Source organism: Pezoporus occidentalis, unplaced genomic scaffold (genome assembly GCF_034315485.1).
Source record: "Pezoporus occidentalis ecotype Australia unplaced genomic scaffold, CSIRO_AGI_Poc_V1 ctg27, whole genome shotgun sequence".
In the NCBI taxonomy this organism is placed as follows: Eukaryota; Metazoa; Chordata; class Aves; order Psittaciformes; family Psittacidae; genus Pezoporus; species Pezoporus occidentalis.
In genome coordinates, this window is record NW_026914611.1 from 11,633,535 (window position 1) to 11,705,623 (window position 72,089).

Consider the following 72,089-nt stretch of genomic DNA (forward strand, 5'->3'; position numbering starts at 1 on the left):
ATAGTTATCTGAAGAAGAGTGACCAGAAAGGTAAACAGTTGAGAACATATCTTAACTGGTGGTGTTGGAACATATTAGTATGGACTAGTTGTGAACAAATTTAGGCTAGACATTTCCAGTTGTTGGAATCATGAGGCTCTGTAATGGGTTTTCAGAGGGAACAGGAGAGTCAAAACCCCTGTATTGATTTAGGATGGACCATGACAGTTATACCAAAAGGAATATATAGTGTAATTATTCATTAAAGCATTTGGATACAATAAGATACAAGAAGGAGTTTTCTTCAAACATAGTTTTCTTCAAACCATAGTTATGTAGCCTGAATTATGACACCAATTTAGAGCATCAGTCTTTTAAAACTGTCTTCTGATGTCATCTTTACTGCCAAACCTCCTCAGTTGCTTCTGCAGCATTATAGTAGGGTCTTTCACCTCAAATGAGAATCAAAATCCCTAAAAAATTGTCAGTACTTGAAATGCTTATGAAGGACTTCACTGAACAAGAAATGACACTGCTTCAGTATTAAAATTCAGAATAAGTGACACTTCACACTTTATTCTGTTAATTTTAACACAGTTACTCTGTTATCTTTAAATGTGTAAAAAAGAGAATTTTACATATTTTACAGAAACAAGTATGAGACATCTTAATCAGGTGTAGTAGTCTATGATTATCTATTCCTACCTTAGTTTTGATATCATGATACATTGAAGTAATTAGTGCTGTCATGGATTATCTATGTACACTTTTAATGACAAAACTTATTGATATATCTATCATTCGTCTAAAATCCACTCATTGTGAATATGCTAAAGCAACATTCCATTAACAGGTTTGCTAAATAAAATAACGTCAGCCAGAGAGTTTGCAGATTTCTCGGCTCTTAAAATATCTAATCAAGAGAACGGCACTCATGCATTTTGGCACTAGACTTATAAATTATGCATAACACAGCATAACATTAAAACATTAACATAATTTAACAATACCAATCTATCAGTTCCTAAGCAAAAGAAATAAAGGTGTTGTATCTGAGTATCTTGACTTGATTCACCTAGTTTGTACATGATTAAGATTCATACTAATGAGAATGAATAATTAAAGATTTTAGAACTTTGCTAACATGCCCTTAATGTTTTCTTTTAGCCATATAGTAGGGGTTTTTGTTGCTGTTTGTTTTCTGGTTTTGTGTTGTGTTGTTTTTGTGGTTTTTTTTACATAAAAGCCTTTCATTGTTAATATTTTGGTTTAGGTCCAACTGATATACTATGTCTTTTCCTAATCTTGAAAACTGTTCAATTAGCTAAGTCTAGCTGCTTCAAACAGAAATCTGAGGATTGCAGCTAATTTCATTCTGACTGTTTCTAAAGTATTAAAATACATATATGGGCCATCATCATCATCAAAGATACTTCAACCAGTTTATCTACTATTTAGCAGAAGAAAATAGATAATACTTTTCTTCATGTGTGATGATTGTCACACTGATAGTATTCCTAGTGGTTTTGAAATCTAGGATGAATGGTTTGCCATTCAAGTGTCTAGCCAAGAATACCGAAGATGGTGTAATCATGTGGGATTTTTTGCAGACTTGGAAATGTAGATCTTGGATCCACATAAGTATTTCTGAATGTTCACCTGACTTTTAATTTGGTTTTTGGTTGTTTGTTTTTGTTTTTGTGGTTGTTTTTTTTTTTTTTGCGGGGGCAGTGTTGGGGATTTTTTGTTGGTTTTTGTGCTATAGTCTTAGTCATAAGTTACAAATACATCACTGGGAAAGACTTTTCCATTACGCAAGTAGACCTTGTAACTATGTGTGGTATGCCTGTAACTGATCTCTCAGGGTGTATGACATCACCTTATGGTGCCATGGTCTTACACAGAGGACCAGAGGAACGGCTACACCAAGAAAGAAAACAACAAACAACAAACAAAATAACCACCACTTTTTTTAAATTTTTTTTTCTCAAGCTAATTAAACAGACTTTACTGAGAAATTCCTAGCTCCTGTACAATCACTCCTAATGCCAGTGTTATACCAGGGTGGTGTTCTATTTTACTGCATGAAACATGACGTATAATGACACCAAAAACCTCAAACTAGTATAAATCAATTTCATCTGACCATATAAAACTTATCTTTATTATCACATCTGTCTGCAATTATTTCCATCTTAGATGAAGGAGAAAGCAAGCAGAAAACTTAAACTTTCATAACAGCATTATGTTTTGACCCTTCTCTGACAGTGTACTAAGACAAAAAAGGTAAAAAGACACCTGTTTCTGCCATGTTTTCTCTAGAAGTGAGAAACAAAGAAAATCATGAACTACGCACATCCAGCCTAGGTACTTACTGTTAGCGATCATGTTTTTTTATAACCACCAAGGGTCATTTAAACACTGAGATCAGCTGTCCACACTAAAAGCATAGATTTAAGCTCAGCATCTTCTACAGCATTATAAAATAACCTTACACTGCTTGGTGTGTTCTCAGACACTCAAATCCTCCCTGTCTAAACCATAATTACTTTTCTGTAAGAATGCAAATAAATAGCCTGATTATACAGCATAGCAGAAAAGGTACTCCTGTTGGAATTACTCTTCAGGAAGAAAAAGTCTTCATTTTATGTCTTTGTTTTAGAATGCTTCAGTATTTTTTATTCAAGAGCAATTTGAATTTTTTTTTTTTTTTTTTTAATTTAAGACTAATGAGAGAAAATCCACAATAATGTGCTCAGCAGCATGCAAAGATCATTCTCCATATTATTGCTTATTTGAGTGCTCAGGACTTTTGTATCCTCAGATGCACTGTGAGATAGATTTTACAGAAAAGGTTGTTACAAATCGCAGCTATAGCTAAACAGATGTGTACAAATTCGTTCAGGCAGAAGAAGGCACTGAGCACAAACCTAATTTGTTAGGCAAGTATAGTAAATCTTGCTGTATTATAAAATCTAGGCAGGAGTAACATGACAATAATTAAAGGCTGCTTTCATTTTAGAAGAAAAGAAAAACCTTCTTATATTTTTTAAAAAGGATACATTCCATCCCTAGAGAAGTGTCGAAGGCAGAGGCAAAATTTTAAAAAAGTTTTTCTTTTGGACTTTTCTTGTCATAGAATCATAGAATTATAGAATAGTTAGGATTGGAAAGGACCTTAAGATCACCTTGTTCCAACCCCTCTGTCATGGGCAGGGACACTTCACACTAAACAATGTCACCCAAGGCTCTGTCCAATCTGGCCTTGTGCACTGCCAGGGATGGAGCATTCGCAACTTTCCTGGGCAACCCATTCCAGTGCCTCACCACCCTAACAGGAAAGAACTTCCTCCTTATATCCAATCTAAACTTCCCCTGTTTAAGTTTTAGCCTGTTAGCCCTTGTCCTGTCACTACAGTGCCTAATGAAGAGTCCTTCCTCAACATCCCTATAGGCCCCTTTCAGATACTGGAAGGCGGCTATGAGGTCTCCACGCAGCCTTCTCTTTTCCAGGCTGAACAGCCCCAACTTTCTCAGCCTGTCTTCATACGAGAGGTGCTCCAGTCCCCCTACCACCCCTGTGGCCCTCCTCTGGACTTGCTTCAACAGCTCCACGGACTTCTTCTGTTGAGGACACCAGAACTGCACACAATAGTCCAAGTGAGGCCTCACTAGAGCAGAGTAGAGAAACAGCAGCATCTCCTTCGACCTCCTGGTCAAGCTTCTTTTGATGCAGCCCAGGATACGGTTGGCTTTCTGGGCTGCGAGCACACACTGCAGCCTCATGTTCATTTTCTCATCGACCAGCACCCCCAAGTCCTTCTCCACAGGGCTGCTCTGAATCTCTTCTCTGCCCAACCTGTAGCTGTGCTGGGATTGCTCCAACCCAGGTGTAGGACATTGCACTTGGCTTAGTTGAACTTCATGAGGTTGGCATCAGCCCATCTCACAAGCGTGTCAAGGTCCCTCTGGATGGCATTCCTTCCCTCCAGGGTATCAACCAAACCACACAGCTTAGTGTCAGCTGCAAACTTGTTGAGGGCACACTCGATCTCACTGTCCATTTCACCAACAGACTTTGAACAAGACTGTTCCCAACACCGATCCCTGAGGGACACCACTCATTACTGGTCTCCGGCTGGACTTTGAGCCATTGACCCCAACTCTTTGCATGCAGCCATCCAGCCAGTTCTTTATCCACCGAGTCATCTGCTCGGTATGTCTTTCAGGTTAAGGATGCTTTCTTCTATGTGTCAAATAAGTAGATGTTGCTATAGTTAGAACTGAGAGATAAACACTTCCACATGGGGATTTAGTCCAGCTTCTAATAGGTGTACAAGGCAGGGAAAATAAATCCTTGAAAGTACATTTATTGAAAAAAAAACAAGATCATTAACTCTTAGATAGCTCCAATTAGGTATGATGAATGCTACTTTCATTGCACAAATAATTTAGGTTCATAATTAATATTTTCAGATTTCAGTTTCCAAAAGAGGCATCTAATATTGTGTTCCACAACTTTAAACCTGAGACTGTTGTAGATTTCAGTATTTGAGAAAAAAATACAGCCACCAAAAATTTAAAATTTATGATGTGCAGCTCCGTATTCAGAGGACAATTATGGGAGTAGAAATGATTTTCAGGTTTACAACTTAAGTGTTGTGAATTCAAAGTTACATTCATTGAAAAATTCAGAAAGTAGTCTCAATTCTCTGCATGTAACAAAGATTACAAGTTCCAGTGAATGGAAGATGAGAGCATGGTCTTATATTTAAGGAGTATGCCATAATCCAGGATAAAATGAACCATGGCTGTACAGTGACACCATTTAATTTTGTAATTTCCAAACTTCTGAATAGTTCACATTCAGCTTTAATACATAAACAAATATATCCAGATAGATTCCCTATACATGTTAGGAGAGCAAAGTATTTTTTAAAGCTTTCCACCCCATCCTCCTGTATATGCTTCTCTTTTTAAAATTATCTTTATGTTGATTATTTTTTTTTTTTGTCAATGAAAAAATGTGCCTTCAGAATAAGCTATGGACTACTAAAATACTGTAAATGGAGCTTTAAAATGGAGAACCAAATGAAGTAATTTTTATCCTGAAGTTATCTATCTACAGTTTTCTATCCATTTGTTCCTGTCCACTTTGAATAAAAACTGCATACACTGGTATTAATATACTATATTCCATTTTACTCTTACAGCACCTTTTCTCTTTTTAAATTAACTTCTAACTTAATGTTCCATTATATATTTGGCACAAGAAGTGCACAAGTACAATCAGGGGCATACATTTCTTTAAATCTCCTGTATTTCTGAACTATATGTGTTGGCCTTAGTGACTCTCTAGTGGAGAAATTTTGGTCTAGCACTGAGTTATAGTCAACACAGGCCATAAGGAATAATGGAAGCTTTAACACTGAAATAAACTGGCATAAAGACTTATCACTACTGTTTCTGATATGGTGGCAGTTTCCAATGAAACTTGAAATATAACATTCGATAGGTATTCCAAATATAGTGAACTGATTTGGAGTAAATTGCTGGGACTTTTGAATTGCAGTTTCTTATCTGTATCTGCTGAAGTCAGATTAAGCATCATTATTTTTGTATCAATTGAAAGGTCTCTTAAGTGTTATGTCAGCTATGTTAAATGTGCAAACATGCTCTAAACCCAGCTCATCTGCCTATTCCACTGGTTTTGTGAGACTTGCCTGACAAAGTACAAAAATACATTAATTACATTTTCAGTGTGGATAGTATCTCTATTAATGCTGGAAAAAACTGTTAATATGTAGTAGGTGAGGATGCTGCATTGGCTGCAGATACTGCATTAAAAAAAATGCTTGAAAATAAAATCAGAGCGCCAAGACTTGTTTTATGTAACCTAAAGCTAAGGTAGCATTCAAAAGGCAAGGGATTTTTTGAAAAGAGGAACTGAGAAACCAAAATTTAATAAAACCTTCTGCTACAATAATTTTTATATAGGCTTCCTTATCTGCTGAAGTGGAGTCTGCGCCATAGATGTGTTTGAGCTAGAGGGACAACTGGGTGCATGTATGTGCGTTTAGAACTCCTTCAAATGCATTTTGCATATATAGGACGGGATCCCCATTGGAGCTGAAATAAGGTACAGCCTTCTCCTACACGTTCCTACTTCAAGTATTACCTATTCATATTTATATATCATTCATATAAGAATACTGAAATTATTGAAGGGAGATAAAATACTAACTACTCTTTCATATTTAGACTCTCACATTAGACAACAGAAGTTTAAAAACCCTCTTTCAAAACACATTGGAAAGAAAGCTGTAAGCACAGCAGACACGGTTAAAATGAAGACAAAGAAACACAGCAGAAGTGAAACTTAAACAGGCAAGGTATTATGCTGGTAACCACAACTTCTTTATTTTAAACCACGGGCAGTAGTTACATTAAATTAGGTCATAACTAGAAACCTCATACAAAAGCATCATCAGCTCTGCATTAGCAAGATTCTACTCTTTACGCCCCCATAACATATGATCTCTGGGGTTGCTTTTGTTACTTCAACTTAATATTTTAATCTTGGTTTGAGTTTATCCATATTTGTCTGATGTTCAAAAGGCTAGAAACTTTCAGTTTTGTAATATCAGAAGAGAGGAGCCCGTGTTTCTAGTGATATCATTCACAGAATTTAAAAATCCAATCAATAATGTCACCTGCTCCTTCTAACAGCTTAACAGAAAACTTTGGTTTTTGTGGCAGATTAATTGTGAAAGTGTTATTATTGACATCCTTTTAATTTATTTTGACTTTTCCTGTATCTTCAAAGTTTTTCTAAAGTCTCACTGTGATATTTATTTTTTCTCAAGATAAAGTGGCATATTGAGTACCTTGGTCTCATTATACAATAATCCCACCCATATTAAATAGGCTTACATCCAATAAAACCAGCCTACAACAGCATGGCAAGCTTTCTAGGATGTTATGAGCCTAGATTTATTAGAAAAGCTCATAAAGCTGGAAAAAAGCGCGGCACTTTTTTGGACACACCAAACATTTTTAATTCTTATATTCTTATACTTGCAAAATTATTAAAATAATCAACACTGCTATTATTTTAGTAGAGCAGCTGGGAAGTGTCTAAGTACTCCAATATTCCCCCCAAAAACAAACAAAAAGAAGCAATTAATAAAAAAAGGGGCTATATTTAGCATATATTTACCAAACCTTTATTGTTGGTTTTCTTAATGATTCACACTTTTCAGCTTTCCTCTGTGATTGTCTTTTATTATAATGGACGAATGTGTAGCCACATGACTTCAAAACTTGAAATGGCTATTTTCAGATCCAAAATAAATTTTAAAACTTGGGAATACGGATCATTCCATTTAAATTAAATACTAAGTATTTAGCACCAAAATAAAAACAAACAAAAAAAAACCAACGACAACAAAAAAAGCAAGCAACCAACCAACAACCAACCAACCAACCAATCAAAAAAAACAAAGGAAAAAAAAAACAACAAAACTATAAGCACTGAGGAAAAAATCCTCAGAAATTATAAAGCATTTCTCTGTGTAAAGTAGAATTAATAAAATGCACAGCTATTTCAATAAACTACAGTGGAGAATCATAGGCAATAACAAACACGAAGAGAGTACTTTCCCATTGGTTCAACAATACTTAGAATCATAGAATCATAGAATCGTTAGGGTTGGAAAGGACCTTAAGATCATCTAGTTCCAACACCCCTGCTGTGGGCAGGGACACGTTATGCTAAATCATATCACCCAAGGCCTCGTCCAACATGGCGTTGAACACTGCCAGGGATGGAGCATTCACAACCTCCTTGGGCAACCTATTCCAGTGCCTCACCACCCTAACAGGAAAGAATTTCCTTCTTATATCCAATCTAAACTTCCCCTGTTTAAGTTTAAACCCGTTACCCCTTGTCCTATCACTACAGTCCCTATTGAAGAGTCCCTCTCCAGCATCCCTATAGGCCCCTTTCAGATACTGGAAGGCTGCTAGGAGGTCTCCACGCAGCCTTCTCTTCTCCAGGATGAACAGCCCCAACTTTCTCAGCCTATCTTCATACAGGAGGTGCTCCAGTCCCCTGATCATCCTCGTGGCCCTTCTCTGGACTTGTTCCAACAGTTCCATGTCCTTTTTATGTTGAGGACACCAGAACTGCACACAATACTCCAGGTGAGGTCTCACAAAAGCAGAGTAGCGGGGCAGGATCACCTCCTTCAACCTGCTGGTCACGCTCCTTTTGATGCAGCCCAGGATACGGTTGGCTTTCTGGGCTGCAAGCACACACTGAAGCTGGTTCATGTTCATTTTCTCATCAACCAACACCCCCAAGTCCTTCTCCACAGGGCTGCTCTGAATCTCTTCTCTGCCCAACCTGTAGCTGTGCCTGGGATTGCTCCGACCCAGGTGTAGGACCTTGCACTTGTCATGGTTAAACCTCATGAGGTTGGCATCAGCCCACCTCACAAGCATGTCAAGGTCCCTCTGGATGGCATTCCTTCCCTCCAGGGTATCAACCGAACAACACAGCTTGGTGTCATCAGCAGACTTGCTGAGGACACACTCAATCCCACTGTCCATGTCAGCGACGAAGATGGAAACAAGGCCGGTCCCAACACCAATCCCTGAGGGACACCACTCGTTACTGGTCTCCAGCTGGACATTGAGCCATTGACCACAACTCTTTGTGTGCAGCCATCCAGCTAGTTCTTTATCCACCAAGTGGTCCATCCATCAAATTGATGTTGCTCCAATTTAGAGACAAGGATGTCGTGTGGGACAGTGTCGAATGCTTTGCACAAGTCCAGGTAGAAGACATCAACTGCTCTACCCCTGTCCATCAGTTCTGTAGCCCCATCATAGAAGGCCTTTTCTTCTCTTTAGTCATAAATTTTGTTTTCTGAAGAAAACCTTTACATTTTGCATTTTAAACAAAATTTCTCTTTGTGGAAATAAAGGGTGAATGCCTTTTGGTCATTCAGTATAAGTTGTCTGCATTTTTTTTTAATCTTGGAAAATTCTTTTTTACCTCACTGCTGTCTAAATTGCTCTATTTCCAACTGTTATTTTCTTACACACTGTTCAAGCTTCTATACCTACATCTTCCACATGTCAAATCTGTCTTGCATCTCTTCTGCAAAACTTTTTTCTGTGCCCGACTCAGGATTTTATTTCATTTTATTCTTTTAATCACGGAATGATAACTGTGATTAAATGTTTTAAAGATGCACTCTGTAGATGTCTGTACTGTTTCATCTGCCATGAATGTATTTCACTTAATTTGCTGCATATTCACTTGCTGCTCTGTAGGGTTTTTGAGTATTACTAGACTACCTCAGTGTATATAACTTCAGATTCTTTAACTAAAGGTATACAATTCCCTTACAGGTAGTGACTTACAGAATATCCTGTAACACCTGAATTACACATTTAATTTTAATTTACCTTGATATAAATATGAGAAACTACAGTTCATATAGACTGATCTTGTGGGATCCCATCTGGAGTACTGTGATCAGCTGTGGGGCCCCCAGTACAAGAGAGACATGGACCTGTTGGAGTGAGTCCAGAGGAGGGTTGTGAAGATGATCAGGGGGCTGGAGCATCTCTGCTATGAAGACAGGCTGAGAGCCGGGGTTGTTCAGACTGGAGAAGAGAAGGTTCCAAGAAGGACTTAGAGCAGCCTTCCCATTACCTAAAGGAGGCCAACAAGAAATCTGGAGAGGGACTATTTTACAAGGGCATATAGGGATAGGACAAGGGGGAAAGGCTTTAAATTGAAAGAAGGTAGATTTAGATCAGATATTAGGAAGAAGTTCTTTACTGTGAGGGTGGTGAGACACTCGCAGATGTTGTACAGAGAAACAGTGGATGCCCCGTCTCTGGAAGTGTTCAAAGCCAGGTTAGATGGGGCTTTGAGCAATCTGGTGTATTGAAGGTGACAGGTGGTTGGAACTAGATGATCTTTAAAGTCCCTTCCAAACCAAAGATATTATGATTATATGATCCTATCATCCTGTGATCTGAAGTCTGATATACCTGAGTAATATACCTTCAGTCCTTAAAATGGGACATTATGCAGCTACAAGAAAAGGAAGAACAAGTCCTCCTGGAATGTTCTGTTCATGTGACTGGAAGTTTTCATCCTCTGGCGGTTGTGAGAATATGACATACATTAATTCCTGATTCTGAAAGCTTCAGGCTAAGTGCCGATAGCATTAGCTAAGTATTTTTCTTTCAGGCAAGTACCAAATTACAACCCTCCTGTCTGATTTGTTTCAATATTAGGAAAGGAGAAGGTCTCCCATGGGAGGCATTTGTTTCAGAAAAAAACAGCAAGTTAAATGCTATTCTCAATTACATTGGTGTAAAGTAGGATTAAATCCTAGTTAAATTCAGATGATTAGATCTAAGTTTATATCTCAATACTAGGGTAAGAATGTAGTCAAATATTCCCTAAAGCATAACCTGTTAATTGCTAAGTTTCAAATTTATCAGACAATTGAAAACTAATTGCTTATGTTGATTGAAAAAGCCAGCAAATACTTCAGAAAGAGAATGTTTCTTTAAAAACTTCTACATGCAGCAAAAAAGAATGGATAATTTACATAAAGTATGGTGAAAATATTTATTATTCCTTGATTTTGGTGGATCAAAACCATTTTGGAATACTTTCTCATCTACATTTAGTCCTCTGTTCCCAAATGAGAGACCATCTAATTCCAACCCCCCTGTCATGGTCAGGGACACCTCACACTAAACCATGTCACTCAAGGCTCTGTCAAACCTGGCCTTGAACACTGCCAGGGATGGAGCATTCACAACTTAACTGGGCATCCCAATCCAGTGCCTCACCACCCTCACAGTAAAGAACTTCTTCCTTATATACAATCTAAGCTTACCCTGCTTAAGTTTAACACATTACCCCTTGTCCTATCACTACAGTGCCTAATGAATAGTACATCCCCAGCATGCTTATAGGCCCTGTTGTGGTTTAAACCCAGTCAGCCACACAATTTCTACTCCCCACCCTCTTTCCTTCCTCCCCCCACCCCCAATCCCGCTCCCAGAGGGATGGGGAGGAGAATCAAAAGAATGTAACTCTCACAGGTTGAGATAAGAACAGCCCGGTAACTAAGGTATAACACAAATCACTGATGCGACCACCAATGATAATAATGATAACGGAAATAACAAGGGAAGAGAATATGATACTGCCTGCTGAAACGAGCCCGACCCAGAAGAGAACGAGTGCCCTTCCGGGTAACTCCCAGTTACCTCCTGTCCATGACATGCTGTTGTATGGAATACCTCTTTGGCTAGCTTGGGTCAGGTGTCCTGTCTCTGCTTCCTCCCAGCCTCCCCTCCTCCCTGACAGAGCACGAGACTCACAAAGTCCTTGGTCAGGGTAAACATTACTTAGCAACAACTAAAACCATTGGTGTTATCTGCTCTGTTCCTGAGCTGAAAGTCAAAACACAGTGCTGCACCAGCTACTAAGAAGGGGAAAAATTGACTGCTACTGCTAAACCCAGGACAGGCCCCTTTCAGATACTGGAAGGCGGCTATGAGGTCTCCACACAGCCTCCTTTTAGCCAGGCTGAATAGCCCCAACTTCCTCAGCCTGTCTTCATACGGGAGGTGCTTCAGTCCCCCTACCACCCCTGTGGCCCTCCTCTGGACTTGCTTCAACAGCTCCACGGACTTCTTCTGTTGAGGACACCAGAACTGCACACAATAGTCCAAGTGAGGCCTCACTAGAGCAGAGTAGAGAAACAGCAGTACCTCCTTCGACCTCCTGGTCAAGCTTCTTTTGATGCAGCCCAGGATACGGTTGGCTTTCTGGGCTGCAAGCGCACACTGCTGCCTCATGTTCATTTTGCCATGAACCAACACCCCCAAGTCCTTCTCCACAGGGCTGCTCTGAATCTCATCTCTGGCCAAGCTGTAGCCGTGACTGGGATTGCTCTGATGCAGGTGTAAGACCTTGCACTTCACTTTGTTGAACTTCATGAGGTTGGCATTGGCCCACTTCAGAAGCTTGTCAAGGTCCCTCTGGATGGCACTCCTTCCCTGTCCTGGGTTTAGCAGTAGCAGTCATTTTTCTCCTTAGTAGCTGGTGCAGCGCTGTGGTTTTGACTTTCGTCCTGGGAACAGAGCAGGTAACACCGATGTTTTTAGTTGTTGCTAAGTAATGTTTACTCTGATCAAGATCTTTGGGAGTCTCATGTTCTTCCAGGGAGGAGGGGAAGCCGGGAGCAAGCAGAGACAGGACACCTGACCCAAACTAGCCAAAGAGGTATTCCATACCACAGCACGTCATGCCCAGGTTTTAACTGAGAGTTACCCGGAAGGGCTAGCTCACTGTGGGGTTGGACTAGGTGTCAGTCAGTGCTCAGTCAGGCAGGGTGGGGCGAGTTATCGGTTGGCTGGTGGTGAGGTGTTGTATTCTCTTCCCTTGTTATTTCCTTTATCATTATATAAAAAAATTGGTAGCTGGTACTGGTTTTGCAATAAAATTCCCAGATATTGACAATATCTCCCAATAACATTCACTATATACACTTTGAGCATCATTTCTATTTGCCAACAATGTGACTGATATGTGAAAATCAATGATATGATTTTCCTTTACGTGTACGTTATACAGACCCCAGTGCATGAGTCACAGATTTTTCAGGTGTTAAACTGAGTCTAGCCACATCAAGTTTATTCAAGAGGCATTGATTATACAACCCTTGAAAAGATCTGTAATATGTATTAATGAGGGCCTTTTTAAGTCACAGTGCAGTGTCAGTATTTTAAATCTTCAGTTAACCTGAAAAATGCAGTTCTCTGAAAAATCTTTGAATTGTGTGTATTGATGCAAACCCACCTATTATTTCTATTAAATCTGATACAAAACCAATTATGAATTTTGAAAAAAAAATATAGTGGTATGTAGTAACATCTCTATACAAATACAGATACGTTCATGCTTTCTGCTTCAGGCATTAGTCTGTGTATAGCAGGACATTTGTTCAGTGCAAGTAAGCCAACAAAATGAGCATCTCTGGAACATATGATCATACAAATTTCTATTAATCAGAGAAAACATAGGTTATTGGTCATGCTGTGCCACACGGATTCCTAATGTAGATGGTACAGTTTTGTTTTTCATTCAATGGGATAGAGAGTAACAATAGTGCAGCACAACTACAAACTCCAGCACACCTGCAATATTTCCTGTTTCATTTCCAGTTTGATTTCCTAAAGAGCTTCTATGCCTTGTTCTTTGCTGATGCTTATCTTCATTCACGATCCTGGGTAACAGGTAGAAGTCTGAGGAAGACAGGATAGATTAAAACATGAACTTTGACTCAGCATCACATGGGTGATGGTAAGGGGAAGTAGATGATTAGTGTATCTTCAATCCCATGCTAGCATTCCAGTGAGTCACTAGGCTACTGATATTCTTTAGATTAAAAATAAAATGTGTAATTAAAATTATTATTCTCAAAAAAAATTATCCGGTTTCAGATTGTAGATCATAAAGATCACATTGAGTTGATTATGCCAGGGTTCCTCATGTCATTTGAGATACTTGAGTTTATCAGAGATCCCCACATGGGACTGGTAGATATTTCAGGACAGAAGATTTATACTGGAAGCTGGGTGCCAGAGAGGATATTTTAGAGCATCTCATATGGCAATAGACACGACAGTGAAGCAACTCAATCAAACCCTAGATTTCACCAGATCAAAATGGACGTTTAGACATCCAGCAGTAGACACATAGAAGCTTCATTAGGAGCACAGTGTTCTGCCTGTTCCCAAAAACCTCTATGGTACATCTCTTCCATATGTACCCTGTTATATCTCTGGGAACCACGGTCTTATATATGCTAAGACACCCCATGTGGCTCCAGATGCATATAGCAATATAGGCAACCAAACTGAGCTTCAGTCTTCACTAATTGTAACAGGAGCCCAGGCATTAACTTACACACAGAAGTCAACATTTAGATGTTCACAGTACATAGCTGAATACTACCAAGAAAAAACAGAATCAGGACTTCTATATTTATGTCAGGATAACCCCTTTAGCAACATAAACACAGATGGTACTTTACTGCTAGAGTTGTCCTTTACGTTGCAGGAAATAGCCATCACATGAAACTCAACTGGTAAGAATTCCAATAAAGAAAAATGCTGGTAAAGAGAAGAAACGCATGATGAGGTTTTTTTTCCTAAGTTGTAATTTAAATGCTTCAAAGACAAAGAGCACGTATAGCCAGCTTCTCACAGAGCATTGCCAAGAAATGCTGACTTGTACAGCTGGACTGATCCAGATTGACATCAGTGGTAGGAAAGCCCAATACAAGCTTTCAAGAAACAAGATATTCTTGGCAATAAAAATAAAAATATGACGAGTTATACCATTTCTGATATAAAATTGGCAGGCATTCTTTACATTTTTTAAAGCCATTATCAGTTGAAAGCAATCCAAAACGGTGATGAGCTAAAAGAGAGCACCTGCTTTTCATTGATAAACACATACTGCTCAAGACATGAGGTTCTGGATAAAGACATGTGTGTGCTTCTTTAATAAGTGCAGGTTTAAGAAATGTCTGGGAAAAGAAAGTAATGAACAATCAGAACATGAATACATTTAAAAAAGATTTTCATGCTGAGTATATATTGAGAGGATAATTTGTCTTGCCATTTTTAATCATTATAAACAATAGCTGTTTCTACAAGCCTTCCTTCCTCAGCCCAGCTGCCCCTCCTACTCTGCTCTTCAACAAAGCTAGGTTTGTATGAAGTTATTTTTTTAAATGAAAATATTTTAATGATAGAAAAGAATAATGTTACCATTATTCTTCAATATTATAGTGACTGTGTTCCTTTTTTGAGCACTGTTGAATCTAGTCCCAGCCTGAAATAATACCAGAGAACCTTTAGCCATAAAAAAAGAATATGCTTTTAAAATAAAGAAAAAAGATTACAGATATGTGGAACATTTATTTCAAAAGTCACCTAGAGCTTTTTTTTTCCTTAAAAAACTTGCCAACAATTGACTATATTAATCCAAGTCAATGTACTATTGAATACTGAGACAAATATTTACCAAAACATAAGAAAAGCAACTTAGGTTAAAAAAAAAAAAAAAAATTACTGTTTACAGCTGAACCCATGCACTGATTATTTTGCCTCAAACTTAAGAGATGACATATAGTGATTAAAATAAATATTAAATAGTTGTAAATTATGCATTATGCCTTAAAAATATTAGCTGAATGTCAATAAATAATAATAATTTTAAAATTCTAACAAGTATAATTTAAAAGATGCAGATAAAAAATGTATTCTACTTTCCTACAGTAGAACAAAAAGATGGTTTTAGTACTTGTCATGTTATCACCTTTAAATTAACTTGCCAGGAAAATGACAGATGATTTCTGAGACTGCAAAATAAAAATTCACACAATAAACTTTCCTGAAGACTTGTATCTAGTCTAAAAATGGTTATATCTTTTCTATATGGTAGCACAGGGAAGTGGCAGTTCATGCATCAATTTAACATTATACAAATACAGATAGAGTGGAATAGATTGTATTGCAAAATATACTAGAGAAATATTTTTTTTAGTAGGATCAAGAACACATTGGGAAAGAGAATAATTCAAGTAACTAATTTTATTTAAAATAATAATAATTAAAATCCGTCAAATTCTGTCTTAGAAGAATGAATGCAACTAAGATAAAGAAGACCTGAAAACAGCACTGCTATTTTATAGATAGTATTTAGGTATTTGGCTGCTGAAATATTTCTTATCTCATTATCATTATATAATGTGCTGGTTTTGGCTGTGATGGAGTTAAGTTTCTTCATAGTAGCTAGTATGGGGTGATGGTTTGGATTTGTGCTTGAAACAATGCTGATTATACAGAGATTTTTTCGTTATTGCTGAGCAATGATTATGCAGATTCAAGGCCCAATATATATTATATTGTACAGGCTCATATATATATATTATTATTTTATACAGGGTCAACCTAATATGGACTGCTGAGAGACACCAGCTGTTAGTGATCTCTAGTTGGACATTGAACTTTTGACTGCAATTGTTTGGATGCAGCTGTTCAGCTAACTCCTTACCCACTGAATAGTACATCCATCAAATCCATATCTCTCCAATTTAGAGACAAGGATGTTGTATTAGACCATGTCAAAGGTCTTGCAGAAGTCAAAATGGATGACATCAGCCCACTTATCCACCAGTGCAGTCACTCCATTGTAGAAGGTCAATTTGCCTTTGTGAAGCCATGTCGATTGTCTCCTTGTCATCCGTATGCCTTGCCAGATCCTCCAGGAGGTTATGTTCCATGACCTTATTGAGTATTGAGGTGAGTCTGACTGGTCAGTATATCCCAAGGTCTTCCTTGTTACACTTTTAGAAAATGTGATGTTTCCATTTTGCAGTCACTGAGGATTTCATCTAACGCCTGTGACTTTTCAAAGGTGGTGGAGAGCAGCTTAGTCACTACACTTTCTAGCTCCCCCAGGACCGTGGACATAATGATCACTGGGCCTATTTGAAGTGTCTTAGGAAAGGATGTATAATGCCACTGAACTACGGAGAAGGACTTTTTACAAGGGCATGTAGTGATGGGACAAGTAGGAATGGTTTCAAACTGAAAGAAGGTAGATTTAGGTTAGGTATTAGGAAGAAGTTCTTCACTGTGAGGGTGGTGAGGCACTGGAACAGGCTGCCCAGAGAAGCTGGGAATACCCCATCCCTGGAAGGGTTCAAGGCCAGGTTAGATGGGCTTTGAGCAATCTGATTTAGTGGAACTTTAAATGACCAGGAGGGCTTGTCTATGCTGTAGACATGTAAGTGTACTTAGTTATATTTCACTTCAAATAGTAAAGTTATTATCAGTCCTTTACTAGTCACTCCTAACTGTTACTAATATATATATTTATATTTTTTAACCTGTGGTAACGATTAATACAAGCTAATTAAAAAGATATAATACTTAGAAGAATGTTTAATTGGTTTACTTTTTAGTTCAATTTATGGCTTTATGATCCTACATTATATTTAAATAGTGACTTAGAAGTCATGATCTACCTAAAAGGGTAACTTACGTCATCCATTAGTTAATATGCCTTCTTGTGTTACCTTTTATTATTGTGCAATCCTGTGTAAATAAGACCACTGTTTTCACAGTGAAGCTTTCTTTTTCCCTAATACTTCTATTCAAAAAAATGCATAAAAAAGAAAATAAAATTTCAATATGTTTGAACAGGGCTGACTTAAATAAAATTCGGTATTTCAGCTGAAGAAGTAGTATCACTTTATACAAATTACTTATAATATTTCTTTCTTTTTTCTATGTCAGTCTTCATTTGTGCTAATTCCTTTTGATGCAGACTCATTCTGTCAGTTCCAGTTCTCAGTTCTCAGATGGATCAAAGTGAAGGACAATCAGCGTGTATGATTGACTCACATTATCAGTATTGTCTTCTGCTGTTGAGTTATTCTCTTACTTTGTCTACATCCTTCCAGTGTCCTACTAACTCTTTGATCTTGAGTGATATATTAAAAAAAAAATCATGTTTTTTATAAATGTATTAATTTTTTCCCTGTATCTACCTTACCAAACATTGCAATATTCACTTAATACATTAAATTATTATATATTGATGAATATAGACACAGCTATGAAACAAGGAAGTAACTGTATCAGCTAGGCCTGTATAATAATCATTATATTACTTCTTTTCTTTGAAATACATTACCTTCTTTATTCAGTGAATAAAAATTAAAAGAAAAAGAAAGAGAGAATATACCAGGAGAGGGTACTTCAAAGACCCAAAAGGGTACCGGTGGGCTTTTGGTATTGCTGCTTTGGAGACTGAGGAAATGAAACAGCTGTCCACCTTGCCTGGTCTCTCAGAGGATCCTTCTGTTGTGGGGTTGCTGAAGGTTGAAGAACAGCAAATGCCGATCGTGACCACAACAGTGCACCAGCGGCAATATCGCACCAACTGGGACTCTCTGATTCCCACCCATAAGCTGATCCATAGACTGGAGAGCCAAGGAGTGATCATCAGGACCCACTCACCATTGAATAGCCCCATATGGCCAGCGTGAAAGTCTAATGGAGAGTGGAGACTAACAGTAGACTATCGTGGCCTGAATGAAGTCACACCACTATTGAGTGCTGACGTACCGGACATGCTAGAACTTCAGTATGACCCAGAGTCAAAGGCAGCCAAGTGGTATGCCACGATTGATATTGACATTGCATTTTTCTCAATTCCTTTGGCAGCAGAGTGCAGGCCACAGTTCGCTTTTTACTTGGAGGAGTGTCCACTACACTTGGAACCGACTGCCCCAGGGGTGGGAGCACAGTCCTGCCATCTGCCATGGACTGATCCAGACTGCACTGGAACAGGGGCAAGCTCCAGAACACCTGCAATACATTGATGACATTATTGTGTGGGGCGATACAGCCGAAGAAGTCTTTGAGAAAGAGAGGAAAATAATCCAAATCCTGGTGAAAGCTGTTTTTGACATTAACTGGAGAAAAGTCAAGGGACCTGCACAGGAGATTCAATTTTGGGCAATAAAATGGCAAGATGAACATCTTCAGATCATAACAGATGGGATCAACAAGATAACAGCAATGTCTCCACCTACTAATAAGAAAGAAACACAGGCTTTCCTAGGTTTCGTGGGGTTCTGGAGAATGCATATCCCAAATTACAGTTTGTTTGTAAGCCCTCTCTATCATATGACGCAGAAGAAGAATGATTTTAAATGGGGCCCTGAGCAGCAACAAGTCTTTGAACAACTTAAATGAGAGATAGTTCATGCAGTAGCCCTTGGACCAGTCCAGACTGGGCCAGATGTGAAAAATGTGCTCTACACTGCAGCTGGGGAGAATGGTCCTACCTGGAGCCTCTGGCAGAAAGCTCCAGGGGAGACTAGAGGTCAATCCCTCAGCTTTTGGAGTCAGGGATACAGAGGATCCAGGGTCAGCTATACCCCAACTGAAGAAGAGATATTGGAAGCCTATGAAGGGGTTTGAGCTGCTTCAGAAGTGATTGTCACTGAAGCACAGCTCTGGGGGTGGCTGGATGTTCAAAGGCAGAGTCTCCTCTACACATCATGCAACTGATGCTACATGCAGTAGGTGGGCTGCACTAATTACACAACTAACTCGAATAGGAAATCCCAGTCATCCAGGAATTCTAGAAGTCATCATGGACTGGCCAGAGGGCAAAGATTTCGGAATGTCACCAAAGGAGGAGGTGGTGCATGCTGAAGAGGCCCCACCATATAATAAACTGTCAGAAAGTGAAAAGCAGTGCGCCTTGTTTACTGATGGCTCTTGCTGTATTGTGGGAAAGCATCGGAGATGGAAGGCAGCTGTATGGAGTCCCCTACGACAAGTTGCAGAAGCTGTTGAAGGAGAGGGTGAATCGAGTCAGTTTGCAGAGGTGAAAGCCATCCAGCTGTCCTTGGACATTGCTGAATGAGAAAAGTAGCCAGTACTTTATAGTGACTCATGGATGGTGGCAAATGCCCTGTTGGGGTGGCTGTAGCAATGGAAGCAGAGCAACTGGCAACACAGAGGTAAACCCATCTGGGCTGCTGCACTATGGCAAGATATCGTTGTCTGGGTGCAGAACATGGTGGTGAAGCTATGCCGTGTACCCAAGAGTCAGGCCACTGAGGAACACCAGAACAACTAACAAGTGGATCAAGCTGCGAAGATTGAAGTGGCTCAGATGGACTTAGATTGGCAACATAGAGGTGAATTATTTTTGGCCTGGTGGGCCCATGACACTTCAGGCCATCAGGGCAGAGATGCAACATATAGATGGGCCCGTGATCGAGGGGTGGACTTAACAATGGACACTATTGTCCAGGTCATTCATGAATGTGAAATGTGCTGCAATTGAGCAAGCCAAGCGGTTAAAGCCTCTTTGTTATAAAGGATGATGGCTGAAGTATAAATATGGGGAGGCCTGGCAGATTGACTATATCACACTGCCACCAACCCGCCAAGGCAAGCGCCATGTGCTTACCATGGTGGAAGCAACCACCAGGTGGCTGGAAACATACACTGTGCCCCACGCCACTGCCTGGAACACTATCCTGGGCCTTGAGAAAGATTTTGTGGCAACATGCCACCCCAGAGAGAATTGAGTCAGACAATGGGACTAATTTCCAGGACAACCTTATAGACACTTGGGCCAAAGAGCATGGCGTTGAGTGGGTATATCACATCCCCTACCATGCATCATCCTCTGGGAAAATCAAATGGTACAATGGGCTGTTAAAAACCACACTGAGAGCAATGGGTGGGGGAACTTTCAGACATTGGGATACACATTTACCAAAAGCCACCTGGTTGGTCAGCACTAGGGGATCTTCCAACAGGGCTGGCTCAGCCCAGTCAGAACTTTTACATATTATAGGGGGGGGATAAAGTTCCTGTGGTGCACATAAAGAATTTGCTGGGGAAGACAGTCTGGGTAATTCCTGCTTCAGGTAAAGGCAAACTCACTCATGGGATTGCTTTCCCTTAGGCACCGGGATATACTTGGTGGGTAATGTGGGAAGATGTGGAAGTCCAGTGTGTACCTCAAAGGGATTTAATTTGGGGGGAAAACAGCCAATGAACTCAATTATATGCTGTTTCCTGCTATATAACACTTTTATAGCCCATCAGCTAGATGCCTATCTCCACCACTCTGGGTTTTGAAAAGAAGATGCTGTCATGATCGTCAGCAGAGAATAAAGTCATGAGAAAAGCAAGCAGCAGCAGCAGAACTGTCCTCAGGTCATCATCAACTGACTCTGACATCTCTCCGATCATCAACCCAACAAAGAATGAGCTTTGATGAAACCAAATGAGCTCAGCAGTGTCCAGACGAGGTTAGCAGTGACCAGAGGAGTTCAGCAGTGTCATCAGCAGGCAACAACCCAACACTACACACTGTCTCCTGCCCTGAAAGACTGTTACAAGAGATAGAGCCTGACATCATGGAATGAATTTAGCAGCTTCATAGGGATTGATCCATGGACTAGGGAATGGTATCTGTCTCTTTCTATGTGTGTGGGGCGTATTTATATATATCTGGGACAAAAAATGATATATTGAAAAAAAGTCTGAGCATGAGGTGAATGATATGGAATAAGGGATGGATACTGCCCTGGGTTCAGCTGTAACAGTTGTTTTTCTCCATCCTAGTCGCTGGTGCAGTGCTGTGTTTTGACTTTCGTCTGAGAACAATGTTGTTAACTCACCAGTACTTTAGCTGTTGTTAAGTAATGCTTACCCTGATGAAGGACTTTTCAGTCTCTTCTGCTCTGCCAGTGAGGAGGAGCATGTGAAGCCAGGAGGAAGCAGAGACAGGACACCTGACCCAAACTAGGTAAAGGGGTATTCACAGCATGTCATGCCCAGTATATAAACTGGGGGGAGTTACCTGGAAGGCCCAGATCACTGCTCATGTCAGGCTGGGTATCGGTTGGAGGGTGGTGAGCAATTGCATTCTGCATCACTGCTGTTTATTGTTTTCTTTCCTTTCCCCTTAGTTTCATATACTCTCCCCTTGTTATTTCGCTTATCATTATTATTATTGGTGGTAGCAGTAGTGGTTTTGTGCTATACCTTAGCTCCTGGGCTGTTCTTATCTCAACCAGTGGGAGTTACATTATTTTGATTCTCCTCCCCATCTCTCTGGGAGAGGAGGCTGGGAGGTAAGAACAGAGGGAGTGAATGAGAGGCTGTGTGGCTCTGAGTTACTGGCTGGGTTTAAACCACGACACACACAGACATGATTCTATAGGCAATCAGGAGAAATCTCTGAATAGGTAGCTCTTGTCCTTCTGGGAGATTTCCACTTCCCACACATCAGCTGGGAATACCATAATGTCACTGCTGGACAAGTGAGGCTGCTAAATTCCTGATGTTTGTGGAAGGTAACTTCACAGTATCACACAGTATCACAGTATACTAGAGATTGGAAGGGACCTCGAAAGATCATCTAGTCCAATTCCCCCTGCCGGAGCAGGAACACATAGATAGTGTTACACAGGAATGTGTCCAGGCGGGTTTTGAATGTCTCCAGGGAAGGAGACTCCACAACCTCCCTGGGCAGCCTGTTCCAGTGTTCCCTCACCCTCACTGAGAAGAAGTTTCTTCTCAAGTTTAAGTGGAACCTCTTGTGTTCCAGTTTGTACCCATTACCCCTTGTCCTATCATTGTTTGCCACTGAGTAGAGCCTGGCTCCATCCTCGTGACACTCCCCCTTTATATATTTATAGACACTTATAAGGTCACCCCTCAGTCTCCTCTTCTCCAAACTATAGAGACCCAGCTCCCTCAGTCTTTCCTCATAAGGGAGATGCTCCACTCCCCTAATCATCTTTGTTGCCCTTCGCTGGACTCTCTCCAGCAGCTCCCTGTCCTTCTTAAACTGAGGGGCCCAGAACTGGACACAATATTCCAGATGGGGTCTCACCAGGGCAGAGTAGAGGGGCAGGAGGACCTCTCTCGACCTACTAACCACCCCCCTTCTAATACACCCCAGGATGCCATTGGCCTTCTTAGCCACAAGGGCACAGTGTTGGCTCATGGTCATCCTGTCGTCCACTAGGACCCCCAGGTCCCTCTCCCCTACACTGCTCTCTAATAGGTCGTTCCCCAACCTATACTGGAACCTGGGGTTGTTCCTTCCACAAGTACTCAGTGAGCCAGATAGAAAAGGTGCCCTCCTGGACTTGCTCTTTGTGAATCAAGAAGGACGCATGCGAGGTGTCATGATAGGAGTCTGTCTTGGCCACGCTAATCCCAAAGACCTTGAGCTCAAACTTTTGCACGTCATGAGGGAAAAGTTAAGCAAAGTTGCTACACTGGGTATCAAGAGAGCAAACCTGAAGGTGCAGAGGGACCTACTTGGCAGGGTCTCCTGGGCAGGAGCTTTTGAGGACTTAGGGGGACATGAGAGCTGCTCACTTTTAAAGAACCAGCTTTTGAAAACACAGGAGCAGCAATCCCATCATGTCAATGGAAGTCAAGCAGGTGCAGCAGAAGAACAGCTTGGAACTCTTCTTGGAATTGGGATGGGAACAGAAATTGTGTGCTCTCTAGAAGCAAGGCCGAACTTCTTAGGAAGACTACTGAGCTGTGGTTCACACTTGGAGGGAGACGTCACAAAAGGCCAAAGCTCAGCTAGAGATGAAACTGGTCAGTGTTCCATCAGACAACAACAAAAGGCTTTTTGACATATGCTAATAACAAGCAGAGGCCTAAGGAAAGTATTGAAACGATACTTTATGAAGATGGCCACTGAAAAGTGGGGATGAAGAAAAGACAGAGGCATTTAATGTTTTAGTATTGCCTCAGACTTCAGTGTGCATGGTAGACCTGGGGCTTCCCAGGTCCTGTGAGTCGGAAGACCATGGCTGCAGGAGCCATGACTTTCCATTGGTGGACACTGCAGTTGTAAGTGAGCAGTCCTTGGGGTTGGGGCTGGGGCTGGACATGGGCATCCTGGGGTGAGTCCCACAGGGCTCTGCCCCATCTGGGCCCCCGGGTTCCAGAACTGAGGTCACAATGGTGTTCCGTTCTAACCCGGTGCTGGCCCAGCAACAGCCCCAGTACCTCCATGGATGGTGCTGCGAGTGGCAGCACCAGTGGCACTGGGGGTTGCAGCAGCCAGGTGAAGGGGAGCAAACACCGACACGATGTACATTTGCAAAAAGCTCCGTTTATTGCTTACAAGGCTGCTATTAATATACTGCTTTGAGCTCCCTTACACGCGATCACGCACTACTTGATTGGCTGCCTCGCTTCGTCCATGAAGTGTTCACGCGCCGCTATTCCTTTTCTGATTGGCCCTAGGTGTTTGTGTTAGCTTGGCATTATAACCTGTTTTGCGGTTACTGGTATCCTGTTATTGCATTCCTATTTTGCTGATTTTGACATTGCTTCTTCTCCTGACTCGGGGTTATAAGTTCATATTCTCACAGCTTGCTGTAGACCTGTCCGACTGTCCATGCTCGACCCCCAACAGGGGGTGCTTCCCTTTTGTGGAGGAGAGCTCCCGTCCCGAGTGTGACAAGCTTTTATTTGCAAGTCTTCTTGCACCCCTGTCAGGATGGGGCAGTGGCTCTGCTGCTGCAGGTCCAGGTGGGTTCCCCCACAGCCCAGGGATGCACTGGCACAAGCCGGGCCCTGCAGCAGCTGCCTTGCTCATGTCTGATGCTGTCTGCCCTGCAGGGATGACCCTGGCCCCAACCAGCAGTGTGTACCTGACCGGGCGTTGCCCAAGCCGCTGCTCAGGGAACCCGTGCAGGTGACACAGGGCCATGGCCAGAGGAAGAAGAGGGACCTCGTCCTCTTCAGAGACACCCTGGTCATTGCCAAGACCAAGTAAGATTGGCAGAGCCCAGCTGCCTTTCCTCCCAAGACCTGGCCCTGCCACCAGGGCACCAGAGCAGGAACAGCCAAGGAACAGTCCCAGGCCCCCAGCACCCTGGTGGTGGATACACCCGTGGCTGTGCCCATGGCAGGTGGGCACTAGAGGGGAGCCAGCAGGCTCAACCACCTCCAGCTCACTCCCTGCCACTCCTCTCTGCAGACCTGGCAGCATCCCATGCCCACAGCACTGCCTGGTCCTGGTCCTGCTCCAGGTGCTGAGCGGTGGGAAGGGCTCAGACGGCGATGCTGCTGAGGAGGAGGAGGAAGGGAAGGCCACCAGCTCCCTTGTCTTCCTCTGGCCCTGTGGCTCTTGTGTCATCACTTTCTGGTGAGTCCTGGTGCAATGTCTCATCAGAGGGGTGGGCAGCACCTCTGCCCTGCCCCATGGGTCATCATCCACTGGGGCACAGCAGGCACTAAGGCTGTTTCTCCCCTCTTTTCACAGCTCCCGAGCAGTGAAGGAACTCCGGGTCAACGCCCTCCTTGGGTAAGCCCTGCCTGGCACTGCAGCCTGGGCTGCCCTTGCTTCCATCATGGTGGGATGCTCCATGAGTGGCATCCAAATGATGAGAAAACACCTCTGCTGAGCTGAGCAGAGGTGCCCCCACAGCTGCAGGCAGAGGTGCCCCCACCGCTGAATGGGCACATCTGGTGAAGATGCTTCCTCCACCTGTGTCCAGCCAACACCGGTCCAGCCCCATTCTTGCCACTCCCGCTGTTCCTGCTCCACTGCTGGGCAGTACCAGCTGTTCCTGGTAGTGTGGAAGCACTCCCCAGGCTGGCAGCAGAGGGGAGAGCTGGCTTGGGTCTCACACAGCTTTTTCTCTGCCCCTTCCCTGTGCACAGACCACCGGAAGGAGTTCAGGGAGCCAGGGTGACCCAGCTGCCGTCCATAAGGCTGATGCTGAAGGAGCTGAGTGGCCGCCATGCTGTGAGTGTCCATCCTGCCTCTGCTCTGCCCCCAGGGGCTGCCCCAGCCCAGCATCAGCTGCATCGCTCCTCACCTTCTGTTCTTTTCCACTTGCCCAGGGGACGGCACTGGATGCCAGCAGCCTGGAGGAGCTGCTCCAGCGCCAGGCTCAGGTCAGACTCACTTGAGGTGCTATCTCACCCATCCCCACCTCTCACACACGGCCAGCAGCTGATGCAGCTCTCCAGGGGACCTTTCTGCTGTGAGGTTCCTTGGTGAGCGCAGCCCATTTCTTGCAGGCTGGTGCCAAGCAGCTGCCAGTTCCTGTCCCCCCCCCCCGCAGTGAAGGCAGACATGGCCATGTGAATGGTGTGGAGAAGACAGGGGCAAGATGACCCTTCTCTCCTGCTCTTGCAGGCAGGCACACCTGCTGTGATGGGGCTGCCGCTGCCCTTCCCACAGGGCACGTCTATCCTCGGCAGCAGGAGAGAGCTGAGCCCCAGGGCCCCTCATTTCCGTGTAGAACATTGGCGGGTAGACAGCACTGAGGGAGTCTGGGAGCACTCTCCTGGTGCTTCTCCTCCACGGCTCTTTGCTCTGTTTCCCTTGGCAGCAGGCGGGACGAGCAGGAGCAGGAGCAGGAGGATGCTGCCCTGGCCATTTGCACGGCCAGTCATCTTGGCTGCAGCAGGGGCACCAGAGCCATCGGGCTCTGCTGTTGTGGGAGCTCTTTTTGGCCAGCCCCTGGCAGATCTGTGCAACCAGGATGGCATGCTGCCCCAGACCATCCAGGTAAGCCAGCCTGGGCAGGGGTTCCCCATCCCATCCCTCAGACTCGTCCCTAGATAGGCTGTCCCCAGCACCTACCTCAGGGTCTGTCCCCAGCCCAGCAACTCTCCTTCTCTGTGCCCTCAGGACCTGCTGGCTCTGCTCAAGGAGCACAGCCCATCCACAGAGGGGATCTTCCGGCGGGCGGCCAGCGAGAGCGCCTGCCACGAGATCAGGGAGGCCCTGGACAGCGGGGTGCTGGTGCAGCTGGAAAACCAGCCTGTGCTGCTGCTGGCTGTCTTCTTGAAGGTGAGCCCTGCTGACCCAGAGCCCTGCAGCTCCTGGCTCTCTTGGGGCTGATGGGCACCTGTGGGAGCACAAGCACAAACCCAGCCACCTGCTCATGAGCCAGAGGGCTGGGGATGCTGCCTGGGCTCCTGGAGGCAGTGGCCAAAGCCTCACATGGAGCCCTTGGCACTGCAGGACCTCCTCCGGAAGATCCCCTCTAAGCTTCTCAGCACCCAGCTGTACTAGGAGTGGATGAGTGCCATGGAGAAGACCAGCAGGCAGGAGAGGCTGGCAGTGCTGAGAGGGTAAGTGTTGCAGCAGCCAGCAGGGACTGGCACAGGCTGGGACTCCACTGCAAAGCAGTGGCCTGCCTGAAATAGCCATGGTTCCTGCAAGCAACCTCCTGCTGCTGTGGAGTTTATGTTTGGGGGAAAAGAGGCACTGAAAAGCTTTACTCTGCAGGGAGTACTTCCCACAGGTGGTGGGGCTTGCTCCAACAAGGGTCTCTTTCAGAGAGGCAGGGAGGGAGGGAGGTGGCTGTATCAGCAAAGGCAGTCCCTCTGCTGTAGACCAGGCAGTGGCCTTTGGTGAGATCAGCCTGGGAGACCTGTGTTGTCAACACCAACTTTATTCACACTGTGCTCCTCTTCCCTCAGGGTGGCCAGCAAGTTGCCAGAGGCAAACCTCCTCCTGCTGGGCACTTGCTATCCCTGCTTAGAAGGATCAGCAGGAACGTGGCCATAACCAAGATGACTGCTGGGAACCTGGCCATCTGCCTGGCACCAAACCTCCTGAGCCCACCCCAGGAGCTGCCCCTGGATATCCTGGCTCTGCAGACAGGGAAGGTACGCTGTGCTCACTGCCAGACTACAGCGTCCCCAGCCCAGCCAGGCTTTGGTGCTCAGAAGGCCCTGGCTGCCACCTCCCATCAGCAAAGCCATGGGGCAGTAGCCGGGAAGAGCATCCCCATGGCTGCACCTTCCTTCAGAGAAATGCGGGTCAGGCTGGGAAAGGCTGTTTGTGCCCTCATCAGCCCCCTCAGTGAAAGCAGTGGTTTGCTGTGTGCAGGTGACGCAGCTCGTTGAGTTCCTCAACGACCACCATGAGGAGCTCCTTGGAGAGCAGGTGGCTGGGCTGGCCAGAGAGGACGATGAGGAGGCACCAGCACCACAAGCAGAGCTGGAAACAGCAGAAGTAAGTGAAGTGCATGAGCAGCATGACAACAAAAGCCTCCCTAATCAGAAGGTGGGGCTGCTGCCATCGCAGGAACAAGCATGGTCATCCACCAGCCTGCAGCTCTGCCAAAGTGCAGAGCAAGGCTGATGCAGGTTGGCCATCCTGCTTTGTGAGGTGATCCCACCACAGGTGGCTCACCTGAGCTGAGCAAACCCATCCAAGGAATGTGCCTTTTAGAGCTAAAGTAGCAATTGTGCAGGGAGGTCCTTGCCCCCTGCTAACCTGCACATTGCCATTGCAGGTGCCTCCCATCACTCCCGAGAGCAAAAAACAGAGGAGCTCTTCCAGGGAGAAAAGGTAAAACTGCCTGGCTTTGCTTAGTTCAAGGTACTCACGGCTTTACCTGTCTAACAATACTATTGAATGGAAAGGTTCCCAGAAGAAGGGTCTTCACGGAACACCAGGAAGCAGAGAGCAGCCTGGGAAGAGGGCAGTGATGGGCCACCATGCCAGAAGAAAAGCACAACTGAGCTCTCAGGGATGGGCGACTGAAGAAATTCAAGTAGGGGAATAACAAGGCACCCAGGTATGTAGCAGACCCTGTGTTCCATCTTTTTGTCAAGCTCTGAATATAGGAAATGTTCCTGAGGTGCACAGGATTGTCCTGCCCTCGGGGGAGTATGCTTGTTACTATGCTTATAACTATGTTTATTAGTCTATTACTACGTCTTTTCAAAGCAAATTTTAGGATACACCTTAGGATATATTTAGGATATAGTTTAGGAAGCATGTTATAGGTTAGTAGTTATTTCACATTTTGTGAGTACACACTTCATAGGATCATAGGATAGTTAGGATTAGAATAGGATAGTTAGGGTTGGAAAGGACTTCCAGTAATTTCATATTATGTCACAAGACTACTCTTCGCTTGGCTTTTCATCTGTGTTAGTAAAAAAGCAGAAAGAATTACAAAAGTTGTATCTCTCTGCCTTGCCATCTGCATCCTGCAGAATGGAAAACAGAAAAGAAAGTATACTGAGAGAGTCTTTGGATTAGGAAAGAAATGACAGAAAGATATTTATGAATGCAGAAGAACTACTGCAACAACTTGAAAAAGGTTCAGATAAGCTGCAGAAGAGTACTGCCTGCTGGTGGAATACAGCTGCATACCTTAGACACCTGTTAAGGTCCAGAAGTAAAGAGTAACTTGCTTCTAAAAGAAAATGCACAGGCAGCAGAAAGGAGCATTGAATTGCAGCACTGTGTTTTCATTGACAGCTGTTCATGGTGGGCAGAGAGGTACAGAAACAAACAAAAAAAAGTCCCTCAGATCCCTCTGCACTCTGATGGGAGAAATGCTGGGAGATGATAGCAGGTGTCCCAGGCATCTGCAAAAAAGCTGTCTCAAATCTGAGTACCAACAGAGTGATTTGTTGGTAATAGGGCTCAGTGACTGATACGTGCGTATTTTCCTTGCATTTGCTGGAATACATTGTACAGATTGCCTGCAGTTCTCAGCATTGCTTCATATGTATTATGCCTTTCTGAATTTTCTTTACCATTTCTATACAGAAATAAAGTGTCATATACACATCTGGCCAGTCTCTGTGTTTGGATGAGTTGCTTCCCTTTTTATTCCTCTCTTCACCTCTGGGTTTCCCTTCTCTCTCTCTCTGATACTTACCTGTCCAAGAAGACAGAAAGGTCATGCAATGGTTGCATTTGTATAAGTCGTTCCTTTCTCCCAGGCACATTTTTTTTTTTTTTCTCCTAAAACACCTGAGGAGACACATCCAAGAAAATATATTGAATCTATATTGAATAGATTCCAAGTCTCCAGGTCTTCAGTCTCAGCTTCTGTTTGCACTTAGACAGAGTTTGTGATCTTTACTAGGCCTTGCTCCTGGAACAAAATCATAACAGCAGACTTCCTTAGCTGAACATCAGGAGGGACTTTCTGAAAGTCTGAAGTGATTATATTAACTATTCTCTTTTTCACAGTACTCTCACTGACAAGCAGAAGATTCCAATGTGGAAGTTGCCAGATGCTTTTGATTGAATATGTTATCTGGGAGCCAAACCACTTCACAAACACATACTGCTGGGTTTGTTGTTTTTTTTTTTCCCCATTCTTTCCTACTTCTAGTCCCTTGCAAAATAGATTTTTCAACACAATTAATTTCAAAATATATTTATAGACATGGAAAATTTGTGTGAAATGGAATTATTTTCTCTCAACCATTGCATCTAGTAAGTTATAGAGGTACTGTTTTCTTTTTCTTTTCTTATTTTTTTTTCTTATTGAAAACCCATTTTTTTTCTTTAATCATCCTTTGCATTCCACTATACAGTTGGAAGCAGTCTTTGGCTTGGCTTTTCTCATTTCTAAAGAAATTATTCCAAGGCTGTGAATGAGCATAGCAGAGCACATTCACCACACCCAAGGTAACTTCCCCAGTACTAAAACCTGCACATCTGAGACAAAAAACTTTCCCATTTATAGTATTATTTTTTAAGATAGCCAATAATTTTTATCAAATCTATAAATGCATCTCTTAGGAATTTTAAATTCTATACTGATTCTGAAAGCCTTTTTTTTTCTCTATGAGCACTGTCTTTACCTGTGATATGGCATATTACAGAGTAAAAGTGAAGATTTGTACTTTAAAATATGAGGTTTATAAATTTTATAGGCATGACAAAAAATATATCTATTCTCTTGTGAGTTTAGAAAAGAAGCAGGCTGAGGAAGCAGGCGATTTTAATACTCAAACACGAATGTGTGGAGAAGCAGCCTATAAAGAACTAGCAAGTCCAGCTCCTGAAAAGCTTGACAGCCCATGCTGGAAAGCTTGTTTTGCCAGTTTATACTAACATTGACTTACTTATTTATTATATAACACATAAGGAAGTTAAAACTGTCTGCAGTCATCAAATAGGAGAACATAATATGTTCTTATATAATTTTACCCTCAGTATCAGAATAGTAGGCCACTATTCATTCTGTAAATTTTTATTGCACAGAAATCTCTTGGTTTGTTCACTCTTGACAAATAAATTGAAAGGTTTTAGTATTTAAAATATCACAGAAGCATTTTTTTTCAAATCAGATGAGTGGAATAAATCTACTTAGTTTAGACAGCTAGGGATAGACTCACATATTTTATTCTGCAATGTGTGATCAATTACAAGGAAGATATAGAAGTTCTGATTTTATTCTCACTTTTTTTTTTTTTTTACATAGAAGTGAACCCAGTGATTTTGTTAAAGTCCTGTCTGATTTGAACTCATTCAGTGAGAAAAAAAAAATACATTCCAGGCTTTCTTCTATTCTATTCTATTCTTTTCTTTTTTCTTTTTTCTTTTTTTTTTAAAAAAAACCTTAAAATCATGGTTGTCTGAGATATTTATGCTGTCCTTTTAAAATAAGAAACAACCCCTTAAAGCAATGGAAGTTCAGATATAGTGCTTTTCAGAGAGCCTTTGGGGATAGACAAGCAAAAATGGGACTGTTACTAGTACAGATTTCTTCTAAGTTAAATAGAAATAAAAGAAAGGAAAAATGAAGGAAAAAAAAACAACCCACCTCATATCCTAATTTCAATATTATACTAAAATGATTTATACTAAAATGATTCCATTTCCACTATTTAAAAAAAGGTGGTTAATACTTAGTTGTATTGATTCTATAGAGCTAATCCATGACCCAGTCCTAATCATGCTTTCCTTACTACCTTGTGCTCTCTCCCTTTGGTCAAGTATATTTGTGGTACCACTTGTTTACTTTTTAAGTTCTCCAGTGCATCTCAGTGGATTCTTTTTTTATAGTACCAGTGAAAACTAATAAAAAGTACTATAAATAATAATATAAATATAAGTCTTAAAGATTACTGCTGCAGATGTTCAAACTATTTATAGTAGAAAAAAATATGCAAATGATCAAGGAAAACTTGATTGGATAGATCAGTATCACCATTAAGGATACTGATTTTTGTAAGGAAATCAACTGAACATGCACGGAATTATACTGTTATCTAAAGATCTTTGCATAACCAAAGTAAGATTGATATTGATCCACTTCACATGATCAGAGAATACCTTTCCTCTTTTCACTTGATTCCAGAGGTTGAGGCGATTTGTTCAACTGAATTGCACCTTTAGAGGGCACTATTTTCAGAATGCGGGTTACTTATTTATAGACAGTATCATAGGATTCACAGACCCCCCAATCTAATTGATACTGATAAAGTGCATTTGTTTTGCTATTTGCCAGACTTTAATCACTTTCAGACTTCTGAGAATGTTCTGCCATTTGTGTGGCAGTTTTGAAGACTTCTCCTTTTCTCCTTTGAGCTTTATGTGACAGTTCTAAAGAACTTGCTCAGCATCCAAACAATTATTTAAGGAACGGACTGGGATATCAGTCATTTGTTAGCCCTGCAGAAACCCACCCATGTATGGAAGAAACAGCCTGAACTAATAGACAATCCCATCTCCCCCTATTTCTGTAGCTATTTTCTGTAATTTTTAAAATTTTTTGTTTTTTGTATATTCTTCAGTGCTAAAATTTTCCCCCAGCAGCAAGTAGCCAATACCGTAAGTACCTTCTGCTTCACTGCTCTCAGGAACACAGGCTTTTGTAAACACTGTCTTATTGCAAAAAGAGGAAATAGAGCCCTTTCTAAATAAAAAAAACAAAACAAAATCTTACATTACTCATTCAGAAGATAGAATTATTGTTAGAAAATGTAGCTAAGTGTTCAATAGTTGATGAAAACCTAAACTTGTCACTGTTGAAAAGAAAAGGGTAAGTAGAGTCAGTCAGTCCATCACAGCTTCAAGGAACTGGTTAGTAACATTACAAAGTTGAAATGCTGTTTTTTCCTTAAGCGAATGTCACATATTAGCAGTTAATCTATAATTAAAGTTAGAGTCAAATTCCAACACGACCATGAAACTACAGAGCATCTGAACCATGGAAAAAAAAAATTAAAATCACTGACCTAAAGTATTAAAAAAACCAGCACAAACATTGGTGCAAATATTTTACTGTCCCTTGAATTACATAAAGCCTACTTGTTTCAGTGACAGTATTTGTTTCTTAATGATGCGCACTTGTCATATGTATTGCTAGATGCAGATCAATGACATGGCATGCAAGATTCATTTCATGCGTGTGTGTCAGGTTTACATTAAAAAATAAATTGCTTAGCAAAGTTCAGTCAGGCTGAATGCCAAAGGCAGAAGGTTTTAAATGTAATGTAAGCCTTACAAAGATTGGCAAAGGCAGGTTTCATAACTTCATTGTTTTGTCAGAATCAAGATAAGAGAACAATCCGTATATATGATTCAGGCCTCATTAAGTAGGGTCCTTCCTTGGATGTTTTAAAAATTTGGAAAGACTCATCAGTAAATCCAGACTGTGCAAGTAACTGTCATCATCCTCTAAAGAATTTGTCTTTTCTATCTTGCCATTCAGCAATAACAATGAATGAAAGTATTAACATATGATTTAAAAAAAGGCAAATGAAACATACTGGAATTAATATTTTTTCCTCAATTAATCTAAAGGCTATATTTTGCTTAGTTGATATTGCTTCAACTGCAGTATTAATAAAAGTGCTGAGAGAACTGGTGGAGAACTTTACGTAAAGGTCTTTTAAATTTTTCCAGTCCCCCAAATAGGCCAAGTTTATTAAGGGCCCAGGCAAACAGTGGGGCCTGTTTCTTCCTTGAAGAAGTCTTTGTTTGAAGATCAATAGTCACTTCAGTTATGTAGACTTATCTGGAAAGATTTTTATTTTTGCTAGGGTTCAAAAGGATGTTTTCTAGAAAAGAGCTCACTATTTAAATGAGTGCTAAACACTGTACTTTAACACAGCAGCTTACAGGGTTTTGGAGACAGGGAGCATATCTAACATTCATGAAAGCTTCAGAAAAAAGTTTTCTCATGTTCCACCTAGAATTTCTGTGTAGGTCTATAGGTGGGAAAAGTTGGAGAATACCCCAGCAGCTAACAACCCTGTATTAAATCAGAGGATCAGTCCATACTTGAGTGCTGGACTGCCTGATTCAGTGCATGCTTTGTATGTTAACGTCTTAATCATAGGCTTTTCTGAGGTGGCTTTTCATGACCTGCAGAATGGCTTTACTATATGCAAGTCTATCAACAAGTATCAGCTACTGAACAAGGGATACCGGTAATATGCACATAGAAGTCTGCAGTACTGCCAAGCAAGTTTGCTGTCTCTCATGCAGTAGCTCCTGAACACTTTAAATATCTAACTTAAATCAGCATTATGTAATCCATGAAACTACATCAGACTTTAATGGGGACTTTGTTATTACATGTTCAATAGTCCATTGAGTGAGTTTGGGAAATAGTATACTCAGCTATATACCCTGTAGTATACTCTGTAATGGTTAGTGATTCCTTTTACCATTTGTGTTGTCTCTCAGATACTAATCAGTTTCAGCATTTCTCCAAAATTCTAGGCATGATTCTGTTGCAAGTAGGTATATTTTTTAATGGGAAAAAAAAAAAATCATGTACATTTTACCATCTATGTAGCAAAATAGGTGCAATTGGAAGTGGTAGTAATCAAAACCTCACTTATTATTAAGGCAACAGGAACAGCTTTCATATGTTATCACGGTGTCCTGGGTTAAGCAGTAGCAGTCATTTTTCTCCTTCTTGGTAGCTGGTGCAGTGCTGTGTTTTTGACTTTCAGGCTGGGAGCAGTGCTGATAACACCGATGTTTTTAGCTGTTGCTCAGTAATGTTTACTCTGACCAAGGACTTTCTGAGTCTCATGCCCTGCCAGGGAGGAGGGGAAGCTGGGAGGAAGTAGAGACAGCACATCTGACCCAAACTAACCAAACAGGTATTCCATACCACAGCACGTCATGGCCAGTATATAAACTGGGGGCAGGTATCCGGAAGGGCTAAATCACTGCTCAGGTTGGGCTGGGTATCGGTCAGTGGGTGGTGAGCAGTTGTATTCTCTTCCCTTGTTATTTCCCTTATTATTATTATTGGTGGTAGCAGTAGTGGTTTCTGTTATACCTTAGTTACTGGACTGCTCTTATCTCAACCCGTGGGAATTACATTCTTCTGATTCTCCTCCCCAACCCTCTGGGAGCAGGGGGAGGAAGGAGGGGGGAGTGAGCAAGCGGCTGCGTGGTTCTGGGTTGCCGGCTGGGCCTAAACCACAACACGTGGATAAGAAACAAGCAATATAATAAAACAAGAATTAAGGTAACAAATGGTTAATTAAATGTATGTTAGTGAAGAATAAAATCAATTGCTATGTACAGAATCCAGCCTCTGAAAAGAGTGTTTTGTAGATGTATTTCCCTTCTTTTGATGTCATATTTGGGGTCCTTAACATAGTTCCAGGCAGCACACACATCACAATTAAATAAAAGCTAGTAATTGCTTGGTATTTTAGCTTGTACTCTGATTGCAGGGTTGATTCTTAAAAACTAGTAATTGGAAATCAAAATACTGAAAGGGTCACAAAAATAGCTATCAAATATAAATAACTTTCACATTTGCTGTTGAGTGAGGACGGGAGCAATAGAAAACACTGGAAAAAGTTCCAGAGGGTTTTAGGATATTATTGAAGCAATAACATGAACCAAAATAATTCAATTAGAGTCATTCAGCTCAACTTTAAGAGGGGAAACTCATGCTCAAGCAAATTAAAAGGTCTTCAAAGATGTTATTGTCAAGAAGTTCTGAGTGACTTTGAATGATGGCAATAGGATATGGACCTATTCACCTCTGGGTCATTATTTCAAATTTAGCCAAGGTCAACAGCAACCAAAAGTTGTCAGTATCTTATGGCTTAGTGACATGTGTGAAGTAACATGAAGGTCTCTTTTTGTATGCTTATTGGACACTAGCTCACATCAAAAAGGAACCATCACAAATGATGCTGCTGTTGTCAATCTTAAGAGCAATGAAGGGGCTGCATGGGCACAGAGGCTGCGCTCCCCTCTGAAATGTGAGAGCGATCTTTCTAGGTAAAGACTGAAATATGCTGGGAAGCCAAAGCAGAGGTACTTCTAGCACCACTGCTTTTGCTGTTTCTGTCCAGATATGTGAACAATCTAGTTCAAGCACTATATGACAATAAGAAATTAAAAATAAAAAAGAAAGAATAAAAAGAAACCCAACTGACACACATAAAGAAAAAATAAAGAAATAAAAAGTACAGATTATTTCATTTAATATATATACAGTTGAAATGTCAAGAAACATAATGTGCATATATGTGGCAGATGTAAACTATATCTTAAATTTAGTGGAAAATGTGAACTGTACAGGTTTTTATTAATAAGTTTATTAATAGTAAGTTAGTAATGAGCAGTTTTATTTCATGTTATAATGACACCGATGAAGGATAACCAGATCGTTGATCTGAGATGCCAGAGACCAGAAAATAACCTAAACCTGAGAACTTTTTTGCCTAAAGCCTAATGCCTTATATGACTGCTCTGGGTACTGCTTACTCTTTTTTCTTTTTCTGCTTAATCACTCATTTACCAATGCAGCTCATGATTCTGTCTGCACAGATTTGTCACAGTATTTTGAAGTCCAAAAGTAAGAGTTGTCCCCAAAAAGCAAAGCAGTCCCCCCTCCCTTCTCCTCACTCATCCTCCCTCCAGACTCTGTGCCCATCTTCCTGGGCTGTAACCACAAATTCTGCTATGACTAAGAAGGAAGCCTCTTCCTTATTTCCACTGCCAGGGGCTATTCCCGGAAGAAATATTCTGAATCCCAAACGACTGTAGGTGCATTCTAAGGCAGGCATCAACTCAGGTGTACCACTTGCCTTATACTGAACATTATCAGACAATGGATAGCTCCCTAAGCCAACATGTGGTACTGCAATGGTAAGCACTAAATTCTATGCTCCATATATGATCATTGCAGCAATAGAAACATATTGTACATGCAACAGCAGATTTGAGAAGGAGAGATAGCTGAGACAACCTGTGCAGGTTAGAAATGACCTAAAGCTGGCAGTATGTCAAATGAGGTGGATAAAAACTAGTTATTATAAACTTAAAACCAGAAAACAGTGAAAGACAAACTTATTAAAAAAAAGGTTTTGTTTTAGCTCTTATTTTAAGTGTATCAATATTTCATCTGGCAGGCTGCAGGTTTAAAAATCTGATAGGCTAAAGGATCTTCTTTAAATTAACTTTTAGATAAAGATATAAATCACTCCTAGACTTAAACGCAGCTTACAAATATGAAAGGTTTCTGGGTTTTTTTGTTTGTTTGTTTTTTTTTTAAAAAGAGGAATTCCCTCTCCAATCAAAATCTAGAAAAATGCAGGCAAAGGACAATTCCAGTTTCAAATATTTCCCAACAAGTATGGTGTACAGGAAGTAATCAGGCTGCACCAGTCCAATGCAGAGATCCAGTATGGGATTTCATTACAAATATTCACCTAAATATTCAATGAGTCTTGCAAAAGTGTCAAAAAACAGTGAATTAATTTCTTGTGCTGCCTGGCTGTTTATGCCTACTACTATGTTGTGATGGCTTCCTTATACAAAGGATTTTAGCCCTTAAAGTTTTAATTAAGAACTCATTTTATTATTAGGATCCCATTCAGCTGAACTTTTTATTTTAATCCAGTTCTACTGATGCAATCATACAATAAATGGTCACAGGGCTGGATTTAGAGATGTCTGAATACATGAAATATCATACGCAAGAAAAGGCGCAAAATAACAGCAGTGCAAAAAAGGGAAAATTTGGGCAGAGATTTGTATTTAATTATACACGAATGGAAAACTACAACAGGATAAAACACTTGTATTGCCAGGGGGTTAAAAGTAGAGCGAACATACATTAAGCAGGAAATGAAAAATAAACAGTGGATAGAAACAAAAAATATTTTACTATAATGATAATCACCATGTGGAATAATTTGCCACAAGGGTCAAAATGGCAAATGTTAACAATCAAATAAGAGAATAAGCCATTTTATGAAGAAAAAGAAAAAAAAAAAAAGACATAAAAGTGACTTTTAACCCTAATTCTCAGCTCAGCTTTTCAGCTTTAAGAACTCCTTCTTTTCTATAAAGCACTGTATGGATCACTGATCATATCATGCCAAAATAAGCATTGTGAGAATATTACAATTGAATCAATTTTTTATAGGGTACTTTACAAATGTATCATATGCAATAGAGAGACTTATAGAGTTTTACTGTAAATAAGAGCAATAGGGGTTTTTAAATATTCCCCTCCCCCCCTCTTATTCTTTTTCAGGGAAAACACCTGCTTGATTTAGTCTTAAATTAATACAAAATATCCACTCCAATGAAAACATTTAAAAAAAAAATATTCCTTTTGATTGCATTAATGCAGGCAGGTGTAACAAACAGAAATATCCAAACTAATTTCTACTTTTGAAACCTCTCATTACAATCCTTCAAAGCAAATGTTTTTTCAGATTTCCACAATTTCAAGAATCTAAAAAAAAAACTTTATAAAAATTCCTGTCCTGGGTTCAGCAGTAGCAGTCATTTTTCTCCTTCTTGGTAGCTGGTGCAGTGCTGTGTTTTGACTTCCAGCCTGGGAACTGTGCTGGTGACACTGACGTTTTCGGTTGTTGCTAAGTGATTTTTACCCTGACCAAGGACTTTGTGAGGCTCATGCTCTGCCAGGGAGGAGGGGAAGCCAGGAGGAAGCAGAGACGGAGTGCCTGACCTGGGCTAACCAAAGAGGTATTCCATACCACAGCACGTCATGCCCAGGGTGGGGGGTAACTGGGAGTTACCCAGAAGGACATGGGCTTCTGGGTCAGACTCCTTTCTTGGCGAGTGGCATTGTATTCTCTTCCCTTGTTATTTTCTCTTATCATTGTTGTAGTTGGTGGTAGCGGTGATGATTTGTGTTGTACATTGGTTGCTGGATTGTTGTACATTGGTTGCTGGACTGGAATGGATTTAAGGTGAAAGAGAGTGGATTAAATTATCAATAAGGAAGACATTCTTTACTGTGGGGATGGTGTGACACTGGAACAGGTTGGCCCAAGAAGGTGTGGATGCTCCACCCCTGGAAGTGTTCAAGCAACCTGGTCTAGTGGGAGGGAGTTGTAACTGGATGAGTTTTAAGGTCCCTTCCAATTCAAACCATTCTATGATCTATGCCAATTATTGCTCGTTCTGGATGCATAAAAGTGGAAATACCTGTGTACCCCCAGAAGCACCTTCTAATAATACATATTTAGCCATAGTATAGAATCATAGAATCATAGAATCGTTAGGGTTGGAAAGTATCTCAAGATCATCTAGTTCCAACCCCCCTGCCGTGGGCAGGGACACCTTATACTAAATCATATCACCCAAGGCCTCGTCCAAACTGGTCTTGAACACTGCCAGGGATGGAGCATTCACAACCTCCCTGGGCAACCCATTCCAGTCCCTCACCACCCTAACAGGAAAGAATTTCCTTCTTATATCCAATCTAAACTTCCCCTGTTTAAGTTTGAACCCGTTACCCCTTGTCTTGTCACTACAGTCCCTAATGAAGAATCCCTCTCAAGCATCCCTATAGGCCCCCTTCAGATACTGGAAGGTTGCTAGGAGGTCTCCACGCAGCCTTCTCTTCTCCAGGCTGAACAGCCCGAACTTTCTCAGCCTATCTTCCTACAGGAGGTGCTGCAGTCCCCTGATCATCCTCATGGCCCTTCTCTGGACTTGTTCCAACAGTTCCATGTCTTTTTTATGTTGAGGACACCAGAACTGCACACAATACTCCAGGTGAGGTCTCAGAAGAGCAGAGCAGAGAAACAGCAGCACCTCCTTCGACCTCCTGGTCAAGCTTCTTTTGATGCAGCCCAGGATACGGTTGGCTTTCTGGGCTGCAAGCACACACTGCCAACTCATGTTCATTTTCTCATCGACCAGCACCCCCAAGTCCTTCTCCACAGGGCTGCTCTGAATCTCTTCTCTGCCCAACCTGTAGCTGTGCCTGGGATTGCTCCGACCCAGGTGTAGGACCTTGCACTTGTCATGGTTAAACTTCATGAGGTTGGCATCAGCCCACCTCACAAGCATGTCAAGGTCCCTCTGGATGGCATTCCTTCCCTCCAGGGTATCAACCGAACCACAAAGCTTGTTGTTATCAGCAAACTTGCTGAGGGCACACTCAATCCCACTGTCCATGTCAGTGGCGAAGATGGAAACAAGACCGGTCCCAACACCGATCCCTGAGGGCTGCCACTCGTTACTGGTCTCCAGCCGGACATTGAGCCATTGACCACAACTCTTTGTGTGCGGCCATCCAGCCAGTTCTTTATCCACCGAGTGGTCCATCCATCAAATTGATGTCGCTCCAATTTAGTGACAAGGATGTCGTGTGGGACAGTGTTGAACGCTTTACACAAGTCCAGGTAGATGACATGTTACTAGCACATGCACTAGCAGCCCATGTTATCCTAGAATATAATATAAAATTAAATATTAAACTATAAATTCTATTTTTTTAATTTTGGCAAGTTAGAGATGAAGGGGGATGCAACACATTGATTTATTCTAGAATCATAGGATTGATGGCGGGAGATGAAATCCAACTGTTAACCTAGCACTGCCAAGTCCAGTGCTAAACCATGTACCTAAGCACCACATCTACATGTCTTTTAAATACCTGAAGGGATTTGCTGGGCAACCTGTTCCAATGCTTAAGAACCTTTTTCGTGGTGAAATTTTTCCTCATATCCAGTCTAAACCTCTCCTGGTACAACTTGGAGCCATTTCCTCTCATCCTATTGCTTATTACCTGGGAGAAGAGACTGGCAACACCTTGCTACAACCTCCTTTCAGCCACCTGAAGAGAGCTACAAGTTCTCCCCGAGCCTCCTTTTCTCCAGGTTAAACAACCCCATTTCCCACATTTGATCCTTATAAGACTTGTGCTCTAGACCCTTCACTAGCTTGTTGCCCTTCTTTTCACATGATCCAGAACCTTGGTGTCTTTCTTGTAGTGAGGGGTTCAAAACTGAACACAGTATTGAAAGTGCATCTTCACCTTTGTCATGCTTTGTCATGGTGAATAAGCCATGTTTTAGTGTAGCTTGTCATTCATAAACAATTTGCATGCAGAACAAACTAGTCTATGTTATTCTATTTTCTTTCAATCTATACATTGAATCATAGAATCATAGAATAGTTAAGGTTGGAAAGGACCTCAAGATCATCTAGTTCCAACCCCCTGCTGTGGGCAGGGACACCTCACACTAAACCATCTCACCCAAGCTTCTGTCCAGCCTGGCCTTGAGCACTGCCAGAGATGGAGAATTCACAACCTCCCTGGGCAACCTATTCCAGTGCCTCACCACCCTAACAGGAAAGAATTTCCTCCTTATATCCAATCTAAACTTCCCCTGTTTAAGTTTGAACCCGTTACCCCTTGTCCTATCACTACAGTCCCTATTGAAGAGTCCCTCCCCAACATCCCTATAGGCCCCCTTCAGATACTGGAAGGCTGCTATGAGGTCTCCACGCAGCCTCCTTTTCTCCAGGCTGAACAGCCCCAACTTTCTCAGCCTATCTTCATACAGGAGGTGCTGCAGTCCCCTGATCATCCTCGTGGCCCTCCTCTGGACTTGTTCCAACAGTTCCATATCCTTTTTATGTTGAGGACACCAGAACTGTACACAATACTCCAGGTGAGGTCTCACAAGAGCAGAGTAGCAGGGCAGGATCACCTACTTCGACCTGCTGGTCACGCTCCTTTTGATGCAGCCCAAACAAAACATTCATTGTATAAAATTATGCCTATACCAATATGGATAAGTAGATAAATAAGTAGATAGTTACATGCATGTTAACAATAAATAAAAACAGATTTTAATTATTTCAATGTGTTACAGTGCATAAAGTCTATGGCAGCAGTTATACACAGGTTTAATCTATTCAACAAAGGGTTAAGCAATGATCTATGGAGAGCTGGTTGTCTATAGTTGCCACTTCAAGTTGCTCTGAGGTGTTTCTAATTAAGAAGATATATATATATATGCATGAAATAAATTCATAATTGTACTTTGTGTAAAATCTCACTGGTCTTACAGACAACTCTTGGACAGGAGCAGGATATGAGGCATTTATTTTTTGCTAAAATATAGTTCACAAGATGTTAATCTTTGCCACTTGTAATTTCTTTCTTCCTTTCTGCCATCCCAACATTTTCATATTTTTGGTATGGAACTCTGCTAATAAAAAGATTTCTTGCAACTTTTTGAACATCTTGCTATAATATCTTGTGCTTCATTCACCTTGCAATCCAATTGTACCTCATTTATGTGATGCCTTTTTTCATGATTTGTTGGTGAAAATATCAACTCTAAACATTTTTGAAACATGAAGTCAATGCAGAAACTCAGCCTTCTGGTTCTTAAATGCATTTGAAAAAAATATTTATTTTGTGAATTTTAATCTATTTCCTGGAAACTTCATGGAAATTAGGGAAATGAGATTCAGTGGGGTATTGTAGCAGAATGCTGCAGAATTTATGCAGAATGCTGCATAAAAAGTAATCCTGTTTGAATGAGGAAACTGATTCCTTGACCTAAGACATCTTTTCTATTTCTAACATCTGTGAATCTCTGATACTCAAACATACTGCAGTCAAGCCATTTCAGCATGGTATTAATCAGTATTTTGCCCTCTGTGTTTGCATGCGTGTACGTGTGCTGTTTTGTATAAAATAAAGCATCCTTTGTTTCAATGGTTTTACCCAAAACTATATAATGCTTAACATTCTGCTATTCTGTTCTCCTATAAACTATTGTTTAGTATTCCAAATCGTTGTGATCTTAATATTTCAATTTTTGATATTTCATTCTTTTTTATCCTATCCCTGAATCATATTTGCTTATGTATACTATACATGGGTGCCTAAACATAAGGAAAGATAAAATACAAAAGCCTCAAAAAATAATAATTGCTCTATTTTGAAGTATTACATCAGCCTTGAAAAAGAGTAATGATTCATCCAGTGCTGGCCGTAGCATATAAAAGCAAATAAATATTCCTCTGTCATTAAAATTGACACCAGTGGTGAACAAAAGAATTTTCTTTTTATTCATTTATTTATATTTGGCTACATGGTAAATGGAATGTCTGCTTAAAAACAAAGAACCCTTCAATAGTGCTTACATTTTCCCCCTCATTTATCTTACATACTATCAACAAGAATCAGCTTTCCCTTTGCAAAAAAAATCCTTACTGCTTATCACCTAGATGATATGTGAAAAAAAACTGCGTCTGTGGGCAAACTCTTATCTGAGGCATGTAGAAACACATGAAATATCTAAATAGAAATGCATCAACATTAATGTCAGTGAGGAGAAGGAAAGCAGGACCTGCTATTTTGATTAAAAGATCACCTGACAAAACTCCTTCCTGTGCATGGAAAACAAATATTTAAGTCTCTCAACCAGGCAGAGTTTTTATTTTCTTAAGTCATAATTATTAATTGCTACGTAATCTTTGTTGTACTTCACTTTAGTTACCCTATAGCACATAAGTCTGAAGGCCAGACTTTGTATTTGCTCTGTGTCAAGTGTATTAGACCTGTTTATTCTCAGACAGAAGACTGGCTTTCTACAACTGTTTATGCCACTCCTTCATATTATATGAGTGATTTTGGGTAATGGACTTTCCAGAACTTGCAAGAACATTTTCTTTATGTCTTTCTCCTTGTTTTGTGAAATAGCCTGGTGTATGCAAATGATAGATTCCTCCTGTCAGAGCAACTGCTAGTCAGGAACTCTTATGTGTAGTTAAAACCCATGCATTATCACTCTATTTGTTATTCATTTCATATCTAATACACTTTTCCAACTACTCCACTCTGAATGTTAATCAATAGCATCACAAATGGGTAAGTGCCAGTGAAATGGCGCCATCAGACACCCATATTCTAGTCCAGTGCCACTGGGACTTCAGGCAAAACACAGTCCAAGTGTCTTCATACCAAGCTGTTACACAGCAGTGAACATTGTATCCATCCCACCATTTAGTTTAGCTCAACATAGCCCTTGTTTTCAATAAAAGTGTCCTGAAAACCTAACAAACTATTTTGTTTTCACTGCAATTTTTCAATTTTATTTCCCATTGTACCCCTGCCTAATATCACTGCAATAAGGAATACAGAAGATTAAAAGCCACTGGCAGCTTAGGGTTTGTGGGACCAGCGCTGGTTACTAACTGACCATGCTATCACGATCTTTGCTTACTTAAGTATGTTCAGTTTCTGGTAAGGAGAGGAACAAACCATACATGATTTAACTGTCTCCTTCAGCAGTCATCAAGCCTAACCCTTTTCTGATGTGTAGCTTTTAGAAGGGACATAAAATCAGTTTTTTACTCTCCCTCTTCAAAATATAAGCAGACTGAAGTCAGACCCTGTGATATTTGGGTATCCCACAGTGAGTACCTACACTTAATAAAACTGCCATAAAAATTGTCCTTAAGAACATGCAGATAATTGCCATAAGTATTACATAGTTATTATTAAAAGTTTCTGGCTAAGTTAGTGTTGAAATTGTACTGCACAGAACACCTTTTTCGATATATGATTTTATGGAATGTTGTTTGCCTCCTTTGACTTTCACTGCCCCATCAGATTACTTCTTCACCCAGAATTTCTGAAATCTGCTTGGCAGCAGATACTGGCTTGGGGAAAATGCAGGTTGTTTTTTGTTTCCTTTCAGGCTATTAATAATTAGTAACCTTGTATTCAGTTAGTTCATTAAATATGTATGCCTTTTGGTAATCTGATGCCTAACATATATCATAAACATTGCACACTAACAGCAATTATATTCTCTCTAATGGGTTTTGTAATTGTACTACCATGTTGAAGAAGCCTGTGAAGTCTGAAATTCTGAAAATAGAAAAAAAAACAGATTCTGCTAAGTGGTAGCATAGTAATAAACACATGGAGAAAGATATTAGGTTGGAGCATGAGAGGATAAACTATCCTGTTTTTTAATATTCTTGGTGGAGGTCTTGACAGATTTTCTGCTTTCTGCAAATAAACTACAGGAGTGCCTTTATACTATTTATCATAGGCTGGTAAGCCTGAAATAATAAGGGTAATATTATCGTACTAACTAAGAACTATAAACCCAAAACCAACTATAGACATTTATTCCTCTGAACGTGAATGAATTTTCAAATAATATGAAGAGCTGTGAGCAAATATTTGACATGATTTAGAACTGATTTAGAAAACTTAGCTGGCAGTAGCAAGTTGTGTCATTTAGGTGCATAACACAGCTTTGCTGATTGTAACCTAATTGCAAAACATTTATTAATTAAAAATGGGGTTATGAGAGTATTCTTTTTTCAGTTACAAAGTTTTAAAATATAGTTACTTATTACATTCAGAGATACCACTGGCATAGTGCAAACTCCATGAAATTTGAGGATTGCTGACTCCAGAATTTCTAACTTGGTATGGGTGATGAGGGATCACTCTATCTGAGATTCCAAAAGATATTCTGTCACCAAATATCTTACATTTCTGTGGTGCAAGAAAATCTTTAAGGCTCTTGCTAGACCAAGTTAATAAAAAGCTGGTCTCCACACAACAAAGTAGTACAGAGGAACAAGAGCAGATGGGGAGCCAAAATAGTACCCTTCATTAGCTAATCCCACGCTCACCACAGGAGAGTCATCAGACCATTAAAGACTCCTCCATGCACACAAGAGAACCACCAGCCTAGCCAAAACTCCTCCACACATGGAGGGATAAAGAGGCATGACAGCAAATGAGGAAACCCAGTATTCCAGCCAGAGAAACAAGCCTCAAATCTGTTCCCTCCTGGGGCTGTCTCAGAAGGAGAACAGTGCTCTGGGAAGAGAGTGTTGAAGGATACTGGAAGGATCTGCACTATATATACATTTATATTTCTGTCGTGGTTTAAACCCAGTCAAGTAACTCGTTCACTCGCTCCCCCCCTTCTTTCCCTCCCCCTACTCCTGGAGGGATGGTGAGGAGAATCGAAAAGAATGCAACTCCCACAGGTTGAGATAAAAACAGTTAAGTAACTAAGGTATAACACAAGTCACTACTGCTACCACCAATAATAACAATGATAAAGGAAATAACAAGGGAAGAGATTACAACATCTCACCACCAGCCAACCGATAACTCGCCCCCCCCCAGCCCGACCAAGCACCCACCCATACCTCCTCCAACCCTGCAGTCTCCCAGCCCTTCTGGCTAAGTCCCCGTTACATCCTGGGCATGACGTGCTGTGGTATGGAATACCTCTTTGGTTAGTTTGGGTCAGGTGTCCTGTCTCTGCTTCCTCCTGGTTTCCCCTCCTCCCTGGCAGAGCATGAGGCTCACGAAGTCCTTGGCCAAACCAAAACATCATTGTTATCAGCTCTGTTCCTGAGCCGAAAGTCAAAACACTGCACTGCACCAGCTACCAAGAAGGAGAAAAATGACTGCTACTGCTGAACCCAGGACAATTTCTATTAACAAACACTTATCAGTCAGAGAAAGTAACAGGATGAGGCCATTTGTTCTGTGTGTTTCTGCCTGTTTTAATCTGTATGGCTGGCTGTAATATATAGTATATGTGTGCACTGCGTAAGTATACTTGTGGTGTGCCGATCAGGAATACCTTCTCAGCCTCACTTCTGGTTGGACCTGGGGACATGAAGCTGCTGCAGCCTTGCCTCTCAGGATGTTGGATTCAGCAACTCCCTAATAGATCTGAGCCTTCAAACATTTTCAGATTTGAGTTTAGTTTTCTTAGAAGAACATGCAATTTACAGGAAGGGGTTGTTCCTTCAGCTTGCAAATGCTCATCAGATCCACATCCCAACAAATTGCTATTCTATTATTTAATTGAACAAACCATGAATCCCAATTAATATATTTTATATTATTTGGAAATGCAAGTTGTTTTACAATATATGTGAATGTTTATATCAGCATTTACTAAGACTTATTCTTGTCCATCAAGAACGATTTAGTACAGTTAGACAAGTTATAGAGAAGAGCAACTTAAATAAGTGAACAGAACAGTTATTTTTTAAGGAGAATTTAAAAAGGCTAGGACTCTAATTTGAAAAGAAGTAGGCTCAGAAGGTATATTAGTAAGATCTAGGAAAAAAAAATAAAGAAGGTGGATAAGAACACAGAACTGTTATGTGCCAAATCCCACAGTACCAAACATAGGGAACTCTCACTGAAGCTGGTAGAAGATAAACAGATATTAAAAATACTTAAAATATTAGAATCATAGAATAGTTAGGGTTGGAAAGGACCTTAAGATAATCTAGTTCCAACACCCCTGCTGTGGGCAGGGACACCTTATGCTAAATCATATCACCCAAGGCCTCGTCCAACCTGGTCTTGAACACTGCCAGGGATGGAGCATTCACAACCTCCCTGGGCAACCTATTCCAGTGCCTCACCACCCTAACAGGAAAGAATTTCCTTCTTATATCCAATCTAAACTTCCCCTGTTTAAGTTTGAACCCGTTACCCCTTGTCCTATCACTACAGTCCCTATTGAAGAGTCCCTCTCAAGCATCCCCATAGGCCCCCTTCAGATACTGGAAGGCTGCTTTGAGGTCTCCATGCAGCCTTCTCTTCTCCAGGCTGAACAGCCCCAACTTTCTCAGCCTATATCTTCCTACAGGAGGTGCTGCAGTCCCCTGATCATCCTTGTGGCCCTCCTCTGGACTTGTTCCAACAGTTCCATGTCCTTTTTATGTTGAGGACACCAGAACTGCACACAATACTCCAGGTGAGGTCTCACAAGAGCAGAGTAGAGGGGCAGGATCACCTCCTTCGACCTGCTGGTCCCACCCCTTTTGATGCAGCCCAGGATACGGTTGGCTTTCTTGGCTGCAAGCACACACTGCTGGCCCATGTTCATTTTCTCATCAACCAGCACCCCCAAGTCCTTCTCTGCAGGGCTGCTCTGAATCTCTTCTTTGCCCAACCTGTACCTGTGCCTGAGATTGCTCCGACCCAGGTGTAGAACCTTGCACTTGGCGTGGTTAAACTTCATGAGGTTGGCATCAGCCCACCTCAGAAGCGTGCCGAGGTCCCTCTGGATGGCATTCCTTCCCTCCAGCATATCAACTGAACCACACAGCTTCATGTCATCGGCAAACTTGCTGGGGGCACACTCAATCCCACTGTCCATGTCAGCGATGAAGATGTTAAACAAGACCGGTCCCAACACCGATCCCTGAAGGATGCCAATGTCCAGGTTGGCAGTATAATTCTGGAATTCCTTCCTGTAGTAGTTTGTGGGTGAAGATTATATCAGCAGTTTTAAAGTGGATTGCATGAATTAATATATAGCAGATCCATAGACAGATATTAAAGTGAATACATAGGAATGTACCTTATAACATGCTTAATTTAATGACTGTGGATAGTAGAGTTTACAAGGGAAATACACACTTCAGTAGCTAGGATTGTATGCTGTTTTGAAATGGTACAGACCACTGACATTACTTGAAAGAGGACTAAGTGAATGGTTATTCCTACTCCAAGAACATTTCTTACATTCTTATTTTTATGTATTTCTATAGGTACAAGAGTCCACTTTCTTAAGTGCTACACAGGTGTATTTCAGAAACTTGTGATTGAATGTCCTCGTTCTGCAATTTTCCACATAAAGATGTACTTTAGCACACACAGTTTATCTAATTTCCACTGTCACAGCAGTGTCATAAAAATGATAATTTTCATGGCCTGAGACTGTTAAAAGTTGCAGAAAAATGAAATTATAGTTAAAAAAATAAATTCCAAAAAGGAATTATAGTGACAGCTAATCAACTTAGCATTAACAGCATGAATAAAATATCAGACCAGGAAATATTGCTTAGAACCACAATCTTAAAATATAATATTAAAAGTTTTGCAAGCATTTGATAGGAAGTAGCCGGGTACAGTCAATAGACAATGTATTTTTAGAAGATTCTATAGAATCGGTCAGTAGAAACTTTTGGTCCAATTTTACTATTTAAAGAAAACTCTGTTGTTAGAACAAATAGTTTGAGAGAATGTTTTTTTCATGGAGAAGATAATAAAAAAATTTACAGTTCACGATATCTATTGCAGAGCACATGCCCTTCCAAAAATAAAAATTTATAGTAAATATAATAATGTTAATGGATAAATTAGAAAGATTGTTCTTAGAATCATAGAATCATAGAACGGTTAGGGTTGGAAAGGACCTTAAGATCATGTAGTTCCAACACCCCTGACATGGGCAGGGACACTTCACACTAAACCATCTCACCCAAGGCTTCGTCCAACCTGGCCTTGAACACTGCCAGGGATGGAGAATTCACAGCTTCCCTGGGCAGCCCCATTCCAGTGCCTCACCACCCTAACAGGAAAGAATTTCCTTCTTATATCCAATCTAAACTTTCCCTGTTTAAGTTTGAACCCGTTACCCCTTGTCCTATCACTACAATCCCTAATGAAGAGTCCCTCCCCAGCATCCCTATAGGCACCCTTTCAGATACTGGAAGGCTGCTAGGAGGTCTCCATGCAGCCTTCTCTTCTCCAGGCTGAACAGCCCCAACTTTCGCAGCCTATCTTCCTACAGGAGGTGCTGCAGTCCCCTGATCATCCTCGTGGCCCTCCTCTGGACTTGTTCCAACAGTTCCATGTCCTTTTTATGTTGAGGACACCAGAACTCTGGTGAGAGTACTCTACTCAGGAGAGCAGAGAAGCGGGGCAGGATCACCTCCTTCAACCTGCTGGTCACTCTCCTTTTGATGCAGCCCAGGATACGGTTGCCTTTCTGGGCTGCAAGCGCACGCTGCTGGCCCATGTTCAGTTTCTCATCAACCAACACCCACAAGTCCTTCTCCGCAGGGCTGCTCTGAATCTCTTCTCTGCCCAGCCTGTACCTGTGCCTGGGATTGCTCCGACCCAGGTGTAGGACCTTGCACTTTGCTTGGTTGAACTTCATGAGGTTGGCATCAGCTCACCGCAGAAGCTTGTCGAGGTCCCTCTGGATGGCATTCCTTCCCTCCAGCATATCAACCGAACCACACAGCTTGGTGCCATTGCCAAATTTGCTGAGGGCGCACTCAATCCCACTGTCCATGTCAGTGACAAAGATGTTAAAGGAGACCTGTCCCAACACCGATCCCTGAGGGACGCCACTCGTTACTGGTCTCCAGCTGGACACCGAGCTGTTAACCTCCAATGACCACAACTCTTTGCACGCAGCCATCCAGCCAGTTCTTTATCCACCAAGTGGTCCATACATCAAATTGTTGTCTCTCCCTTTTAGAGACAAGGATGTGGTGTGGGACAGTGTCGAGCGCTTAGCACAAGTCCAGGTAGGTGACATCAACTGCTTTGCCCCTATCCATCAGTTCTGTAGCCCCATCATGAGACCACCAAATTGGTCAGACAGGATTTGCCCTTAGTGAAGCCACGTTGGCTGTCACCAACCACTTTGTTGTTCTTTCTTGTGCCTTAGCATGCCTTCTAGGAGAATCTGCTCCAAGATTTTGCCAGGCACAGAGGTGAGACTGACTGGTCTGAAATTCCTCGGGTCATCCATTTTCCCCTTCTTGAAAATTGGGGTTATATTTCCCTTATTCCAGTCCCTTTTTCCAGGAACTTCAGCTGACTGCCATGATTTCTCAAATATGATGGCCAGCGGCTTAGCAACTTCATTTGCCCACTCCTTCAGGACCCACAGATGGATTTCATCAGGTCCCATGGACTTGTGCACGTTCACATTCTTAAGATGGTCTTGAACCAGATCCTCTTCTATAGTGGGCCCAAGGTCTTCATTCTCACAGTCCCTGCGTCTACCTTCCAAGACTTGGGTGGATTGGTCAGAGCCTTTGCCAGTGAAGACTGAGGCAAAGAAGTCATTCAGAACCTCAGCCTTCTCCAAATCCTGTGTAGCCAGCTCTCCCGAGAGCTTCTTGAGGGGCCTACGTCGTCGTTTGTCTGTTCTTTATTTGCTATGGACCTGTCGAATCTCTTCCTGTTATTCTTAACATCCCTGTTAAATTCTAACTGGGCCTTGGCTTTCCTAACCTGGTCCCTAGCTTCCCAGACAACATCCCTGTACTCTTCCCAGGCTGCCTGTCCTTGCTTCCACATTTTATAAGCATCTTTTTTCATTTTCTTCCTTGACCCTAGACAAAATATTTACTTTGTTTAGAGAGAAAGATCTCCATCAATTTATAATACGTATTAATTTGCAAAGAACTTTGGTGGGGGGGAAGGAAGGAGAGAAAAAATATCTTTTACTTCATAGTTTTGTTTTACTCATCCCAGAATTTATTAGCTGAAAAGAGGATTGAGTAAAATGTTCAGCTAGCTAGTAATAGGTAAGTTGTTTTCAATTCCGGAATGAAGAAAATTAATAAATGTATCTGCTATCCATCCACCCATAAAAATAACAGTGAAAAGAAAACTTGTGATATTACATATCTGATGATGTCTGTCTATGACTCCTTTTTTTTTGTGAAGATCACCTTCATGCTACCCATTTCTTTACAGAGCTCTCATTTAAAACAAATGACAACCAATGAGATCATTTTAAAATAAATATATCACTAATTTCTCTAAACAGTATAAATTTAGAAAATAGTTGTATGCTGTGAGACATTGGCGTGCAAGGTATAATTGTCTTAGCCTTCATCATAGGTGACACTTTTAGCAGCTTCAGTGTAGTGTTTCTGGTGCTACTTGCTGAATATTTAAAGCAAAATCTGTGGTGTGAAAGTGTCTTCTGATATGGAATGCCTCTTCTTGGATGTAAGGCAAGATTTGAAACTGTAAGGGATATTTTTAATCAGTGCTGATTGCCAATTGTTCCCAATACTCAGACTCTAAAATTAAACACATAGATATTTAAGTTGAATACTCTAGAAATTCTTTCCTAACCTGAGGTAAGTCTAGAAAACTTGGGCATCAACTACCTGCTGTGTGGGCAGAATCTAAATTAAATATTTAAATGTATTATTTGGGTCTGCAGGTGCAAAAATGATGTGTAAAATCAGTTGCTGTTCCAAAAATCACCCTCAGAAAAATAGATGCTCAGTTTAAATAATCAAAACTAATAACTGTTACATCTGTAACTTCTGTGATTCCATGATTGCCATGAAGATATTCTGAATGCATCTATTTCTATGCAAATTCAGTGTGAATGTGTCTGTTTATATGCAAATAAAACAGAAGATGAAAATGGAATTTTTTTTAAGTTGATTCACTTTTTAAACATAACCACTAAAAAACACTGTAATATCTTTGGTCTTTTGATGCAATTGCTATAAGTTATTTGAAGATCTCCATCCATCCTCTATTGGGTGAGTGGTATACTTTAAATAATAAAATCTGTTAACACAAAATTAAGGACAGCATCAGAAATTTGCAATCAAAATTCTTTGCAAAAACATTTGAAGTTGTGAAAAATATAGGGATACGAACTTCAGAGTTATAGGCAAAATCAAAAAGCAAGGAAATGCATAGTTAAGTTTCCCAAATTACCTTAACCTTCTCTCCTAAGACATCCCACTCATATTCCTCTGTCTTCCTGTCTTCAACTTACCTTCAAGTAATGTTCCTTTAAAGTCAATTCAGCAATGTGACAGTGTTAGCCCCATGTTAAGTACTTAGTTGGACTAGACAGCAGTTCTTTTATAGAGGAATGTTTTAGCCTCCAAAACAAATCCTGCCAGAGCAGGATGATGTTGAAAAACAGAATGAAACTAAAAAGGATTCTTTTCACTTCATTCATCTAAAAGGAAGCCCTGTAAGCCTAGACACATTCTATACCAAATGAATCACCTCAAGATATTAAATCATCCTACAATTCTTAAAAGAGTTGTGGCTGAAATCAGTGAATCTCTGATCAAAGAGGCTCCAGGTCAAAACAGGGCCTTGTTCACTCAGATTCTGTATATAGCCAAAGGTGTAGTGTTCAGTAACATTCACTGTGGAAAATGTTTTTGTGGTGTCAGACTGGAGTATCCTTGTGTCATTTGCCTTTCCTCCAAGCAAAATGCACCTCCAAGAGAGTCTGGCTTCACCTACACCGTCCAATTAGGTAACTGAAGAGATCAGAAAGCTGTCTGCTTTCTCTGCCCTTCTACAGGTGAACAAACTCAGCTTCCTCAGTCTCTACTCGTACGTCATGTACTCCAGACTCCACTCATCAACATAGTACCCTTTTACTGGACTTCAGTATGCCCATGTCTTCGTTGTACTTCAGCGCCCCAAAACAGACACAGAACTCCAGATGTGGTCTCGCAGGTGCTGAACCAGCTCCCTCAACCTGTGGGCAACACATGCTGAAAGCTGTGTGAACAGTTTTCAAAGCTTCACAGTGGACTGCTGCTTTATGTTCATCTTGTCCATCAGAACCACAAAGTCTTTTTTATAGAAGTGCTGTTTAGTCAGCCTGGGGGCATCCATCCCATGTGCAGGGCGTTGCATTTTCCTTGGCTTCATGAGATTCCATCAGCTCATTTCTCCAGCCTGCTGTCCTCAAAACAGCAACTCCATTTCTTCCCAGCTCATCATCTCTATTCTTGATTAGGAACTTAAATATAATTGGGCTTGGTATAAACCCCTGAAGGATGCTCTTAATGTCCACTGGAGAATGGGGACAACTGCACTGATGACCACAACATGGAGCCTGTCACTTCAGATAGCTTTATTGTCCATTTATGCAGTTCATTTCCCCTATGAAAGTGCTTTGAACTTCAGTCTCTCACTTCCTTGAAAATTGTTTTTAATTGCTGATACACAACAAAATCTCAGATAAAACATGTCTTTGGATAAATTTAATAATATATATATTTAAAACAGTTACCATAAACTTCTCCTAGGACACTGGCCTATCCCTGAAGCACACGCATGGCCTCCTTTGATGTCCAACCCGTTATCTGTGTGACCCAGTACCTTGCTTTCTGAAGTCAGATCTCTCATAAAGGATATGCACAAGCTTTAGCCTGCTGGTGTTTTAATTGTCTGTCATATGTTCAGGCAAAAAGAACATGCTGCATGAATGTTTTGTATTCCATTTACTTTACATTGCTAACAACAGTACCAATTGATCTCCTACAAACTGAACAATCTCCAGGTTAAAGCTGAAACAGAAACTTTATTGCTTTGACTATAAAATTGGGATGTACTAAAATTTTGATGAAAATAGACACACTTTTTGAATGAAAGAAAAAAATAAAAATAATAATAATAAAAAAAGAAAAGCAGCATAACACAGCTCTTTGAAACAGAAAGTCATGAATGTTTGGGAATTTCAGCCTCAAACAGATTCCCTATTAGCTGAGAATTCTGACTTCTCCAATAACTTATTCACAAACTACTATTTCCCTAAGGCTGGAAAAATACACATCAAATTGAAAGTCATCCATACAGTGTACATTGAAAGTACAAGTAAAAATTTAAATACAGTGCTTCTATAACACACAAAATAAATAAACAACTTATTTTAAATACTCTGATGATTATCATAATACTGAGAAACACAGAAATTGCCTCTTTCTTCTACTATTCCGCGTATTTTAATGCATTGTCTCAACGTCATATTGATATGAAGATATTTGAAAATGGTGACTGTAATCTACATTTTTGATCTGTTTAAAGAGCTGCTGGTTTCAGCAGAACATTAATGCAAATCTAATGTACCTGCTGGTATGATTAGCTGAATCAAATGATGGCATTTAAGTAACACCTAAATAATCTTAATTAGGATCTTCAGCTCATCTTAGCACTTGGAACTCTACAGATGGATAGTCTTAATTATCAGCCTTTTGATTAGGATAACAGCTCTAATCAAGATGATGTGGTTCTGATAGACAGCGTATCAGTAAATTAATGACTACTGTTAAGAGGAAAACATAAGTGAAAAACAAGAGCTGTCTGCTATCCGGAACATGGCAAAAGAATAAAGTCTACAGTATATGAGGAAATTAATGTTTTGTGGGAAGAACATAACTATTCACATTTGGTATGTGTGGAATTGAGCCAATAATAACGCCTACCCCCAGTTTTCCCCATTCAACTCCCCCACACAAAGTATGGCTATGAGTTCTCTCCTGCATAGTCACAAATCATGAGTAATGCAAATTAGTTTATAAACATTCCTTTTTGACACCTTATGATTTTATGAAAGTCCGATGGATGTGGAGCATTTGAACCAATGCCAGTGAAAGGTTCCATATGTAGGTAAAAGTAACAAATGGCTTGTTAGTGGTGCTGTTCATTGGAAATGGAGGCTATAAATTTAAAAGTATTGCTACATCACACAAAACACAAAACCATATATGAAAATGCAACACTTTTTTTGCAGCCAAGCTACATGGTGTAACTTCCACTTGAGATGTTTCATCATTCACTAGTGGAAAATGAATGTAAATGTCGGACTAATTAGGATAGCATGGTAGAATATGGCAAAGTGTTTGTTATCCAATATCCAGATATTGAAATTATGGGTTGTTTCAAAAAAAAAACCCAAACCATTTAATTAATCCTACTGAAGACAAACTTACATTTTATTCTTATAAAATATGAATCAGTATATGGTTTTAGAAGTTATTTTGTATGAAGAATGAAAGCCATTGAAATGCCAGCTCTTTTTTGCCTACTGAATCATTTCTCACTTCATGATGAGACCTATGGGGAAAAATTTTTTTTCAACTTTAAATGAGTATCTTGAGCTTACTTTCTGATGCACTTCAATTACTTTACTAAAACAAACAAAATTTATTACTGTAGTTGGTGAAAGCAAAAACCAAAACAAAACAAGAAATACCCCAAGCCAAAAAAAAACAACTTAACTTAAAGAGAAAGACCACAATGAAGGTGAAAGGTACAATCTAGAGGTGAAAACAAAATATGCTTTGAACAAGGATATAGGCAGAACAAGAAAAGTAACTGACTCCATAAAAAATGCGCACTGAAACACTAGATACACTTGGTTATCAATGAATTCTTTGAATATTCAAAGAATTTCACTTAAGGGTTTGCACTTTTGTGTTTTATTTCCAGGGAACACTGGCAAATCCATGCAACCTCTATAAACACTTCACATGGAAAACAAATGCTATGAAGTGACCTATCTTCTATAATCAAATTCACCCTCCATACCAGGAGGATGAACAAGCTTATCTGCTGATGAATGTCTATAAGATAAAATGACCTGAGAAATGCTAGGGTTGGACAGATGAAGAGAGAAGCTTTCAGCACAAGTAGCAGTCATAAATGCTTTTGAAAGAAAATACTGATACTGGCATCAGATGACGCTCGTCCTAAAGTGATAATTGGAGGAAATATTAATGAAGACTCTGCATTTTCTTAATCATATGACCTGATAACCAGTCAGGTCACTCACTGGATGACATCCCCTTAAAAATGGAGAAGAACAGAGAGACTAACATAAGAATGCTCACAGAGACCATCAAGTGACTGTTACCCAGTGACAATCAATTTGGAGAGGGTAGAGGTTCTCAATAACTATTTTGCCTCTTCACCAGCAAGTGCTCTGCCCGTGCTGCCCATGTCTTGGAAAGCAGATGCAGGGACTGTGAGAATGAAGACCTTAGGCCCACTGTAGGAGAGGGTCAGATCTGAGATCATCTTAGGAACTTGAACATGCACAAGCCCACTGGACCTGATGAAATGCACCTGCAGGTCTTGAAGGAGCTGGCAAATGAAGTTGCTAAGCCACTGTCCATCATATTTGAAAAAACATTTCAGACAGATGAAGTTCCTGATGATTGGAAAAAGGGAAATATAACCCCAGTTTTCAAGAAGGGGAAAATGGATGACCTGGGGAATTACAGACCAGTCAGTCTCACCTCTGTGCCTGGCAAAATCTTGGAGCAGATTCTCCTAGAAGGCATGCTAAGGCATGCTAAGGCATGCTAAGGCACACAGCCAATGTGACTTCACTAAGGGCAAATCCTGTCTGACCAGTTTGGTGGTCTCTTATGATGGGGCAACAGAACTGATGGATAGGGGCAAAGCAGTTGATGTCACCTACCTGGACTTGTGCTAAGCGCTCGACACTGTCCCACACCATATCCTTGTCTCTAAAAGGGAGAGACAACAATTTGATGTATGGACCACTTGGTGGATAAAGAACTGGCTGGATGGCTGCGTGCAAAGAGTTGTGGTCATTGGAGGTCAACAGCTCAGTGTCCAGCTGGAGACCAGTAACGAGCGGCATCCCTCAGGGATCGGGGTTGGGACTGGTCTTGTTCAACATCTTTGTTGGTGTCACGGACAGTGGGATTTAGTGCGCCGTCAGCAAGTTTGCTGATGACACCAACTTGTGTGTTTCAGTTGATACACTGGAGGGAAAGAATGCCATCCAGAGGGACCTTGAAACACTTGTGAGCTGGGCCAATGCCAACCTCATGAAGTTCAACCAAGCAAAGTGCAAGGTCCTACACCTGGGTTGGAGCAATCCCAGGCACAGCTACAGGCTGGGCAAAGAAGAGATTCAGAGCAGCCCTGCGGAGAAGGACTTGGGGGTGTTGGTTGATGAGAAACTGAACATGAACCAGCTTCAGTGTGTGCTCACATCCCAGAAAGCCAACCATATCCTGGGCTGCATCAAAAGGAGAGTGACCAGCAGGCCGAAGGAGGTGATCCTGCCCCTCTGCTCTGCTCTTGTGAGACCTCACCTGGAGTATTTTGTGCAGTTCTGGTGTCCTCAACATAAAAAGGACATGGAACTGTTGGAACAGGTCCAGAGAAGGGCCACGAGGATGATCAGGGACTGGAGCACCTCCTGTATGAAGACAGGCCGAGGAAGTTGGGGCTGTTCAGCCTGGAGAAAAGAAGGCTGTGTGGAGACCTCATAGCAGCCTTCCAGTATCTGAAGGGGGCCTATAGGGATGCTGGGGAGGGACTCTTCATTAGGGACTGTAGTGACAGGACAAGGGGTAATAGGTTAAAACTTAAACAGGGGAAGTTTAGATTGGATATAAGGAAGAAGTTCTTTACTGTTAGAGTGGTGAGGCACTAGAATGGGTTACCCAGGGAAGCTGTGAATGCTCCATCCCTGGCAGTGTTCAAGGCTAGGTTGGACGAAGCCTTGGGTGAGATGGTTTAGTGTGAAATGTCCCTGCCCATGTCAGGGGTGTTGGAACTACATGATCTTAAGGTCCTTTCCAACCCTAACTATTCTATGATTCTATATATGCAAGATTTCCATTTCAAATTACCAAGCACTTAATTGATTCATATGAAATACCAGGTCAGGGTCCCATACAAACAGTATCCATCTTCTTAACTGTATTTAGTTGAGATTAAAAAAAAAAAAAGATATTGATATTATGGTTTGTGTAATTTCATGCAGCTGTCCCTCCTGCCTCCAAACCTTCCTCCATCTAATCCACAGATGCTAAAGAGAAACTATCCAAAGCTAAATTTGGGGACTAAATTCTGAAATTATGCTGTCAGGTGGGACATGATCAAACGTATATCTTAAAGTTCTAATAAAATTTAAACACAAGACAGTTTGAGGTTAAACAGATTGAGAGAAGCATGAATGTTAAAAATATGCAAATAAAGCTAGACCTTGAGCCTCAATATATACATTATTTTAGTACAAGAAAAATATACTTACTGATGTATTAATTTGTCTCTGCCTGTCCTCCAATTTTATGTGTGCTACTTAGGCCCACTGCATAGGTTCCTTACGATTCTGATAAAAATTTTAACCTTGAGCCTTTAGAAAAAAAGAATAACAAAGGAGACAAAAATATTTATAATGAACTATTTCCTCTTATGTTTATGCTTTAAATATATCTATCTGTTTTACATAATTAAGACAGGTTTAGAAAGTATGCTACATTTTCTACATGTCCCAAAGTCCCTTATGAATTATGTGTTTCACAAGGACAGAATTCAGAATCAGACAATATATAATCCTGTATTTAGAAAGGTAATATATGTCAAAGCAGAAATATGTAGTTTATTAAACCAGCCATTACGTATAATCTAAAATACATTTATTTTGGACGTCATACAATCTAACTATTTTAATTAATTGATCTTTAATAAACACTTGCATAGTGCTTTCTGTTATGTCAGTTAAATGCCTATTTGTAAGTAAATAACCATTACCAATTCACATTCATAAAGTACGTCCTTGATCATGCAAGTGGAACCACACTGATAGATTGCGGTACAACATTGTCCCTAGTAAGACACTGTGGAAAGCACTGGAGAGCTCAGAAAGTCCAAAGGAAACAAAAAAGGCTCTGGTAAATTTTTTGTTTGGGGAAGGATTGTTTGTTTTTCTTTGAGACCTACCATGTGCACCATTGCCTGGCATGGATCTATATGGAACATGATATCTTTGCTCACTGTCGTCTCTGTGCGTATCCCGATACACAGTAAGTGTGGCTCTGTTCCCAGGTGTCACTTTCTGAGTGTTGCACCCACCCACATTTTAGTGTTTACATTCACAACCAGCCCTGCAAGCCTTTGCTGACTCTTCAGACGGCTGCTTCCTATTCATCTTTTGTGTTATTTCATTTACTTAAAGAAATTAAGGTTTTAGTGCACTTCTAATTATATATAAATCTTTAATATAATGTTATTTTATAACACTAAAAGATGTGAAGGGGGGAGGGGAGGGAGGAGGGGAAGAGCAAGGAGGGGAAGATAGAGGGAGGAAAAAGAAAAAAAGGTGCAGCAACAAACATAACAAGACCCTGAATGACATCTGGTATTGAAATTGTTCATCATTTGCCATGGTACTAATTGCTCTCTATATAAAACCTTTCCACTTAATATTATATACCTCCCTGCTGTAGGCTTTAGCTATAAATTAATCATAACAATGACATTTCCAAATGAGAAATGTATCAATGTCAGCACCGAATAAAGTCTTAAAACCCACAGCCCCCCAAAAGCCTAAAATTATTCAACATTTTAAGAGATAAATTTTCTATTTTTTTCATTTCTGTCAAGTTAGTTACACTAATGCTTACAAGTGCTGTTGCTGGTACAAATTATCTTATTCAAGATGTTTATGTTACAAAGTTAAACCCATGAAATGTTAATGCCACAGAATGTTAACAGGGATGTGGGAATTAACCATTCTTGAAAGTTGTGGAAATAATTTCTTGCTTGATTTTACTCTAGAATACTGCAATATTTTCATTTATTTTCAGTTCAGGTTTTTAACATGGAACTGGATAATTAAGTATCAATTTAAGGCATATTAAGTAGAGGAAATTAAACTGAGTTTAACATGCAGAATGTGAAAATATTTTTTAAGTATATCTGGAAAGTAATACAGGTGCTTGACTTCTTATTTTATATGGACAATCTGTTCTCACATGATGCTTAAAGAGTAGGCAGATGATTTTTAATAATTTTAATAATTTTAGTTGTTATTGGGTTATCTGATAATGTCTCTGTATAGGGAATAATTATATTGTGAATACAATATTCCAGTAGTTTACCAATTTACTCAGTGATCCAGTAGCTGCCTCTAGATACGCTCAAACATGCTACATTTAAAATATACTTCAATATATACTAAAATATACTAAGTTTTTGAAATGTTTTTATCACAGGACTGTAAGCATGAAAAATTATTTCTGAAGACACATAATAACCTCATGATGGCGTTATCTCATCAAACGCCTGTTGCGCAAATCACAATAACTTAGTGTATGAGCAGACTACTGACCCCAGGTGAAACAGAGTCATAAAACATATGGAACAGGTTGCCAGTAGAAGCTGTGGCTGCCCCATCCTTGGAAGTGTTCAAGGCCAGGTTGTATGGAGCTTTGAGCAATCTCGTCTAGTGGAAGATGTCCATGCCCATGGTAGGGGGTGTGGGGCTTGGTGGTCTTTAAGCTTAAGTGATTCTGTGATCCACTGTTTACATGACTCCTATGTTTTTTTCTTGGGTGCTTTTTTCTTTTCTGGAAGGAAGGGGCAAATGCAAATATGAAAGATTTTCAAGAGTTTAAATACACACCAGGCTTTTTTTTCAATGTAGGTCTGGTGCATTAGTGAAAAAGCCTTGGAGTGGTCCTCAGCATGACAAATTTGCAGTCACACGTAGGCATTTAGCTTGACCCTCAACCATTCTATCCCTATCTTGTCTTTCACATCAAGCAAGGAAAAAAGTTGTCTTTTCTTTTATGTATTCAAATTCTTCACACTCCTTTTTGACTAAGATCAGCTGAGGCCAGACCTGAACTATGCATATAAAATTATAAGCCATTGTCCACTGATGTAACTACATAATGTGTTATGTAAGAACATTTTATGCTAATATGCCATTACTACTATTAGTATCGCTATTACTATACCAATAATTATGGAAAATAATAGCCATGGATATTACAATCAGTAACAGGTTTAGGCATAAAATTATGATGCCCATTCTATCTTTAGACAATTACAATGTACAGCTGGCCAGAAGCAAGAATTGAATTTCAGGGGAAAAAACAACAAAAAAACACCCAACACCCACCCCCCCCCAAAAAAAAGAAAGAAACTAGCAATCTATTTTGTTTACATTGAAACCAAGTCCTTAATTTTATATTCTAGACACAGATATTATAAAGTTATATATGCATATATATATATAATATATATAAATGAAACATGCATACACACACACAAGCACATTCCACTTACCTGTCTATTCAATAATATTCACTACTCCAGTTCACAAATAGTCACGAATGGTCAAATACTTCCTTATTCTGTAAGAATTATTAGTTTTCTTTTCTTACCTGATATAATAGTAATCAAGTTTCATATCCCTGTTTTGCACATGATGGACAAAATTAATCATTTTATTCATGTAATATGCGCCAAAAAGAAAAAAAACGAATTCTCATCAAAGGCAGTTTCACTGAAAACCACACTTCCTGTGAAACTGAATTTGCTGGTTTCAATAAATCAACTTTTTCAATTAAAAATTTAACCAAATAATGTTTTTAAAATCTTAAAATTTAGTGTTCGCAAGATAGAGATTTTTATACCTTTAAGATCTGATCATCCCTTTAATAATGGCAAATAATTGGTAAACTGCTCATGGAAACTAATTATAAAATCACTTATTTCAACGTAGTTAGAATAATGAGGTTGGACATTATTGAATTTCATCATATTCTTTCTATTTGCATGCAACTGAATATTTTTACCTTCAAAGTTCCAAATTAACAAAATTGTTTGAAAAACTTGTTTTAGAAAATAACGCAAACGTTTAGAAAAATGTTATGCTTTAAAACAAGATTTTTTCCTGTATCTTTCAAAATGAAATTTCAAAAAAAGTGACATTTATATAGAGCTTTATTTAATTACATACTTTATGATCAATTATATTTAAGGTTTCTGAGCTTCATCTTGACCCTTAAACTAGTTTTCCAAATTTCAAACTCATACAGACCAAGTCAGGTGATGCTAAATGCATTCTTAAATCAGGAAAATAAAGAAAATATATATATATATGCATATATATATATCATTTGCCTGCCAGAGCTTTTAGCTTCAAATTTATATAGCTGTTTAAAGTACTAGAACTGTTCTTATTAATTTCAGGTAAAACTGATTCTGAGCTCCAGATATTGGAAAATTAATCTTAAGCAAACAAGGCCTGTCACTAATTGGTTACAATGACTATGATAACAAACAATTAACAGCGTAGACTTAAGAGTGTCAATCGTCGATCAGTCAGTTGTATCAACAACTAAAAAGCTTATTTAAACAAGTTGTAGGGAGTACTCTGAGGAGGGTGCAGGTTTATTTTGTTTGACTTTTCTTTTGGGGGGTGGGGGAGAAGGGAAGGAAGGAAGGAAGAGGAGCTCACATATAGCAGGATATATTTGATGTAACAAAGCCCATTTTAATAAAAGTACAAAACCAAAGATTTAATTTTGACATGGACTGAAAGTGTACAAATACCATCAGATACAAAGGTACATGCTCAATGTCAGTTAGATAAGCCATCCAGCGATTCTTTCCAAAGTCACAAGACCCATAACAGTGAACCAATCACCAGAAATTGCTAGCTCTGGAAAACGTTGCTAAGAGGCAGCATAGCTTTTCAATACAGCACCTATGTGGAGTTTAACTTCCTTTTGTCAGATTGCCTAAACTGTGGGTCTGATACTTCTGATCACAGACATTATATACAGTAGTATATACAGACAAGCCACAGCCTTACCCTTTCCAATGCTTCTGATGGACAGTAGCTAATACTGCATTTTGTTGTATTCTGGACATGCTAGCTACACCACTGCTGAGTGTTCTTCAGAGGTGTATAGAGACAGGCGCCTGCTGCTGCATGGCCATCTGCTTTAGACGAGAACTGGACACCAACCTGCAATGAAGTCCTCTCTCTTCCACAATCTCTTTTCTTTCTCTCCTCCTCTCTTGCTTTCCCCCTAAAGGTAGGCCATGTTCTGAGGGAAATCAGATTTAGTAACAGCTGAGTTCTCTGTTATTATTATGTGAAGTAGGAGATACCCATCACACAAAAATAAAAGAATGCGGTTCAGGCAGAAAAATTTTGACCACACATTTCATAAGTAAAAGCTCAACAGTATTGTCATAACTTTGTGGAATCTCACTTTGAGACTAGCTTATGGGTTTGAACTTCCATCTTGGGCAGGAGTGCCTCCTGTACATGTAGAAAAAAAAGTGATGTGGGTAAATCACAGTACTTAAAGTCATGGGATTTAGATTCAGTTTTACAGGTTTGGGTGGGAATTTACACCACAACAGAGCACAAAAAATTAGACATTGTGAATAAAACATGTATGGATCTGCAATCTGCAGAAGCACCTATATAATTTCTGAATGTTGATGGATTCATACTGGGAGTACATTAAGAGTGAGATATTTCCCTCTCTGCTTTTGTTGTATTTTAGCTACTGCTAAAAAACCTGGGTAAAATAAATATTTTTTTTAGTAAATGAATAACATTTCAGACTCTGGTTTTAACTGCCTCAAAGCTTATTTTACATTACCTAGATTATAAACCTCGCTAACATCTGTGCAAGCTACGTCGACTGTTGTCATTTATTCTTTGTGACTAAGTTACCTACCTCTGTATAGCAGACAATATGTTGGAGAAAATAGTATGAACACATTTAAAGCTGAGCTATTGATATCGAAGTTAGTATTTATCTACTATTTAAAAATGTTATCTGCCAGTAGTCAATCCTAGGCAAAATAACACAAAACCAAAATCCCTTACAACAGGAAAGAGGCAGAGATTGTGCATTTGTGTGATTTTTAACTTCCTTATTTAGTTCAATTTGATTGTATGAACATATTTGTATTCATGAAGCTGAGAAAATAGCAGCATTTATATCTTCTATGTAATCATGTTCAAGCCTGTAAACAGTTAATTGCACTGAAAGTATATGCAAATACAAAAAATCATTTTATCAGATATGTTTATAAATTTATTTTTACTTAACAATTCTGTTCTTTCTCTATTCTGCAAGGATCTTATCTGTTTACTTGCAGGTGCAATTTGGAAGCTCTAATGATGAACAATAGTAATACTTCTGTTGACATCATTAGCTCCTGAGCCTATTGTAGAGTAGGAATATTTTAGAACATCACTTTGTGAAAAAGCATAAATATTTATATAGCAAGTGTTAAGAGAAATAAAATACATTCATTAATTTCTTGAGAATGTATATAGGGTCAATGCAGTTCTCTAATCCCTGCCACCTCATATTTATTGTTAGAACCAGGCAGCACTTCAGACTTTCCTTCCAGAAGAGCAACATTGTTCTTCTATTGAACATATGAACCTGATTTGAAATCAGTGCTGTATCATGCTGAAAGTTTTATTTAGTAAAAAGTGAAGTAAATTAACGCATTTTCTTTTGTCAAAATTATACGACACACAACTAAAAACTGAAATCCACTGTGCAATTCTTCAATACCCTCTTATGTCTATACCTACTTTAAGTACTCCTCTCTTGTTCAGTCTCTCCATTTCAACAGCCATCTACTAACTCCGATTACAGCTATTCCATGCAGACAGGTGTTTTGTAAAAGAGACTTATCCATGCACTATAATACAATCTGTAATAATAATGCTTAGTATCTATATTCTGTATTTTATTGCCTTGTCAAGTTGACTCCCCCCAGACAAAGACATGAACTTTGAAGTGGAAAGAAAATGGTACGGGAAAGAAATTATAGTTCCCCATAAGGAGAGGAGGGTCACTATAAAGGATATATGAAATATGTCTCTAACCTTTTCCTTGTACTGTATTACCCAGTCAGTCAGACTTCTGCAATTTTGTTCATAACATGGATGAAGAATGCCTGGGACAGGTATCTTAGTAAAAACAATATACAAAGAGGAGCACTGTTGTCAGTTTGTGTTGGTGCTTTGAACAGAAATCTCATGTGCTGTCTAACTGCATTGTATATCTGGGCAGCTCCAACATCATATGTCATTATTAGCATATTCCAAATAGAATTATTATCATGTACTAATTCCTTTTCTATCCAGCTCAGAATTTGTAAAGCTGTTAGCTCATATTAAGTGGTGTTGTCAGCTGCTTACTGGACGTCAACATTAAGTTGTGTGAGAATTAAGCTTCTACCCCATTGAAGACATTTTTTCCAGTTCATGATGTACAAAAAATAAATGAGAAAGACTGTTGCCAAAAAGAATAGGAAGTGTAGTAGGAGCACTAAAACATACCCTGAACAACCTTGTGTATATTACACAACTAACCGTTTACTTGCACAGTGCCTCAGCAGAGACAAATTTTTAATAAATTATTTCATATTTGTTTGTAAATGCTGTTTGTGTTAGAACAAGGACATAATTGTTTCCTTTTGACATGATTTGTCAAAAGGTATTAAAAGGTGGTACATTTCCAATATACAATCCTAATTGTTTTAAATTTATGTGTAAAATTCAAATCTGGTAGAAAATAAAAAATGCAAAGTGGCTGTCTTTAAAATATCCAATAAATCATATTTATAATAAAGTTATTTTCCAAGGTGTTAATTACTTGTTAATTTATTTATTACAGAAAAGACCTCTCTATTTGGGAAATTCTGCTATATTTTCATATGAGCCTTTTGCAGGTGCTGTGCAGATGTTGCCTGTTGCTCATGAAATACAAATTTTTGGCTTAACCTATCATCGGGGAAAAGCTGGAAAGAGAATATAATGTAAACTAGCACAGTGTTTTATTCTATTATATTATGCCTCACTTTATTACTGTACTTCAAATTATTATTAAAATGGTAAATTTTGCCTGATAAGAAGCAATGCTTAATCAGAATTATCTTTTCTTCTGTCACTTATTTAACTTGAAATACCAACTATTTCCTAGAACAGTTTCTTTTTTTTATGTAGTCATTTATATTTTATTTTATACTTATGTTTTATTGATATAACTATTTGCTATAGACTACTTACATCCACTTATCCAATAACCATGTCCATAAAATATCCTACAGTTTAGTAATTTAATGTGATTTCACTGTATATCACAGAATGGTTGAGTTTTGAAGATGCCTCTACAGATCATCCAGCCCAAATACCCTGCTCAAGCAGGCTCAGATGCAACAGGTTGCCCAGAACTGCTCCCAGACAAGTTTTGAATATCTCCAAGGAAAGAGATCCTACAACCTCCCTCTGAATCCTGTTCCAGTGTTTAGACATCCTCACAGTAAAAGTGTTTCCTGATATTCAAAAACCTCAGTTTGTGCCCACTGCCTCTTGCACTGTCAGTGGGCACCCCTGAGAAAAGCCTGGCTCAGCCTTCCTTACTCTGCACATCTGGTATTCATACACATTAACAAGAACCCCCTGAGCCATCTCTTCTCAAGGCTGAACAGCCCCACCTCTCTCAGCCTTTCCTCATATGTGGGGCACACCAGTATATTAGCCATCTTTGTGACCTTCCGTTGGTCCCTGTTCACTAGCTCCACATCTCTTTTTTTATTGAGGAACACAGAACAAGACATAATACTCCACCAGTGCTGAATAGAGAGTAAGCAGCAGATCTGCTGACCTTCTGGCGACATTCCTAGTGCAGTCCAGGATTTTGTAGTTGTCTTGTATGGCACATTACTGGCTCATGGTCAACCTGACAAATAATCAAATCTTACCAGTAAGCCTAAGGCTTTAAGTGAGTTGGCCTTTTCCATGCCTTTTGTCTTCAGGTCCCTGTCCCATTTAGGACTGGGCCCACGTTACCTGTAGGTTTCTTTTTGCTGCCAGCGTACTGTAGATGCCCTTCTTGTTTCCCTTTACATCCCTTGCCAGATTCAGCGACAGGTGGGCTTTGGCTTTCCTGCTGTCATCTCTGCATGCTTAGATAGTGCCTCTAAATTCATCCCAGATCACCTACCCTACTTCATCTTCCTGCATACTTCCTTTTTATTTCCAAACTTGGTCAGGAGTTCATTGTTCATCCTTTCAGGATTTCTGAAATCTTTGCTTGATTTCAAGCTCATCGAGATGTATTCTTAAGCTTGAATATCAAGAAATTCTCTTGAACTCCTCTCTTTGCTCCAGAGCCATATATAGCATGGGATTCTTCCAAGAAGATCCTAAATAGGCCGAAGTCTGCTTTTCTGAAGACGACAGCTGTGGTCCTGCTTTTAGCCTTGCTCTCTCCTTGCAGAATTCTGATCAGCAGCATTCTCTTGCTCCTTATGGTATGTACTCTGATTTGTATCCATTTTGGCTTGATTTCATTATAGTGTAGGTTTCTAAGAGTTAGATGTTACCTTGCTGGTTTTCCTTTCCAGTTACAAAAGCATTTTACATCTCATGTAGCTATTCAAATCAGTAAATAAAATGTCTCATATTCAGGCCCTGGCAGCAGCAATACACTTGAAGTAAGCAAGCCTTTCCTCTGATACAGCATAATTTGCAGGGGAAAGCAGGGCCAAAGTACATAGATTTACACCATCCATACATCTCAGGTCTGAAGGCATTTCTGGGTTACCAGGCAGCCACTTCATACTGTTCCTATTTGGCATGTTATGTTGTTCCTAAAGACATCATAATACATAGTGATATTGACTATAAATCATATGTGTTACTCTAAAGATATGCTTTCTTTAAAGATACATTATGCTTTCTTCTCATGTGCCAAATACAGCTCTTAAACTGCTAAAAAATTATTGGTACACAGAGCACAAGTTGAACAATTTCAGTGAGAAATTTCTTTGGCCCCTGGAAAACCTCATATCCTGGGAGGCATTCATGGTTAAAAATGCCTCGAATGTATCCAAAACATTTTTATCATCCTGCACTTGGTTTTGAATGCCTAAAAATGAAAAGCCTTGTTCCGAGCAAAGTTCCTTCACATGGATATTCAAATGGAATTTTACTGTCTTGTGAATCATTGATCTTGTGAATCATTGGTAATGCAGAAATATAATATTAATATGTTATTTATCTGAGAGACTATTGATTTTTTTTTCTGAGCAACAGGACCTTGTAGCTTTAAATTTTTATTAGGTTTAAATTTTGAAGTAAGAAACTTAGAATAGATCTGTCTGTACTATAGACGACAGTAGCAATGCAGAGAAACTTTAGCTAAACCAAAACCTAGTAGCACTTTATGAAACAAAACAAAACACAACAAAAAATTTATGATAGTTAAATTACTCTGCTTTTCACAGCTTTTTTTATTTCAGGGTGATGGAGTGGATCTGACTAAGCTGAATCACATATATTTGACTTCTCTCTGTATGCAAGTGTCAAAATATCCAGTCTCCGCAGTAAGAAATTTATAAGGAGATGAGAAATGCAAAGGATCAGGGGAAAACCACGAGATATATGACTTACTAAAAACCATGTAGGCGGCTGCTGGTAAAACCTGCAAAGGAATGGAAGATTCCTGGCTTCCAGAATGCTGACCCATTAATTGAACTACAGTGTTTATCATTAGATGTTGAATCTATTCTCCATCAAACAAAATTACATTCTTAATAAGTGTCTACAATGTCTTTTAGGATGATACTTTTCTATTAGGACAAGGTTACATTATTGCATTGTTGGAAGTTAATGTGTTTTTCACTATAACTGCAATTTGAACCACCCATCCACTGTTTTTTAGAAGTTTTAGAAGCACTGTGGTGAAGTCAAAATGATTCTTGATAAAGCTTTTATTTTTAAGATAGAAAAGGTTGTTGAGGTGTGAAAAGGAAACTATGCATTTTATTACTTTTATTGAATTTATTGCAAAGATATCATACAGGATAGTGTCAAATGCCTTGCACAAGTCCAGGAAGATGTCACTCTTCCCTTATCCACCAATTCTCTAACACTGTTGTGGAAGGCCACCAAATATTTCAGGTAAGATTTACCCTTCGTGAAACCATGTTGGCTGTCACCAGTTATTTTCCATGTGCTTCAGCATAGTTTCCAGGAGGATCTGTTCCATGATCTTGTCGGGCATAGAGGTAAGACTGAGTGGTCTGTAGCTCCTCTGTAGTTCCTCAGGTCTCCCTTTTTTTCCATTTCTAAAAATGTGCATTCGTTCTCCCTTTTCCAGACAGTGGGAACTTCACCAGACTGCCACAACTCAGATAAGGTGGATAGTGACTTAGCCACTTCATGGGCCAGTTCCATCAAGACCCACACATGCGTCTCATCGGGTCCCATGGACTTATGCACCTTCAGGTTCCTTAGATGTTCTTGAACTTAATCTTCTCCTACAGCGGGTGGTTCTTCATTCTCTCAGTCCCTGACTTTTCCTTTTGTGACTTGGGCAGTGTGACTCAAACACTTGCTAGTGAAGACCAGCGAAAACATCACTGAGTACCTCAGCCTTCTCCATGTCATGGGTAACCAGGTCTTCCATTTCCTTCTGAAGTGGACCCACATGTTCTCTAGTCTTCCTTTTATCACCAATGTGATAAATGCTGCCTTATGTTCTACAAACTACTGGAAACCAAAATAATAAATCTCATAAATTGAATATTAAAATAGAAAACTGCACATTTGTAAGGCATCCTCATTTATTTCCATAAAAACTTCTCTAAGAACAAGGGCTGTTTGCCACAGAGTCAATCAGGTAAGCCCATATGTTATTGATCCCTCTATTGCTCTGCATCATTTAAAAATAGCATCAAAACATCAAAACCTTGCACTTCAATGTGATTAAATACATTTATTTCATCTTGTACTGTCTGTAGCAAACAGGTGTGCAAAGCGTGCTTGGCTCATTGAATTTTTAAGGTCAGAGTTAGGTACTGTTCTGGGATTCTGATGTCATTATTTACTCAGAACTCAGTTATCTTCTGGTTTTAAGTAACAAGTTTATGCATTTAAGATGGGTTTGTACATGGGAAATGATCTGCAATTGAACAGAAAGTAATTAAACAGAGAACTTAGAAGTCAGCTTTTCATACCCATTTGTTTAGCAGAGACCAGGAGCCACAAAAGAGCCATATACAGCTTTTCAAAGTCATGTGTAGTGTAGCAAAGCAAACATATGGGGAACTCTAATGGGGAAAATTCTTCAGCTGTGTGAATGACAGGCCCATGTGTCTGCTGTCTCTTACTCTTGATTTTACCAGCTATTTCATCTATGTCACATAGCCAATACTGGACAGTTAAGATGCCTTTGGGTCCTTTCCTAGAGATGTGTAGGTAACTTGAACCCAGATTCCTGAAAAGAGTTTAGAAAACTCTGTAGATATGCTACAGTAAGTTACATGAGACCTATATCAAAACAACATGGTCTGTTTACCTGCTGACTAGGTAACGTACTTCTTGACTTGGACTCCTAAAGACTTCACAGATCAAGCAAGAATCTATGAAACTATGAAAAGCACATTGCTTCAGTATTACACTTTTGCCTTTAAATCAGAAGGCTTTAACAGCTCAAGTGAGCTGAAGTTTTCAGCTGTAGCATTCTTTGCCTTCCTTCACAACACCTTTTAGCTGCAAATGATATGCAGCGCTAAGAATTCCAAATTTCCTAAACTACTGAAAATCAAGAAAACTTGATGATCTATATTACAGGAAATCACTTATGTTTTGTTTCTCACTTCATCATCTGGCAGAAGTCTTCTTAGTTACAGTGGGGTTTTTTTCTGTGGGCTTGAGGGTTTTTTTGAGGGGGCTTGTTTGGTTTATTTTATTAAGTTGTTAATTTTTGAGTTCTGGCTAGATTGCCACCTCTTACGAATTTTGGATTATGAAAGGATTTATCACTAGGTTTTACGAAAACTTAAATATTGTTTGTGTTTCTGTATGCTTTAAAAAAATGTCAAATGTCTCAGAAACTATGATAATGCTACAAACAAATAATGCTACTTATAAGGAAAAAATGTTAAAATTAAAAGATTCTAAAATAGAAACATCACTTAGAAAACCCTGAGGGGTAAAACTAATTTCTGTGCATTTTCCATTGTGGAAGTGTTGCTCAATGCAGAGATAGAGATATTAACAACTTTGCTTTATTTTATATGTTAGAATATCTCTAGTTTAAAATTAGGATTCAGTTTTGAATATTTGGGTTATGATCTGACAGGATTTTCCAAAGATAATAGATTTAATTGTCATAGGGAACTGTGAGATTCAAAGAGAAATCTTTTATAAAAACTACAACTCAGGCTTCTAAATCATGTGCTCACTACAAGAATTTGGACCTTACATTATTATAAAGAATAGATTTTTTTGTCATTGCCTGTAACAGAAGCAATTCTTTTAGCATAGCTCTTGGACAAACGCGTGCTAAAGAAATGTTTCTATTCTCATAATTTGATACTTAAGAGAAAACCCCGATTAAGCAACGAAGAAAGATCAAAGTTTAAAATGCATGTATATGTATATACACATAGAAGCATACTTACATACATATGCATATATACATATAAAGAGATATTAAATAACTGTTAAATTATGCATTTCAAGAAAAATTACTCTTATTAATGAACTAAGTTATACCATCAATAATTTGGGGTGGAAACGCAACAGAGTGGTTGAAAAATCATTAGCTTTCTTTTTTTTTAAACTATTTCAAGCCTTTTACTGATGTGATATTTATAAAATGTTACCTATTTACATCAAAGGTTTCCTGAATTGTGCTCTGTCTGCATGTGAATTTTGGATATTTTCCATTATTTGCAAGTGTTCCCAGGTGAACAAAAGTATTAGGTTTTTATCTGTTGATTATGAAAGGTAGGTGAAAATGTCCATATGAAGAAGACTTTCTTTATCTAATATGATTCAATCACATGGGAATATCTGAAAGGTGGTGCTACTAATTTTATTGAGTCTTGCTTATGTGTAGTTGCTAAGGAGAAAAGAGAAACAAATTATGAGTAGTATTACTCAGCTTTTTGTCAGCCCTTTTGCATGCACTGCTATAACTGTTATGGACTTTTTGCCATAGGCAACATGTTTAAAGGATCATA

The 72,089-nt window shown here is 40.0% G+C and overlaps 2 protein-coding genes across 2 annotated transcripts; both read left to right on the forward strand.

The window, feature by feature from the left end:
- The first annotated feature begins 24,177 nt into the window (after positions 1–24,177).
- Positions 24,178–25,693, forward strand: LOC134166666 (uncharacterized). The gene is made up of 5 exons (XM_062624536.1): positions 24,178–24,213; positions 24,304–24,456; positions 24,665–24,832; positions 24,950–24,991; positions 25,351–25,693. The coding sequence occupies exons 1-5, from the start codon at positions 24,182–24,184 to the stop codon at positions 25,691–25,693; spliced, it is 738 nt and encodes a 245-aa protein (XP_062480520.1). The 5' UTR covers positions 24,178–24,181.
- Positions 25,694–26,051: 358 nt separating this feature from the next.
- On the forward strand, positions 26,052–26,954 carry LOC134166780 (T-cell activation Rho GTPase-activating protein-like). Its single transcript, XM_062624746.1, has 3 exons — positions 26,052–26,206; positions 26,330–26,491; positions 26,666–26,954. The coding sequence occupies exons 1-3, from the start codon at positions 26,060–26,062 to the stop codon at positions 26,714–26,716; spliced, it is 360 nt and encodes a 119-aa protein (XP_062480730.1). The 5' UTR covers positions 26,052–26,059; the 3' UTR covers positions 26,717–26,954.
- Positions 26,955–72,089: the final 45,135 nt, after the last annotated feature.

Excerpts from the sequence above, each read along its gene's own strand:
- LOC134166780 (XM_062624746.1), top strand. The coding sequence starts at position 26,060 with ATGCTGCCCTGGCCATTTGCACGGCCAGTCATCTTGGCTGCAGCAGGG. Across the intron at positions 26,207-26,329 it reads TGCTGCCCCAGACCATCCAG|GACCTGCTGGCTCTGCTCAA; the intron begins GTAAGCCAGCCT and ends CTGTGCCCTCAG. Across the intron at positions 26,492-26,665 it reads TGCTGGCTGTCTTCTTGAAG|GACCTCCTCCGGAAGATCCC; the intron begins GTGAGCCCTGCT and ends TTGGCACTGCAG.
- LOC134166666 (XM_062624536.1), top strand. The coding sequence starts at position 24,182 with ATGGGGCAGTGGCTCTGCTGCTGCAGGTCCAG. Across the intron at positions 24,457-24,664 it reads CTGGTCATTGCCAAGACCAA|ACCTGGCAGCATCCCATGCC; the intron begins GTAAGATTGGCA and ends TCCTCTCTGCAG. Across the intron at positions 24,992-25,350 it reads CGGGTCAACGCCCTCCTTGG|ACCACCGGAAGGAGTTCAGG; the intron begins GTAAGCCCTGCC and ends CCCTGTGCACAG.